General features: G+C 36.7%; 1 protein-coding gene across 4 annotated transcripts; it reads right to left on the minus strand.

Annotated features, from left to right (window-relative positions):
* Nucleotides 1–6,377: 6,377 nt before the first annotated feature.
* PNPLA4 (patatin like phospholipase domain containing 4) lies at nucleotides 6,378–29,476 on the minus strand. 4 transcript variants are annotated; one of them, XM_066176791.1, is made up of 9 exons: nucleotides 29,249–29,476; nucleotides 28,044–28,347; nucleotides 27,212–27,338; nucleotides 21,541–21,692; nucleotides 17,718–17,812; nucleotides 17,414–17,549; nucleotides 14,191–14,256; nucleotides 9,109–9,261; nucleotides 6,378–7,224 (listed from the first exon to the last, which is right to left on the minus strand). In XM_066176791.1, the coding sequence occupies exons 2-9, from the start codon at nucleotides 28,200–28,202 to the stop codon at nucleotides 7,093–7,095; spliced, it is 1,020 nt and encodes a 339-aa protein (XP_066032888.1). In that variant the 5' UTR covers nucleotides 28,203–28,347; nucleotides 29,249–29,476; the 3' UTR covers nucleotides 6,378–7,092. The 4 variants fall into 4 exon arrangements, with proteins under 4 accessions (XP_066032888.1, XP_066032887.1, XP_066032891.1 ...); XM_066176790.1 differs by having other exon boundaries at nucleotides 21,541–21,725; XM_066176794.1 differs by lacking the exons at nucleotides 28,044–28,347; nucleotides 29,249–29,476 and having other exon boundaries at nucleotides 21,636–21,692; nucleotides 27,212–27,329.
* Between the last annotated feature and the right edge of the window lie 42,613 nt (nucleotides 29,477–72,089).

Genomic DNA, 72,089 nt, shown 5'->3' on the forward strand with positions numbered 1-72,089 from the left:
AAGATACGAGCATGTGTGATGCTACTTCTATCAAGGCAGAAAAGAAACATACATACAAATCTCTCCATTAACTTGGAATGCTTTTTGTTCATGTATTTATTTCAAGCTAAAGAACTTTTTACTCCACACAGCTACAAATAAAATGAGCATTAATGTATGTAACTATCATCAAAATACTGTGAAAGCTAAAGGTATGCAAACTTCTTTTCAATGCCAGCATATCTGACCATGTACATTGGGTTTTTTCTATTTCAGACAAAAGCACAGAGTTACGATTTTGTTTTTACCCACATTAAGGGAGCTTCTTTGCTTTAAAAATGCAGTTTTGTAAAACAGTATCTGCCCACTGTAGTGACAGGTTGTCAGAGAGGAATTCCTCACATACTCCCAGGGCACTGTCTGACATTATTTCTAATTCTTTTCATATCCCCCAAACTTACAAATCCCTGCAATTCCTTCCACTCTTAGCTATTTAGCCAGCTATTCCATCTTGCAATGCATATTTTAATTCCAACATAAAATACCTAATGTCGTTTTAAAAGTCAGAGCTTATCTGTTTTTTAAAGAAATATTAATTACTAAAATAAGCTTGATAGATAGGCTAGGTAGATAGGCTACATGATTTACTGCTGTAGGCTTTATGTGCCATATCTGGGATTGTAACAGAAATTATCTGGATTAAAAATGAGTATTTTAAACTTGTCTCAAAGTGCTTAGAATTCTTGTGGAATCGAAGCATATAACAATACAACTACGATGCACAGAAAGAGTTATCATAATTTGCATAGTACTTGAGGAAATGCAGTCTTGGCATAGTTAAGTATGTGTGACCTGAAGGAAATTAGTTTTTTTCACAGTCAAATACTGCAAGCTGAATACTGTGTTTCAAAGTTGCTTACAATTGTAAATATGTGAAAAGAAACAGTACATAGAATAAAATGAGAGGCTACAGCCTTATAGTTTTAATTGTGCTGTAAGAACTGATACATGTTGCTCACTGGATTCAGCTTCAACTTAATCACTACCCTATTTTCTGAAATCCTTCCTTTTCTGTAACAGTAAAGATGTCAAATAAATTTAAGAGATTTATCTGAGCTTTTTTTTTTCCTTTTGGTGAACGTGCTGGCTACCACACTTGGACAAAGTGAGATGTGACTTTCAGAGGGAAAGATCTACTGTGAGCATTCAGATAGGGAAGAACAGTCATGAAGTATCTTTACAAAAATTATTATTGTTATTATTTGGACATTGGGAAGTAAACAATGGTTTTCCCTCCCCCTCTATTTAAACTGGGAACTGACTCCATTTGCAGTCATACATATTCAGGTTTCCAGTCAGTAAACCGAATTTTAATTGTGGATGTAAATATGTAGTTAATTTCTTTTCCAGCAAAACTTATCTCTTCAGAAGCACTTCAGATTTCCTATTTTGAAACTCTTTAAAAATTGAAATCCCTATTGCATATAATACATGCCTAACTTTTAATTTTAAAGGTAAAATTATAAATTGGGTTAATTATTAAGGGGTTATGTACACTAAATGTTTATATATTCAACATAGAGCTTAAAGGGCAGATATAACCATTCCACCAGCTTAGATGTGAGGTGTGAAGCCCATCTGAGCCACAGATAAAGTTCTTTCAAGAAAAAAACTGAAGGCAGCAGCTACTGAATCAAAGTCACCTCCACGTATACAAAGCACAGAGGTCAATGCCTTCAGCAAAGCCATTCAGCTCTGACATTATGTCAAAAACCAACAAGAATTTGTACCTAATCCAGTGCACAACTAGAAGGTGCATTTAGAAAGCATCCAATTCATGTAACTCATATACCTAAATTGGGCAATTTTCTTTCCGCTCAGTAATACTGCCTCCACTTCTGATCAAATCAAAGCCCTTCAAATGAAGGTCAGTGTGATTTCTACAGTTTTTCACATGCTTCTCAGAAACAGCTGAAAGTTGCTTTGAAAGAAGTTGGACATAAATTTCCAGTCTGAAAGGTTAAAAATTCAGCAAGTACTGATTTGTAATGTGATTGTAATGTGCTCTATCATCAAACACCAACAGCAAAGATGTTATTTGTTATGTTCCAGTCACCAACATCATGGAATGTGTTCGAAGCCAACACAAAATGAAATATCAGGACTGAATTCAGAATGAATTTAGAACACAAATTCTTAATATTAGATGTGTGAAATATCCTTTTCTTTTATTTATGCTTTTTAAAAAAAAACTTGTAGTGTTAAGAACATTAATATTTATATGAAATATAAATGGACTGCAGTAAGTCATGGAATGACAGAACCACTGGTTAGAGGGGACCTCTGAAGATCACATATTCCAACACCCCTACTCAAGATAGAAAAGGTTGGTCAAGACTTGTCCAGATGGCTTCTGAGGAAGGAGACTCCTGATATTCTGATGGACCCTCTTGTGTTTCATATTGTGCCTATTGCCTCTGATCCTGTCCCTGGGCACCACTGAACAGAGCCTGGCTCTGTCATCCACAGATATTTACACAAATTGATGATTCCCCCAATCCTTCTCCAGGACACACAGTCAATGCTCTCCCAGGCTCTCTAGCCCTTAATCATCTTCATGGGCTTGCAGATGACTCACTCCAGAAAATCCGTAACATTCCTACCCTGGGGAACCCAGAACTGGAGAATACATTTCAGATCTGGTCCAGAATCTTATGAGTACACAGGAAGAACACTCATCCCTTAACTGCTGGCAATGCTCTGCCCAGGGCAGGGCAGGATGCTGTGGGATGCCTTTGCCATAAAAGCATATTGCTGGCTCATGGTCTTTTTGGTGTCCCTCAGTACTCCCTCAGGGGTACATCTGTGCAAAGCAGATGCAGGAACTTGCCCATTTCTTTGACAAACCTGAGAGATACTCTCAGACCAATTCTGCAGCCTGCCCAGATCCCTCTGGACCATGAGTGTTCCTTCAGATACAAATGACTTAAAACAAGAACCTCAAGTTCATGACCCAGTATCTGAACAATGGAGTCTCAGCACTCCAGGGACTGGAGACAGAATTCCTGATAATTTTAGTACGACTCAAGTTTAACTTCAAATCACTTAAACACATTCTCTGATAGGAAACATGCAGACAAGCTTAAGGAAAATAGTAATTGAAACAGTAACTTCCAATTACTTCATGTAGTATTAAGGATTATTTAACATACCCTTAGCTAGACTTTAACAGTAATTACAGATTTCAAGATGCATTCTGTGGAAAATTGACCAGAAAACACTTCATTGGACCCCAGAAAAAATATATATAATAATAGCATGCATGCCATATAGTCTCCCCTAGAGAAATGGAAGAAAATGGAAAAAGAGATTGAAATTAATGCTCATAAGAAGAGTGAGATGGGAGAAACAAAAGGGTATTGATATGCATATGAAGAACTGCTCTTGAAGAAATATCTGTCCTGGCATCACATATTCATGGATGTACCTACATCTGGATGATGAGCATTACTGCTTAGCCTAGCACTCCCAGCTAATTACTATTTTTATTAACTAACCATGTTACTGTTGTATATTTATGGTGATCTTCATTTCCAATCTCTACACATTAACAAAGGTGACCAAAGTTTTCAAGGTCAGAGCAGAGTTCAGAGTCCAGAGTCTTTTAGGAAAACAGAGGTTCAGGAAACATAGAATCATTGCATTTCTGAAATATGGAAAATTATGAAATCCAAGAATCAAATAGTTTCTTAGGATTTGTATGTCCTGTTTAAACATATTTCCAAATATATAAACACAAAAAAGTACTTTAGCATAATCTGAAGAAATATCAGCACAGACATGAACATGTGTTTGTAATAAAAGATATTTTCATTCTCATGAGAAAATATAAGTTTAGCCTGTCTCATCTTCTAGATTTGACTGTTTGTACTGAGGATTTTCAAAAGACATGATGAAATCTGAATCAAAAAACCAAACAAAACAGTGGTTTCCCAGACAACACAGACATCAGAACTACTAACGTTTTAGCAAAAATGGAACCTTCTATTTAAATTATAAGTACTGTTTGCAATCATCTTCATTGCAACACTTATCAACAGCATCATGGTACAAAGCAAGTATGAATTTTTGCAAGTTTCTTCCCCTTCCACTTTTTAAGGTTTTAGTAACATTTTTTAAAAATACTTATGCAGCCAATTTGCATAGCAAGTCCATCAGAAGACAAAATTCTGTTGAGTGTAGGTTTTGCCTTCAGCCACTCAAGCACTACACCTAAAACACATCTAAAAGAAGAGAAGCAATGGAATCTGAAGTGTTCTTGAAATAAAAAATCAAGTTATTTCATTGGGGTTTATTTTGACAAAGAGATCGCTAACTGATTTTCAACTCCACATATTTAGGACCTGGCAAAGAGGACTCTTGGGCTTTTGAGAAAAGTGAGAAAATAGTGAGAAAAGTAAGGTGGCAACAATCCTTTTTAAGCACATCTGATTTATGACAGTCTAACAGAAAATTCCAGCTATTACTCAGGGCAATTAGCTAGTAAAGATCCATATCAACTGAAGGCTGTTGGGGGTTAGGTTTGTTCCTTCTGTCTCTAAAGAATTTTTTTCCCCATAAGTTACCAAGGAGACCAAGTGTTGGATACTTGAGAGTACTTAACCGAAACAAAGAGGTGGACAAAGGTGGAAGGGGGAGATGCAGGTAAAAAACAGAGCTTGAGGCAGCTGCGGGCTCTTCTTTTTTCGGAGTTCGGGAGGGAGAAGGAGAACGGCTGTTGCTGGCTGGAAGAGTTTCACTGTGGCCAAAGGGATCCAGTCCTGGGAAATCTACTATCACCGGGTCGGCCTGAATCCTGAGTTTTCCCTGCCACCCGCGGGAGCTGGGCCAGGCACTGCCTCGCCTCCGGCTTCTTCGGCGCTGCTCCTCTTGCTAGAGTGTGACCCTGCACCCCCTGCGCTGCCGGGACATCCTGCCCCTGCCTGCCGGGACACCCTGCCATCCCAGCTACCAGCCCAGGACTCTTCCACTGTTTCAGCTTGGTGCTCTGAGGACCCTGCAGGGACACTGAAACCAAACTGCCCTAGGTTTTGTGAAACAAAGCCCTCAAGGTTCTTGGTACTGTTGTCATTTGTTATTAATGCTGTAGTTGTTTGGTGGGGTTTTCTTTGTGTTTGTTTGCTTTGTAATACATACTAGCAAAGAACTGCTATTCCTATTTCCCAAATCTTTGCCTAAGAGCCTCTGATTGTAATTTATAACTGAAAAAGGAAAAAAAAAAAAGGGGGGGGGGGGGGGGGGGTTTACACTCTCCATCCCAAAGGAAACTGCAGTTGTTTGTTTTTTGTTTTTTTAATTACCTGGCAGATACCTGTCCTCCCAAACCAAGGCACAGGTGAAGTGGTAAAAACCCCCTGAACTTCCTCCATTCAAAAAGGATAATATTCACTCCCTGAAGAAGAAAACTATTGTAAATCAAAAACAAAATCTAAGAGGCCCTGATCTTGTCAGATTTCTCAGTTTCTCTGAGTGTAAAAGAGCCGTTTCAAGATTTCACCAGAATTCCAGGACAGTTACTACCATTGAATCAGACTTTGACCACAGCAAATCAGCATGAAAGAAGCAAATTCTTTTAATAGCATTATCTACTACTGCAATTCATGTTGGAAGCCATCCTCTGTACAAATAAGAATGCAAGTGGGTGGCACACAGGTTACAAGGTAACTTCTTAAGTTTTACATGCAAAAATGCTATCCTAAGATTGGAAAGTCACACACACTATCCTGTATATCACTATCACTGTGAACAGAACCTCAACCATTGAGAAACAAATGCTGTTCTAAAATGAATGTAAGCTGCTTCACATAATTTTTTTTATTTCTTTCATCATCAATAACAATTAATTATTAATTCCCTGCACATGATTTCTAACGTGATGCAATCTACATATTAATATAAATCTGGTGGTTACTTGCTGAAGAGGCTTTCAAACAGTTAAAAAAGATTTTTTTTTCTTAGTCTCAGGTATTTCAGTTGTTTTTAGGAATTCTAAAATTTCATACATGCTTGATTCAACCTCTGATTTTGGCCTTTTTGGTTGTTTTTTGTTTGTTTGTTTGTTTTTGGTTTTTTTTTACTTATTTATAAATCAACTTAAGCCCCATACTTATAAACCAAACACTCTTATTTACATAAAGAGTTGCAGATTTTAGCATTTGGGCATTGAGACTGGAAATCCTGAGCTTAAGGTAGTCAATGCAATGTGAATGGTAAAGTAAAAAGATGTGTGAATCTGAGTTCATTATCCACTGACTCTCATCAACTCCTCTCCAGTAGACTGACAGTAGATAATCAGATCATTACAGCATTCCAAGACCCTTGTAAACAAACTCTTGACAAAAGTTTCAAGAAAATATATTTATTTAATTTTGGCAGAGAAAGAAAACATAATAAATAAAACAATTTTTACACCGTTCTTTACAAGTTATTTTTATATCACATTTCTGCTAAAAATATCAGTAGTATTAAAAATTTTAAAAGGAAACATTTAATTTTCACAATAAAAGCACTTTTAATGTGAAAAAATACATAAGAGTGCAAATGTTTTATGTTCTTGTGGCTAGTATTTAATTTTCAAGTCTTTCAGAACAGTGCAAGTTATATTTGAAATGAGTAATACTGAAAGCATCCAATTAATATGCAGAACTAATATGCAGAATTCTGTTAAGTGAATAATATAGATTGCAATTTTTCATGATATAACATCAATTTCTCCTCTCAAATAACGCTGAAAATGACTTTTCCAAATTTCTGTAATTATGACAACACAAGTTTTTTACAAATCCCACACTCAAGTCCCCAGTTGAAGCAAAATGAATGTAAGTGGAACCTCCTCAAAACAAGATACCCCCCAGGCATGTCCAGCTCCCATTCTGACATGTTTATACAGCTCCATGGAGTGCAACTGATACTTTCTCAGCAGAAGCAGATGCAAATCCATTGAGATTTTTATTTTTATGAAGAGGAACTGGGGCAGCAATCCCTGAGATTCTCTAGAACGCCTGTAGCTGTGTTTTGACAGCCATCATGTTTTGCTAATTTTCTATGAGCCATCTACTCAAACCAGTTTTCTTTCAATAGAAAGCGTACAGCGTCATCAAAGCCATTTTGGTACAACGATTCCATTTTCTCCTGGTCTGGTGGGAACAAAGCTTGATTAAGTCTTACTAGGTTGGCCAGAGACAGCTGCAACAGAGCAAGAAGCGGTAAATTAGTTTATTAACGCAACTTATCTAGATGTGACCGTTCTGTCATCTGTTTCATGAAGCATATGTAAAATGAAAAGACCAGCACGGCTGCATCAGCACCAGGAATTAACCACATCCAGGGTCACTGTTGAGTGCCAGGACAAACTGGCACAAATAGCCCACATACACAGAGGTAAATTCACAGCATCCAAGACAGGCTGTCTGCCTGTAAAACTGTCCTAAGTTTCTGAAACACGAGCTTTGGAAACACTCCTGAAACTGTCTCGCAGAGTGGTAGCTGGCACATGTTAAACTTGCGCAAGGAAATATTTTGACAACTTACTAGTGCAAACAACCACATTCTTGGGAACATTCCCAGGCAATGTTTAACATGTAAGTATAAATGCAGCTTGTACTACCAACAAATTAAGAACTACTCAGCATCTTAAGTGGTCACTCTGACCATGTCAAAAGATTTTCGAGTTATACAGACTTTATTAAATTGTTTACAACAGACTAAAAATATAATTATATTTAATAATGTTCACAACAGTTTCTGTATATAATTAATACTTAGCCACATTATTATAAACAATTTTGCAAAACAATATCAAAATCATCTTCATTATTTGAAGTAAGCAATTATTCAAATTCTGACACTAGGAGATGGAGGGACAGAAAAATATTCACCTCCCAATATAGATAAATGAAGACATATTACTCTTCAATTTACGCAGATTACAACATTGCTGAAATGAAATTATTCTTTGTGATCATTTTTCCACCCCTAAAAGCAGAGGTGCTCAATTCAAATAATTTAAGATGTTGCCTGGGATTTTGCACAAGTCTGCTCATGACCCCAGAAGCAAGGTAACCATGCAATTAGTTTTCTGGCTCTAAACTAAACTAATCACCAGCTCATTTTTCATCCTCTAGAAACAAAACAGAATCAAGAGATATATAATGAATGCATATACTTCCAAGATATATGAAATCAGTAATCTTGTACATTATGATCTTCACCAAGTACTATCATGCTTAATATCTCTATGTGAAACATTACAAAGATTCAAAAATTGGTCCCACTGAGAAAGGCATTACATAACACTAATTTTAGTAAAATTAAAAAAAAAAAATTAAAAGCTGCCTAGAAAGTAAATTTTAAAAAGTACTTATTATTGTTAACCTTTCTCTCTAATGGAATATTCTTGACCATTAAGTGTATCACTATTCAGTATTTTCTTTCAGCATGTTGAAGAAAGCAAAACTGTGGTTAAAGTTTGTGAGACAAAGGTTGCAAAGACAGAGATGTCAACAATGAAAAGGAGATAATAAAAATCAGTCTCATATTTCAATATACAGGAATGTTTCTGCAACTTCTAAGAAGACTTCTGGAAAAGCACTGTAGTCACAAATGTTCACAAGGTCTCTTGTGCAATGCAGTGACAAGTCATGGTATATGACATTTCAAAATGCACAACTTAAACTTGCATTTTAAATTCAGTTAGAGCAACTGATTTCAGTAAGCATGAAGAAATTTTCTGCAGCTGCCCTATTCTGAGGTATTCCACTTTATTTTTTTTCTACAAACATTTTGCCTAGTCAAAGACAGATGATACATAAACCAAACCTAGTATTACTTACACTGAACAGCCTGCAATAATTTGCTCAATTTTGTACTAGATCAATGTTTTCAAACTTTATTCTTTACTCTACATTCTCCTTTCCTTGTGTTTAAGAAAAGGTTTAACCTCCATTTGCAAAACAGGAACTACGAGAACTTTACGTGAGTTGATATATAAGCACAAAATAGGCACCTAAATATGAATATAACTGCAGAAGTGCTTCTTAGTGTTTTCAAGTTAATAAAGAAGCATCTTACCATCATATCTTGTTTTGCCAATTTAACATACAGGTCCACACGCCCTTTATCTTGTGGGCAAATATCTAATCGACCGCTGAAAGGGGAAATCGTCACAGTTCTTCCAACAGGCAAGATAGGAAGGCCATTGGTAAGGCCACCATCAACCCACTTCTATGGGAAAACAGAAATATTTTCAAAGTAACACCAGTACAGTATGATCATAATGCAACACTTTACCTTTGCTGACCCTGCCTCCTCCACTCTCAAGAAAACTTACAAGTTCCCCTCTAAGAATACAACGAATAAGCTTCAGCATGTGTCAAGTATCGAGGAACTGACAATCTACACACAGAGACTTGAATCAATAAGCACTTGACATAATGCATAAAATTGCATGTAAAGTATTTATCAAGCTACTTATAAGACTTTTTAGTTAATTAAAAAAATAAAATACCCCATAAGGAAATTCTTCTCAACACATACACGAAAAGACAAGACTGTTAGTACCACACATAAACAGTATCATATAATGCAAACTCCTCTAGAACATTATTTTGATGACAATAGAAGCTGTACAATCTGTATGTACAGGTACTCTGACTGCAGAAGCTAAACCATACATGACTCCTCTCCTCTTCTGTGATTTTTCTTCCAGAGCCTCATTTCATCTTACATACACTACACAAGACAGCAGTAGCTGGAAGGATAAACATGGGAAGGACCTGAACAACTATGACATAAGACGGAGCAGACCTAAGTCTGCTGCAAGAGTTGAGTATAGTGAAGAATGAGATCTAGGGCCCAAATTCCATTCCAGTGTAGACAGGACAGCTGTGATATCTCTTGTTAATGTGTTTATACCTTCCTAGTTCTTTCTGTGCTTAAAGGCATAGCCCAAAATTCAACACCAGTCTGCTGGCTAGATGGATTTGCTGACATCACACATGAGGTTTGTGGACCAGATGCTTCTCAGTGAACTTTACACATCTAAAGTCAATTGGTAATTCTACACTTCCTTTATCATCAAGGGAGAGAAAACACTTCTAGCACATGATTCGCGTTCTCCTAAAGTAGGTGTTTATATCTCATTTTAATTGTGCTGAAAAACTGCTTTTGTCTTCACTAATTATAAAGGAAACAAACATTAACTATGTAAGATGTAGACTACTGCAGACATGCAAAGCCAGGCAAGCTGAAATGCTATAAGGGATTATAAGATTCACCTCAGTGTTTTGTAAAAGTTTCAGCTCCAGGATATCATCCTCAAATTACATTAACACAGACCACTAAAAAGAAATTGCAAATTATACTAGTACTCTTCAGCACCAATCAAGCAAAAGACTGCTTTCCTGATGTAAGTGATGCTCTCTGTGACCATCATAAATGGAAAATAATGCCACCTTTGCATCACAATTCCTGAAAACACCACAGGAACTTAGTCACAGAAGTTTGAAAAACAAACATCAACCACAAAGAAACCAAAAAACCCAAAACAAAAAAACCCCTCTCACAAGAAATAAATTATTGGCTGTTGGCAAGACACTAGCTTTTATTGTAAGTACTTAAGGAAGCATTAACTCCAGTTACAATGTTTGTTCTTCAGAAGCTCCTGAGATTCCCAGAGGTCCATCACTTGCATAGATCCCTCTGAGCTGTGTCCTTTACTCTCACTTACAGCAAATCTTATTTTAATTTTATACAGACTTCTCCCAGTGTCACATTTGACTTCCCCTGCGAACTCCTATATCTGGTGATACACTGTTACTCTTTAATACATGGATACATAGCAAGAGGGTAGTGGTGGTATCTATCCAGTGGTGTGTTTGTCTGCATGCACAGTTCCCTCACACCACTCTTTTCTTCACTCTCTCAGATCAGTTTTACGCTCTTGATCTCAAAATCTAAGCTACAAATATTAACATTTAGTAGTTTCTATGGCCCTTTTCATCCTGTTATTTCATTATATGCTATAGCACTTGACCCTTGACATTAGCTGATGTCAGTACCTACAATATACCATTGAATTCCTTCACTCTGCACAAACATCAAATTTCTCAAATTTCTCAATGAGGAGTGAGATCATTTCACCTTAGAAAGAGAGGGAAAAAACCAAAATTCCAGAATCATTTACAGCTATCTTTCATATTTCTCAAACTCCCACTACAGCTTTGCTGTAAGTAAAGCTGCAACATACCAGAACATTTCTAGCACCAAGGCTTTTTTGTATCTGTCTGTAAATAGTAATTAATTATTGATTTATAATCCAGTGTTCCTTGGAGTACTAAGTGTGTTTTTGTTGCATTTCCTACAGTGAAAAGTGTAATGGAATCTGTGTGTAAGCCATGTCAAAGACACCATAACAAATTACATTATCGATGTTTTTCACAGGTATAACTTAGTACTTTTAAAACTTAAAAGTTCCCACATTTAAAAAAATTATGATTATTTCTTTTCCCCCTTCCCTCCTTATGTAACTTCAATACTTACCTGAAAACCAAAACATTTACTAAGGCATGGGCAATGCTGTCAATTTAGTACTATTTCCTGTAGATTCTGTAACTTTCTTTTGAGATTTGAGAGAAACTGCTTTTCACTCAAAAATATTTTAGCTCACATTTCCTAGTTGTGAAACATTTATAAGACATTTACTTTCTGCAAAAAGACAAGTGAAGCATCAGCCTCTCTTAATTGCACCAATCGTATCTTGAAAAATGCTTCTTAGCTGATGAGACAAATTCCTGGTAGCTTCTGAACGAATTTCACTAATACTCTAGAACAATGCAAAAACAGAGAAAGCTTTGCAATAACTTGCAATGAAAACCAAAGCAGACAATGACCTAAGGCTTGACCTAACAGAACCTACCCATTTACCAGCAGATGGTTTTTACAAAGCTATTCCATGAGAACTACAGTCACACCAACTACAAACGCATCAGCAGACACAGCCAACTCCATTATCTGCAGATCTTTATCTGCCTTGAAAATTAACCTTGTCAAGAGACCCAAAGGACACCAAACCAAGTCAGAGAAAGATAATTTCCCACGGAGCAAGTCTGCACTAATGTTACTGGAAGCTTAGTTCCAGGATACCTGAAATCCTCAACCCTGGCAATAAACTAGTCCTACCAGGTTAAGGCCACTAACAGACTATAAATTCTCATATGTCATCTTAGACTCCCTCTCTATCAGATTATTTTCTGGCTCATTAATCTGAAAACGTACTATGAGCAGACTAATGTTCTGTCCATACTAACATGAAATTTAGTTTATTCATTCCAAGAGTCTAGCCTGCAGGCATGTATATTTACAGGCAAACTAGCTCATCCCCTGTGAAGCCAAATGCTTCCCAAAAAAGACTCTTCCTAAAAATAAAACTGAAGTGCAATGTTTACCCCAGGGTTCAGTCTCTGTAGGCATATGGGCAGGCTAGCAACATGTTTGACTAATTCAGCACAAGTGCACCATACTCCCTTACTTACCTGCACAATGGTAGCTGGTAACATAGCACAAGTAACACCATGAAATATATTTTAGAAAAAGTCTTTGGAGACCTGGTGATGTGTGTGCAGGTGACACATGTAGCCCAGAGAAAATACAGATCAACTCTTCTAAAGTACAGATAAGGCCAGTAAACTCAAGCAGCTAGCAGGAAGTAATCTTGATTCCATGCTGCCATGGAGCACCGGCCTAAGGAATTTACCGCCTGAAACCAGGGTAAATGCAGACAGACAGAAGCTGGTCTGTTACATGAAGCTTTCAGGAAACTTGGAATATGATGCTCTATGATAGATGACCTTGCAGAGCCAAATCCATATCCAACCCACCTGACTGGGTTGGTGCTCACATGTCTGGGCCGTGACAGTACATGCCACATATCCAGCCCTACAGTGTGTGCTTGGGGGCCCCTGCTAGACACCCACACATCCTTATCACCCACTACTCCAAACCAAAGAAATGCTACTGCAAGTGAGAGCTCTTACCCAGACCTAAACATCTGGGGCTAAAGAATGCAAGTCAGAATCATTTACAGGCAACAGCTTTCTCAAAAAACACCCCCCAAAAAAACTCCCCAGTCCGCAAATGCACTGTTTTATAGAGTCTGAGAAAAGTCAGGGCAGACATAGAGAACTAATTATTCCAACAAGTAACAATAAATGAAAGCAACATCATCCCAGAAACTGCCTTTGTTGAATCTCACTAAAGCAGAACAGCAAGAAGCTTTGGGAATGACAAGAAGCTTTCAAGTAATAGAAGAACCAATTTCCATTAAACTTTCATTGATTTAACTTTTGAATGCAAAAAATACTCAGGAATGAGAACTGTCCCCTAGAAAAAAGGCTGTGATAAAATACTGCAAAGCTAAAAAAAAATCTAAAAAAGCTTCATTAATACAATACAATATCTATGCAAATCATAATAGAACTGTTCATCCAGTAAAATGGGTTTTAAGTAACTTTTGGACAATGGTCTGAGCCAACTTTTCAATTTCTTAATTGAAAGAATACCACAAGAAATTTAACAATGATATTTTCTTCTCTTTAACTAATGGTAGAATGAACCTAAAATAGCCATATATTCCCTTTGAAATTGCACAAGCAACATACAGACTCAATCAAAAAAATTCCAGACCCTGGAAAGCTGCAAGCAGCCTCCATTTACCTCAAGCTGATTTAAACCCTTCCAATATTTCAGCTGATATGTATTGCTGTATCTATAATTCTAAAGCTGACAAGCTTTCTGATATAATGACTACCTAGCTAGCAGCAAATACATAAAGTTTTGTGGGGCTTTTTGGCAGGGGGGGCTGTGAGGGTTAAAAAGAGACCTAATTTGTATGAATGGGGAACTGAAAAATCATGTATTTCTCATAAGGAAGAAATAGCCATTTTCATGATTTTAAAATAATTCCTAAAGTGTTAATATATTTATGTGAGAAAGAAAAAAAGTTGTAGGAGCTAGATGAGTAAGGACAACTGTAAAAAGGTTTTCATATAAGAAATACAAAATATAGTATTGAAGTTGTTTTCCCTTAAGATGAAATAGTTACACCATAAACGAAGAACATATAAAAAGAAAAGTTTGTAGCAAATGAAAAATTACCTGTCCTTTAAATTCTACTGGCTTAATTCCTGCATACACTGGTATAAAACTACTTGCTAGCAGGACCTAGAGAGAAGAAAGCAAAAAGAATAGAGAAAAATAATCAAAAATGGCAACCAAGTAACTTAGAGCCAATACATATTTTCACATATATTTACCAGTCAATATATTAGTTTTACATAAATCTACTGTCATCTCAGAATGTCTTCCTGTTGTGGTATGTCAAAATGTGATTAAAATTATTCAATAGGGTTTGGGTTTTTATGACTTGACAGTGACAACTCTCAAAACAAAATATCAAAAATTAACTCAATGATTAAAATGATTTAAGAGTATGAACTTAGTTTTGCACAATGTGAAACAAACCTATGGTTTTCAAGAAATGAAATATGCATATGATGAAAAAAGCAGTACATTGTCAAAGCAGAAACTGACCAAGTCATTCTGTTAGCATATTAATATAGTGTTTACTTTTCTAATAAATCAGATTTTCAAAGTTTCAAAAATACCATGAACATCCTAGAAATTCACATATGTATACTTTGACCATTGTTTGCATTTATACATTCAAGTATTAACAAACTATTATTTCCCCTACTGTAAGGCTTCTATAGCCTTGATGTCGATAGCTGTTATCAATTTTTAGTTTAATTTTTTTTTAGACCAGGACACCTCTCCTGTCATGTACAACTGTGCACACACATATACCTTTCTATCCATTCATAGCAATACCTGAGATAGTGTGGGTATCTGTATACCTCTGTATCCACCCATATATATATACACACATATATATATATGCAGTTAGTACACAGCATTTCCAGGAGAAGAGGTAAATGCATGGACAAAGTGTCAGAATTTTTCATACAGCTAAACAGGGAGAATATGCATGCGGTCATGTGGTGGCATGGACAACCAATCTAGGGAACAGAAGCAGGTCACAAACTGGTGTGTACACTGTGTGAAAGATGAACAGGTGCAGAAAAAAACCCACAATCGATAGAGATTATGAAAGAAAATGCCTGAGCTGTTTTGGCTGGAATTACATTTACTTTTACAAAATTTAAGCTATTTCAGTATAAAGCCCCTCTGCTCCCCTAACAAGTTTTAATTAAGACTATACATGTATATGAAGTCTTCAATTCCACTTTGAGAACTGCTTTCCTGCCTATTTTTCTTCCTAGTGATGTAGAGCTTTGTCTGAACTCAGACAAAAAGGCTCTCTCAGTTTTCTAACGTGAAACTGCAGCTATTCCTCTACCAAACAGGCCTATTGCTCACAAAAGCCTAAGACAAAATTCCCAAGTTCCCAACATCGGCTTCTTCTCTAGCCCAGCACTTTTTTCTCTTCTCTTCCTCAACTCCATCTCATTGACTTCGACCCTTCTAAGCTAAGAGAAATGTGGAAAAAAGATTTAGTGAATGGAGTCAAAACCAGGTGACCCCTGCAAAGTTTGAGCTCTTTTCAAGAAGACTGAAGAAAGCAGTTGCTCTTCTTATAAAGTCACTTAGATTTCCTGAGTGAGAAGAGGCAGGACAAGTTTGAAGAACAAACACTTTCAGTATTTCCTACCACTAACAGACCAGTGTGGACTTTCAGGCACTGCCATACTTTCCCAAACTAAGTATTACCAGTGTTCTGTGCCTTGCTCCCTCACAAATACACAAATCATGCCTCTTTTCCCCCTCACCTCCAGTTTAAGAACTGTAAGTCTAGGAATGCTGATACAAGATGATTGTCTTCACATGTAGGAAGACTATTTCTAAAGTGGGAGATTATTACCTGCCTTTCCAAGTCCACAGGGAACAGTGAAAAAGAAAAAAGCTTAGCATTGTAGCAACACATATTCAGTTTAGCCATTATGAAAAACTCTGGATTTAGCCATTATGAAAAACAAATAAGATTTGTTTCTTAAGCATTGAAACCAAATCCATAGGAAGATGAAAGACTTCTGGCAGGGGGTACAGATGTTCTGCTGTTTAGAAAACAATCTGCCCAGCAGTACCTTTATCCAGGCCTAGGATGTATGTCATGCCTAGGCATGATACAATAAAATAACCTAAGAAGCTCTACCTTCCCTGCTCCTGTGGCAGACACCAGTATTCAGACAGCTGTACTCATGATACAGGCAGAGCTGAAGGCTGGCACAAAAACAGGTATTAGGAGCTGGACTGAAAGATCGAACAATATGAATGTACTCCAGTGAGCAGTTATGTGTAATTTTATTACTATTATTCCAACCTACCCTACCGCTACCATAGAGAAGAAAAGAATAGAACAGAAATGGCTAAATCAGTAAAAAAAACTATTGAAATACTAGTAAAATACACGTATTTCCAAGGTCACCCTGATGCTTCTAACTGTCTCCAGGTTAGAAGATTTTGCTGCATAAACACATAAAGAATAAAAATCTCAATGCTTGTTACCATTGCATACTACAGTTAGAGATAACAGTGCATAACTTGAGATAAACTTTCCACATAATTATATTTACATGATGAAGTCCTGTAAAGTTTGAGGACTGTCCATGTAGAATATAATAGGGTCAAAATTTTTAAAATATATACTTTAAAGACAAACTCCCAATGCACACTTTGAGGTTTTGTTAACAAGTGTCATTTTTTTAAAAGAGATAACTATAAAGAAACTCTTATTAGCTCTAAGTATCCACAAGGATAGAGAAAGAAGGAATTCCTTCTTATTCTATTTCCTCTTTTATTCTGCAATATCTTATTATGTCTTCCACTAAGATACAAGCAATTTCTATAAAGAACATCTGCTTCACATGCATATGAATTGCTCGTACCATCTCTTATTACCTTATGCATACAGTCCTGATCCAAATTTAAAATGTGGCATTCTAATGAAGAGAAGAGCAGTGAAAGATATACTTGCAACATTTTGAGATTCTCTACTGTGTTCTCAAATACTGTAACAATTAAGTTACCTGTTACTTTTAGAAACAGTTTGCCTACAAGGTAGAACTTGAATAACCAATGAAGGAAACACACACAAACACCAAAAAAATTTTAGCAAAATTTGTGAAGCTGTAGGATCAAATTCTGCTTTAAACATTGTTTATATTATGGTTGTAGCATCACTGGGAGTAGAAGTGGTTACCTGAATAAACCAGTGATTTTACCGTACAGTTAATAATATACTGTTAAGACTTGAAGAATCTCCAGCGCTTCTATTTATAACTGCCATATTCAACATGATTACCTTAATGAGGTCCTCCCTGGAGGCAAAATTTGAAACCAAGTGATTTTCCCCACTCTTTGAGTTCGTGACCGACACATAGAGCCGGTTCTCAGCCATCTCATGAACATCAGAAGGAAGAATAGACTCTATGCCCTCCCTAGAGGAAAGAAAATGCTCAGCATTACTCACCGGTATTATCTAAAAACCTTACAAATGCATTTGGGGCGAGCACCCCACAGCACAGAAGAAATATGCACCCTCTCCATTTGCATTTGGAGAGCTTTCTAACCCAGAAATTATCTTACAGAAGCAGTAAGATAGGTACCTAAGTGTTTTCATAAAATCATAACCAGGCGTTACAGCACCAAAGTTCAATCTTCTGACTTCCTCTGCAAATCCATAGGCAAAGTCCTTACATTTCTGGAAATGAAAAGCATTAACCATTAAGGATGTTGAAGGCATGGGAAGCATGTTCATCTGCAGTACCTAAAATATACTGGAGGCTAAAGTTTTAATAAAAGAGTTATTAGATCAAACTGACGGATTTTCCCCTATGTGCTTGGTTTGTAACAGGACATGCAAAACAAAATGTTGATCCTTTTCTAAGGATTAATTCGTAAGGAAAGAAAATCCCTAATGAAAAAAAAAAACCAACTCTGAGGATATCACTTCAACAACCAAATAAAGTTAAAAGCTATTTTTCTATATACTACCACTGCTAAATAATCAGTTCCCTAGATCATGCCATTACAAGAACAACCATTTAGTTCAAAATCTAAAGCCACCTTTTATTTTAAGATCTACTTTAGACCTTAAACCAGACACAAGTACCTTAAGATGCCTACAAGAAATAAAAAAAAAATTACAACAATTTCCTCTCACTAATGCAAAAAACAAGCTACTAGCAAATACACATATTTAATTAATAAAATACTATGGAAGTATTTCATGAATGGAAAACTAAGATTGATGACACAGGAAGAAAATAAACTGCAGGAAGCCAGGCAACAGATTCCTGCACCGAGAACCTTTTACGCAAGCTGAAATGCCCAGCATTAATGACTACAGAAAAACAGCTTGAAGTGTGAGTCATAAGAACTCCAAAGGAACAGTAAAGGAATTGGTATAATTTTATTTTTCAGCCATAACATGTTGAAACAATGAATTATGACCCTGAGTGCTTAAGACTCACTATTCAATATCTGTAATCCTTTTTTTATCCTTTCATGCAGGCTTTTCTAATGATTTTAGGGACTTCAGAAAAAAACTAAATTCAACCTTCTGAAATTGGTACTTCATAAATTCACCCACATTCACCTATATAACCACACGAATAAAAGATAGTTTGGGATTCCTGGATTATTAGGTGCACAAAGAAATGTTGCTAGTAACAAAATAAATGATTGAGTGACTAAGGAAAGGAAAGGAAAAAAAAAGGAGAATGTATGAATGTATCCCACTGAGGAGCAGGATACAGAATCTATTGAAAGGAAAACAAGGAAGGAGGTGGGGTGAGGATTAACATGAGATCAGAGCCAGTTAAGTGAAGGAGTTAAACTCCCTCACATCACTTGCATGACAAAGCACTCATCTAAGTGAAAGACAGAAATGTAGTTCTTACATGCACTTTCTCTATATGGCCTTTGAATACAAGTATCAAAAAGTTCACCAAAAGGTTCATACCTCTTAAAGAAACAATTATTTGTGCTGCTTAGCCTCACATTGGCTAGATTTGCACCTTTACCCTACGAGACACTTGCCATTGCCAGCTCGAAGCCAATTAAAATACATAAGGCACATTCAGACACTCATCTCTATAAATGCAGAAGAAATCCACAAAACCCTACACAGAAGCACCTCAGAACTACTATCTTTGTATCTAAGATGTTTAAATAGAGCTGTGGGGAGCTAAGAGTACCAAACTAGGGAAATGACAGAGAACTACTTTCCATATTACAAGTGCTAAGAATGGACTGCACCTAGACTCTCAATTTCTGCTCTCTAAAGGGATAACTTCTTCCAGCTATGAATTGTTTTAGAATCTCAGTGCTAGAAGCTTTAAACAATACTTCTACATTTTAAATAATAACTGAGGCCGCGTTTAGAAATTGTAACTGATTGTATTGAGTTAAGCAAACTTGGCATCAAACATAACCAAGGTAATTTTAAAATAAATAGTTATTCATACATAAATAAATAATCCCACTTAGAATTCTCAGGTCCCACACTTTTACAAACACTGACAAAAATCCAATAAATGACAGAGAAACATTTGGAAACTGTCTTAGAACAGCAGCAATCAAAACAATAAATCTTCAATGTTACATTCTCTCCAAGATAAGGACAGGTTGCATTACAGTTTTGAGACTAGGAGATGCAGAAAGTCCAAATTATGGCTTATTTAACATTGCCATCTCTGGAGAGAAGGGAGGAAAAGAGAAAAAAAAAATTAACTGATTAGAAGCTACATTTGTGAATATAAGATATTTCAAGCTAGAAATGTAGTAAAGATAATGATATGATTTTCCTGATATGAAAAGTTAATTTCATTCATTTCATTTCATTTTCCATTTAAACAATATAAAAGAATAAGTAAAAAATACACAAAAATGAAAGAACTAGAAAGTTCATGAAGCTTTCTTTAGTTTGCAATAATATGACAAATTTTCAAGGAAAAATACAACAGCCTCAATGTAATATAGACTTAGTTTCCACAAACAAAAACTAAAAACTGTTCTAGTATTTTTACTTAGAAAGATCTTTGTAAGTTGGATCAGGCTGAGAACAAGGGCTCATACCCAGGGTCTGCAATAAGCAGAAAAAATTCCTTGGGCTAACAAAGGGCTGCCATGCTCACCACAGAGGAAATTAAAGTCAGAGGTACACATTATACCAGGCAAACTTGAAACTGAACTACCAGTCAGAGGTGACAGAAGGGGAGTAATGCCTGCACAGAATACAATGAGGTTCTCTCCACAACAGAGTGGAACTTGCCTAATACCAAGTCATATAAAGAATGCTTGCAGGGGAGTGGGGTAGGGGAAAGAAGCCAAGCAAAAAACCACTGCTGAAAGTGACAGAAGTATAGTTAATGCTGCAAGCTGAGTTCATATCCCAGCAGAAACAACCAACAAACAAACAGAAAAACCAGTGGCAAAGTGGGGTTTGGTTGGGACTATTATTTGAATCAAATTAAGTGAAATAAGCGAGGCCTAGAGAAAGTTATCAAATGTTCACTTGGAATGAAACATAAGTGTAACTTAGACCAAAAATCTAACAGCCTGTTTTCCCCACAATAATTAAAAATGCTAAAGAAATACTAACATTTTGGCAATGCCTGCTGCTCTACATTTATTAAGGTGCAGTCACTGCAGACAGTTCAGGAGGGCAAAACAGCCTTAACCTAAGGGTAAAACCGGCAAATAGATACCAAAACTCCTCTAATGCTCCCCACGGAATCTGTAACATTGTAATCTAATCACTGAATATAACCTTGGTTTCTCTGCATGACATCATATCCAAGGTGAGAAAGGAGTGGCATCTCTGGAGAAGAAACAACCCAGACACATCAGAACAGAATGCTGTGAGGGTTAATCCTACTGGGTGCTCTTAAGGCATGGGCTGCACTGAGTCTAAAAGAGATGCAAAAGCCCTTAATGCTGTTCAATGGAGCACAGGGAGCACGAAAAAGATCTGAGCAGGTGGGAGCTGTTTATGAAGACACTCTCTATCTACCATGTTCATCTCCTTTCAGAAAAGGTTAAAAGGGTGGTGTTATGCACTTGCTTAACAAAGCCTATCTCTAGCCAACAGAACAATGATACACTTTGTAATGTACCATCATTAAGTAAATATACATTTTGGTATATTTAAGAATACCTGTTGCCTGCAAATAAAGGTTCACACACATAAGATTTTACAGAGCTTAAAATATAAGGTTCATATGAAATATTTTTATCATTAACATTTTTGCTCATGAGTCACAAATGCGGTTAATGAAAACATGATACAAGGTTCTGTTCCTGGTAAGTAACAAGAAGAAATAAACAAGAGACAAAACACTTTAATAAACTTAATGGAAGATGATTATATTAAAAAAAATCCTTCGAAAATTATCATGGCCTATACCTACGAGTTTATTAATTTACCTCTATATTTTCTGGCACTGCTAACAAGACAGCGGCAGCCAGAGATCCCGCAGAAGCTCCCGCAAAAGCTTTCACATCTCTCAGTAACTTCTTACCATGCCTGTGAAAAGCAGCTGCTGCCCCCAAGTGGTAAATGCCCAAAAAGCCACAAGCTGCAAAAGACAGGTTGATGTGCTTCATCTGGGCTGTGGAAATAGTGTGCTACAGTCAGAAAAAAGTTGTCTGGCAATATACATTTATTCTTTTAACATAACATACTCTTGACTATACAAAAAACGCAAGTTATTTGAGAACCGTAAAAGCTTTTGATTACGAAATATATCAAACAATCAGCAGTTAGTTTAGGATCTCCAAAACTTAAAACAACTCAAATCCTTAGTACAAATTCCTTTTCAAATAAATCAAAAATATATACCTTTATATACAAAGTAACTACATATTTTCATGACTTCTTGAAGAGTTACTACACAAAAGTGACTAAAGAATACCTTTGAAGAACATTGTTAGCCACTTTTATCAAAAAATCAAATTAATTTTAAAACTGCTGGTTACTGTCTCATCAAGTAGTGACAGGACTGGGAAAAGGGATTCAAACTGAGAGAAAGTTAAGATTGGGTATTAGGGAAAAAAAAATCTTTACTGTGAGGGTGGTGAGGCACTGAACAGGTTGCCCAGAGATACTGTGGATACACCCCATCTCTGGCAGTGTTCATGGCCAGCCTGGATGGAGCTCTGAGTAACCCAGCCTAGTGGGGAGTGTCCCTGCCGATGGCAGGCGAGTTGGAACGAGATGATCTTTAAGGTGCCTCACAGCCCAGAGCATTCTGTGATTCCATGATCATACTCCCCATTACGCAAGCAGAGTCTTGAATCCGTTACAATTCTCTAAGCGAGGATTTTTTTCTGTCATCTTTGGAACTCATTTGCTTAGAAGAATTATTAATAGAAAAAAATCTAAAGTAATTATTAGTTTAAAAAAGAAAAACACAAAACATACTGTTGAAACTTTTAAAAAAAGAAGGAATAAAAAAAAACAAAAGTAAAATTCAAAACACTAAATGTAAGAAAATACACACACACATTCCAAAGGTGTCTAGGATAGAAATTTGAAATTAACAAAAAACACCCAAAAATGGGAAGCATAAGTTCAGATTATTAGGGACAGTTAATTAAAGAAACAAAATAGAATGCTGTACAATTTATTAGCTCTTTTGTTTCTGCAAATATCTGCATCATGAAAACAAGGTATTCCACAGGTTGTCTTTTACAGATGTAAGAGATACTGTACACATTATCTCAGTATTGAATTAAAAATAACCCCCTACTATACTTGGGTACATCTTAATATGAATGGGAATAAAAGACAGAAACTGTTATATCAGTCCCGATGAAGAGAGGCAAACATATACAGCACCACACTTTTGTTAAAGATACCTCTTCGTCTCTGAGCTTTCAAAACCAGTAGATAAGAAGATATGATAAACTCAACTGTTTTACCCCATAGCATGATTCAAATCAGACCTAATGATCTGACCAGGTTTGTTATTTTTCTGAGAAAGAGAGCATCTCATCATGCCAGGGAATATTTGGTGCACCAGTCAAGTCCGCTAAAACACTTAATTTATCAACTGTGCTGGAAAGGCTTCCAAAACCACGTGTAAATAGGAATACCTGTAACAAATCCAACACATTTGTAGTCACAGAAAGTACTAGAGGTTGGCTTTTGCTGTGACAGTAGGAGAGAAAAGGCATTTAAAATGAAGCAAGTGATAAATTGATTTACCATTTTTGAAAGAAAGATTTTTTTTAATTTAAAGAAAAGTCAGTGTACTAAATAGAAGGCAAAAAAAGGTTACTCAAGATGTTGCTGGAAAACAACAAACTACTTTGATTTTTTTTTAATGAACTAGAAGAAAACTAAAACAGTCTTTGAAGTATGAAGTCACAATGTGCTTCCTTTCGAGACAGTTAAACTCCTGGGAGTTTAACAAGCTGCTGCAGCTGTCTCCATACCTTCTAAAAATCAGGAGCAAAGACGCATTTGTATCACAGGCCACTTTGACAAAAAGGTGAAGCTGGTTAAAGCAACTGCATTCTTACATAGGAATGGCAGAATCAACTCCCATTTCTATGCAAAACAGATCTCAAGATCAAGACACTACTAATGTGAAGCTCTATATGAAATGAAGATTATGTTTACATAGGTGATTGGTCAAAAAGTATGCAAAGTAGAAGTTCACAGACACAAAGAATTACAACTAAGGGACCTATGAAATGTAACTAAGAAACACCAGTGTAAGATAATAAGCTTATGTAAATCAAAATAAGTACATGGATGCTCATGTACACGTACACACACATTTAAACCTTCCACAAGGCTCATGCTCCAAAAAGTAATTCTCTCTGCTAGAAAATAATCAAATGTTCACAAATTAAAAAAACAAACAAACAAAAAAAAAGAGATGAGAACCACAAGAAGTATCTAAAGCATGGTTTCAGTAAAAAAACCCTTCAGATTAAAAGGTTTTTTTAAAAAGAAAAATCACACTTCATTGTATAAAGAAGTGGCTGGTACATTTTCACTAGAGCAAGAACAGAAAAGGAGATCATGTGAACTGAGGAAACTATTAGAATCTCAGACCAAAAACTACTCAAAATATCTGACTAAAGTCAGATATGCATACCTCCTCTTACACACTTTCATGATCAAATCGTAGTTTCTTAGACAAGCTTTAGTCCTGTCTAATGATCAGCTACTGGGAGTAACCACTGTTCTCTTTTGAGCATCTGGATACATGGCATTCACTCCTTCCTGTGTGGTAATTTCTTAACACTTAGATCCCACACTTTTCTGCCTCTTTCATTTCTCTACCCAAGAGACAGAAAGAGAGATTATTGAATGAGTATTCATATCAGTTACCTGACTGACAAAATGATTCAGTGAGAGAAGAGCACACAAGAAGAAAAAACAGCACTAAGATTTCAAGTCAAGAGATACTGTTCAAGAATGCTGCTAGTCTCACACTCTGTGAAGAGTAGGCTAATATCAAATCCAAAAAGATTAATTAATACAATGTAAAAATAAGGTAATTTTTTTTACTTTTAGTGAACAGAAGTACTTGATCCACTGGATTTGTATGGCATGCAATACAACACTGTTTTACAGATTCCCCAAGAGAACCTCAAATTAAGGGTGGCAAGAAGCATAGCTGTGTTACCCAGACACTACACTTCTATTAACTAGGACCAGTTCCCAGGTATATATTAAGTATTTGTCATATACACAAAAAAATTTAAAATTCCCCAGTACAAATGTTAATTGGCAGATGACATTTACGCTCAAATTACAGATCTACTGGTTACATCTAACTGCATGACTGAGAAATGGGGTATGCACATACATCTGTCAACCCTCTAAGTGGGTAAAGAATGAGAAAGAAAAATCACTGAATCATAGAATCATTCAAGTGACTTCTTGCCCAGCCTTCTTAGGTTTAAAACAGGGTCAGCTATGAGATCAAATTTGGTCGCTCAGAGCTTTACCTGGTTGTTAACTTGAAAATCTTGAAATGTTTAGCTCCTGAGTGACACCCAACATTTGTCTGTTGCTGGATGAAATAATCAGGACTTCTTTCATTTGTTCAGAATATTAAAATCAGCAGAGTATTGCAAATACTCAGCATTACAGAGAAGAAAAAGAACATTAATGTTCTCAATCAGTGCTATGCATCCACCTACAGGAAAGTGGGTGGAACTGAGGCCTCTTCAACAAATCCGTAAAAAAAGCACTTAACCTACAAAGGATGCAAATGACAAAGATGAAACAAATAAATAAGTCACGGTTCTATAAGGAACTATTCCTTCATAGATACAGTTAAGCAATGTTGTTTTACCTTGCAAACAAACCTTCAAGTAAGAGGAAAAGATAAGAAAGCATTGTTAGATGAATGTCTTATAAAATCAGAAGGACACTTTTAAAAGAATTCTTGCATATATGTCACGGCATCACTCGATTTGCAAGTTATAATGCTGTATTTCAGAAGAAGTATGATTCAAAATTGCCTTTTGCTTTGATGACCTGGTAGATCACTGCCTTTTTGAACAAAAAAGAATAGTATGATTATAAAAATTCCAAAGAGGAAAGTGAGAGAAAGTCATTTAAGGATACATTATGACTATTCCCCGACAGGATCTTACAGAGTAACAGAAATAAGGCATAGTCACATGTGGACACAAACCACCTCCCTCAGCTGCCAGAGGAGAAAGCAGAAATCTTGCTATCTCAGAAATAGTATGAAACACCTGTTTCACAAGACTTCAGCGAAAATATTCTTAGACAGTTTAACATAAATTGTGACTATTAAGGATATTAATAACTATTAACACAAAGTTGTCATATTGACATATCTTAAGAAAGCATTTCAATGAACCTTGAAGATGCACAGGTACATTTCAGCCGGACAGTGCACGTAACGTAGGGATAAGATATAAACAGGACAGAGCAAACACTTCTGCCAGTGCTTTTCAAAAAATGTTGCCATCTTACATGATTGGAAAAATTCAAAATATAAGGATTTCAAGTGGCCAAGGGGATAGAAATGCTTCCATTGTCTACAAAAGAAAAAACAGAAGCATAAGAAAAGATATGTACAAGAAGAACACTGGGGCGGTTCAGTTTCATTATTTTGCAGATAATGCAGGAGACACTCAGGAATAAACATAAACATAAGAGTTCCCTTTAAGAGGGAAAAAAAAAACCAGAAAAAAACCAACCCATTGGTGATTAAAAATCGACTGAAGGATGGGGGCATTTCTGTTTACTCACCAGTATCTCATCCATTTTATAATGCAAACCTTCAAGAGAAGGTGGGTAAGGAGATAAGACAGTACAGAAAAATTATGATACAGTACCACACAGCTTTCTGAGGACAGGTACTGCCTTCCTGATTATCATGCACATGAAATAGCACAACAGTTTCTCATAGGGCTGTTTCCTGAGCAATGTAATTACAGAAACATTGTACCATCCCAGTGTCTTAACCTGTCTTAACTACCTCCCTGTCATTCCACTTGTAAACAAAAGCTGAAAATGCCCAAAGCAACTGAGTACAAACACCTTTACAAACAAAATCTAAATATGCATAGAATGCAAATGACCAAGCACCCTGAAGCACAGAAGCTAAAATGTATGATACCTAACAGCACATCTGAGAATAAGTTATTAGCAAAGAGTGACAAAACAAGCAAAGTCGCAGAAAAAAAAAACGGTTTAGCTTGGCAGCACTGCTAAAGAAAAGGTCATAAGGGTAACTACTAATTTACCATAATCAAAAACCCCACTGACACAGAAATGTTTGTTTTTTCACATTTCTAACAGGAAAAAAAAAAGTGCACTTCCATAACAATTCACAGCCTTCAGTGAATATAAGAGTCTGATGAAGTTGAAGGAAAAAATAATAACATAATCTAACCAGCCATTAAGAACCTTAAGAAAATTTTGAGTCTTTGCAAACTATAACATTTGCATATAACCCCCTTAAAATTAAAATAAAGAAATACATCACATGATACCAAATTTTCAAAAGAAGATTCTAGACCTTGATCTTTAAGATGTCAACAGAGGGCAGGGAAGGCTGACTTCTCCAGAAGAGGGTGGCAAAAGGTTCAATACCTTGTAATGAATGTTGTCTCTCATCATACACTCCACTGGGACTTTTTCCAACAGCTATTTTGGTTCCCTCTGCACTAGTAGCCATTCTTCTATCAACTACCGATTGTTTATCATTTACCTTAGAAACCTACAATCAGAGAGTCAGACATATTACTATTAAAAAGAAAAACAACAGCAATATGACATTATTTGACAATAATTGTTAAGTCATCTACACGAATTATGCAATTGCTTAGCCACTACAAAACAAGTTCAAACATCAATGTTACACAACTCATGCCTGCAGCAATTTATATTTTAAAGATGAATTTAACTAGATATTGAAAAACACTGCCATTTGGATATGCCAGTGTCCTAAATGAGCCTTATTTTGTGTCATTTACCACTATTTTTATTTATATATACAGATCTTTTTATAATCAAACTCTTCTATTTTTATCCTCCCTTATCAATCCATTTCCTCCCTACCCTCTGTTGCACAACATTGCATCTGTAAGTAATTATTCAGAGAATTCAGGTCCTATTCTTCACTTTATGAGTGTCACTCTAATCAGCCTATCAGTTATCCTACTCTACTGTCTGAAGTACAGTTTGAAGAAAATTAATGTTTCTCCCCAACTTAGAGCTATCAGAAGAACACAAAAATTCACTCTGAAACACAAGTATTCCAGCACTTACTGCTGCCTGCCCCTTTACCTTGATAAACTGAAGGCATCTTAATTTCATAATTAATGCTGCAAAATCAAAAGCTTAGCTCTGTAGAGTCTAAAATAAATTATCTCTGTATTTATGCACATCACTTGTATCTTTAGATAATCACAAAAATCCTTACCTGGAACTTAATGCTGTTGTGTGGCATGCTGATAGTGCAATAGTTTGGAATTCCAATCCAGAGCTGCTGAGTTTTGGGAAACGTGCAACTACACAGTCGACCTTCTTTCATCTGGAGCAACAGTATTTGAGCACTACAAAGCTTTTTGGCAGTCCACATTTTAGTAGAAGTGATCTCTGGATCCAGATGATGTGGTAATCAAATTGATACTCGCAGAAGCTGTTTTACCATGAAGTTATAAAGGAAGCATCAACAGGTGAGCTTGGACACCATAAATGCACACGGCAGAAACTTTAAGCATAACCTGTTTAAAAGACATCACGAAAAAGAGAAGTAGTTGAAAGATTCACATCAAGGCCCTGGTATTGTAACAAGGCCATCCTCACACTCATCCAACCCGAAAACACCGAGGCATTAACAGCTGATTCACCTGACAATGAAACATTTTTGTTCAGTAGCTCCTCTCTCCCTCTCACCTGCCCCCGTCTGGTACCGTGTTGTTCACCACTGACTATAAAGTCAATTGTTCATTTCACAGCCAGGAAGAACTAAACTCGTTAATAACGGAGAACCCCAAACGAACAAACTGTTCCTTAAGATTAACAGCGTGAATACACTGCTCCTTCTACCTCAGCTGAAGATAGTGGATGCAGTGATTCAGCAATTCCAAACAACGTGTTCACTAAAAGTGCCGAGGTCAAGATCCCAGCATGAGACACTCCAGCATGCTGGCTGGTAACAGGCAAGCCTCGTTATCTTCTCTGTTACTGAGATAGCAGAGGGGTTACTCACACACTCAGTGTAAGCCTGGTTTACGCCTTGAGCATAAAGAATAATGTATGGAATTGTGTTGGTTCAGAGGAAAAGCCGGTTCCTGCCTGACGACCACTGCCAACAACCCCCACTGTGACCCAGTGCCGGCGAGGTCTCGGCGGAACACCGCCGACTCCCAACTTGATCCCGACCAACCGAGTGAGTTAAAGGTTTTCTGTTTCATCTCGTGCGCCTTAAGATCAGGCCTATGGTGCAACTGCATTTTTTCCTACTTCCACTTTTGTTCAACAACCAATCAAAACAAACAAGCAGAACAGCCGAGACGGCGAGACAAGTTTTTTAAAGCTAGCAAACACAGAACGTGAAGTGACAACCGCGGGGCACCCCAAGCCAAAGTGCAGCCACTGCGCCTTCTAAGCTTGGACACTTACAGCAAGCGGGCGATTCCTACGCGGGACACGGCCCTTCAGAGGTCAGTCACTTCAACCCCGTCCCGACAGCCCGCTGCCTCCCGGCAGGCCTCCCGGGGGGCTAACGCGGCCTCCGCGAAGCAGCGGCGGCGCTGTGCCCGCCTCGGCCCCGCCCGCCCGCCCGGCAGCGGCCCCCGCGGCAGCGCCGGCAGCGCCCGATCGCGGTCCGGACGGGGAGATCGCGGCGGGTCCGGCCCGGCCCGGCCCGGCCACCCCTGCGCGCCTGCGCAGCGCGGGCCCGGCAGGAGCGGCGGGGCCGAGCCCCGCGGCCCGTGAGGCGGCAGCGCCCCGCCCTCGCCACCCGGCCGGCGGCGCTGGCCGTGCGGGCGGGCCCGGCCCGGCCCCTCCGGGGGTTGTCGCTGCTGTCGTGTGGGCGGTGTCCGCGCCCTCAGCACCGCCCTTGTGCCTTGCGGTGCGCCGTGCGGCAGCGTGCTGTTGCTGACAGGGTGGATTTGGGGCAATAAAGATTACATTTCTCTCTCTCTCTTTCTTTTTTTTTTTTTTTTTTGGTCAGTGTTTCTGTTTTACGAAGGTGAGTCTACTCACCCTTCCGTCAGGCCTGAGCCAGAGCAAACACGGCACCCAGATCCAAGGTGCAGATGGATCCTGCAGCCAGCCGTGGAGGAAGAAGACATGCTGAGGGAGGGCAAAGATGCCTGTGGAACAGAAGTGTAGATGTGTGAAGTCCCCCTGGAGTCTGACTGGGGTTCAAACTAAACTTGTGAAAAAACACAGTGTTAGATTTCACATAGATTTGTCTCCTTCACCTGCGGCTTCCAGTATCCTTGCTTTTTTCCAGTATCTGGGAGATGCTGGGGTGGATTTGAGATAGGAAGTGCAGCTGTGTTGGTGTAACTTTGGCACCTTCTGTTGTCTGCAGGTCAGAGTTTAGCCAGCCTTTCAACAGCTAAACAGCAATAGTGACAAAACAGAGGCCTGGGGACAGCCTTACAGCAATGACACCATCTTGTGGTGTTACTGCCTGTTGATTTCATCATCCTGCACTCTTTCCCCATGATTACAGGATGAGATTTTAGATAAGAACGCCAGATGAGTCCTAGTGGTGGAAAAAAAAGATCTTGTCTTAATTGTAGCCAGAGATCTAAATTTTAGTGGTCAGTACTATCATTAAGACCACACTGGCATCTAAATTAATACTTGGTTGACAGCTGTGGCAAGTCACAAACATGTCAGGAGGACCCTTCTTACTCTTTTAGATGTGGACTCAAGTACATTAGTTAGCCTCTTGGTCCTTCTGTGCTGTGTCAAATCTATTAATGAACTGGAAAATGTGTGATGTTGATTAAGCTTTCTGAGTTGGGGACAATTAAACCTTAAATCCAGGTAAGATACAAGTATACACAGCAAGTCATTGAAGGACAGCAAATGAGTGTCACGTATAGCAGCTGGCACTCAAAGTCACAGAATTGTTGGGGTTGGAAGGAACCTGTGGAGATCATCTAATCCAACCTCCTTGCCAAGGCAGATTCACCTGAAACAGGTGACAGGAGCAAATCTAGGTGGGTTTTTCAGAGAGGGAGACTCCAGAACCATTCTGGGCAGCCTGTTCAACTGCTCTGTCACCCTCAACGTAAAGAAGTCCTTTCTCAAGTTGTGATGGAACTTCTTGTATTTTAGTTTCTGGTCATAAAAGAGGAAAATTCCTGTCTCCTTTGGCCTTAAAACTTCTTAAAGGCACTGAGGTGCTGGAGCTTGTCCAGAGAAGGGCAACGAAGCTGGTGAAGGATCTGGAGTGCATGTCCTATGAGAAGTGGCTGAGAGAGCTGAGGTTGTTTAGCCTGGAGAAGAGGGGGATCAGGGGAGACCTTATCACTCTCTACAGCTGCCTGAAAGGAGGTTGAGCCAGGTGGGGGTAGGCCACTTCTCCCAGACAACTAGTGACAGGATGAGAGGAAATGGCCTCAAGGTTAGATTCAGATTGGACATCAGGAAGAATTTCTTCATGGAAGGGGTTGTTAAGCACTGAAATAGGTGACCCAGGGAAGTGGTGAAGTCAGCATTCCTGAGGGTATTTAAGGAAATTCTGGATGTGGCACTCAGTGCCATCGTCTAGTTGACACATGGTGGTGTTCAGTCAGAGGTTGGACTGGATGATCTCAGAGGTCTTTTCCAGCCTCATTAATTCTGTGGTTCTTTGGCTCCCTAACTTAACTCATTCCATTCTCTTTCCTATAGCTAGGCATGATCAGATCCTTCTCCTTCAAGTGTCAAAGCTTATTTCATCTGCAGCATTTAGATAAATTTATCCATATTCAACCTTTTTATAGCATTACATACATATTTCATTTATTGCTCCTTTAGTAGTTGTTCTTTGTAATTCTCTGACATTTTCTTAAGAATAAAGTGCACCAAAGAAATCTTATGAGTTACATAAGTGTTTAAATGGCTTTACAACAGAGTGTTTGTTAGAGCAGGTATTTTGGAGCACCCATATATTTAAGGAAATAGGCATTTAAAAATGTGTATAAATCATTTTCTGAAACAGACTAAGAAACAGGAGTGAAAGGAGCTTTCAGTAACAGCACTTTAACTTAGTTATATATTTGGTCAGCACAATTAAACTGGTTAGTGGTGTGACTAATGTACCATGTCTCTGTCAATAAGACTGAATTCTTACTTCAGAAATTTGAGGCCCACATGGAAAATAAGGAGACATACAAAGAAAATCATTGAGGATCAAACTTAACTTAAAGGTCTTTTTTTATTACTGACAAAGATGCTGTGTGTAGAATTCAGAAGCAGACATGTAAAAATATCTCTTCAATAAGCTCTGCAGAATAAATTTTAATGGAGAGGATGCAAGATTCTAGTCATGGATAGGTATCATTAAAGGATTTAATACAGTGTTTTGCAACATTAATTCAAATTGGCCTTTATCCAAATGCTGATTGATGGATTGAAATGTTCAAGGAAATGTAATGATTTATGGCACTATATTAAGATTTATGGCAGAAGTATATAGTAATGTATCACAAAGGAAAGATGAAGTTTTTTAATAGGAGAAGCATAAGAATAGTGCTGAGCAACTCAGAGGAATGGGTTTGACTGGAAACCACTGAAAACTAATTCCTTTCCTTATCGCCCTTGTCACCTTCATCTCAGTGCTAAAATAAAGTTTTACTCCCTCTGTCTAGAAGTCCATGCAAGTGCTTGTGCCCAAGGATACCAGGTCCATTGCTGAAGGTACACAATTGTGGCTCAGAATTCTGAGGAAAATGCTAACTTGCAGGGAAGGAAAAAAAAAAAAAAGCAAAAAAAAAAAAAGCAAGCTCTCAGTCTGAAGAGGAGATTCATGTGATATGAGAAAGCTGAAATTGCAGGCAGGGTAAGACAAGAGAAAGCGCTGACATGGACAAGTATTAAATCAAGAAAAATCAGAGTGTTACAGGGAGGCGTGACTGTGGCTGTGCTCCAGGGAGCTGGAGGAGCTGCCCTTTCTCCTTTTTGACTTTTTCCTACCTGGCTAGCAGAGAGTCTGCTTATGTCTTATAAAAGGTGATGAGCACATTAATGCCTAACATAGTAGTGATCATTTGGGTGTGATAACCAACAAATAATTTTGTACTTCTGAGTATGTCCTGCTCATATAATCACTTTGTGTTTGGCTAAGGTATCCAAACAGGAACACAAAGAGGAATGATTACAGGACACAAAAGTTGTTAAAGTTACAGGAAACAAAAGTTGACAGATAAAGCATATTGTGGGAATTACACCCCCAAAAAGTCAGTTCAAAAGAAAAGATGTGCTCCCAGATAAAAAGAAAGGATGGTTTTGGAGGGAGGCTAGTGACCCTTGATCCGGCCAAGGAGTCAAGCAGAAATTCAAAATGAAAATATTTCCTAAAAGACAAGCAAACAAACAGCACCCCAAAACAAAACAAATGTTCAGTATTGCCAAGGGATTAATTTGGGAAAAATAATGAAAAACTCCAAGGAGTCAGTATAAATATGCAAATATAAAGCAGATTTTTGTCATATGTTGAAAATTGTCTTTAAAAATTTCCTAGTAATCTTATGACCTATTGAACACAGCATGGAAATATTTAATGAAATTGGGAACAATCACAGCAGGGGTAGTGGGTTTGAACTTTCGTTCTCTTTTTCCCACCTCTCTTCTGTTTTTGCTTGATTTTATCGTAGCTGAAGCCACATATCTAATTGACAATGAATATTTTTTCGGGCAGTCTAGAATTGCCTCTTGGTTCTTTAGTAGCCCCCAAATAAAGGGGGTTTTGCATCCCAAAGGTATGTGTGTTATTTGATATCGTTTTCCATAAATGTTCAATGTAGTTCGTTAAAGGGCCCAGCATTTTTTTTTCCTTGTTTCTTCTTGCATAACCAGACAGTTTGATATTTTCCCTCTCACTTTTTGACATCTTGGGTGGGATTTGTCAAAGGAATGCAGGCGTGGGATACAGTCTAGACATGGGTATTTGAGCTAGTCATTCTCAGCTGCTTCAATGGTCAGCAAAGAGAAAAAGACACTTTTGGAAAGGAATTAATTTCAGCATAGAGTACACTTTCGAAACACGTTAGAGGCATCATTCTCTTAAACTGCTTATTTTTCTTTATTGGCATTGAGGAAGGTCTGAGAAGACCACCTCAGAGGTAAATGATTGAAGTTTTGCAAAAAGAGCCTCTGTCCTGGCATTGGTGTAGACTCTCTTGGCTGCCAAATGCTGAGTCTGCCATCACTTGAAATTCTGAGGTGAGATGAATTACTGTCTGGAAGCCAGAGAGCAAAACCTGAAACCATCCATTAAACAGAAAACTCAGTCAAAAAATAGACACTCTGGAAGGGGGATGGCTCAGTGCGTTTAAATCACTCCATTTGCTCACAATTTGTCTCATTTCTTTTCCTAACACTTCATTTAAAGTGTCTACTTTTGCATTTCATCCTTTTCCTCTTGCCACAGCCTTTGGGGATGTCTGTGTTCAGGTTCACAGCTGCCATGTCAATGAAGAGGTTGCCCAAAAAATATGGATGCTCTGCCCTGAAAGTCTTCAGGGCCAGTTTGGATGGGGCCCTGAGCAACCAGGTCTAGTGGACGCTGTTTCTACCTGGGGCAGAGAAGTTGGAACCAGATGGTATTTGAGGTCCTTTTCAACCCAGACCAGTCTATGATTCTGTGATTTTGTTCCTCTGAAATTCCTTTTGGAGATGTTGGTTTGTTGTTTCTTCTGTTAAATACAAGCTACTGAGGGTCAGAACAGGAATGAGAAGGGGAGTGTTTGCAAACAGTGAGAACACTTAATCATCAATATTGATCTGTAGGCTACCATTAGTTTCCAGGTTTCAGTTTGGTATACAAGCAGTTAAGGATTTTTTGCATCTTTCACAGTCCGTAATACTTCAGCTTTAGGAGATTGATAGGTTACTACATTTTTGGCTGATTCCGTATGAAATGACATTTGCTTTCCCACAGTCCTGTACTAACTTTGCAAAAATAATTTTTATGTGGCTTGGTAAAGATTTCTAAATCTTTATACTAATAATAACTTCCCTGTATTGCATAATGTGTTGTATATTCAGTGACCAGGAATTAATATTTTTCATGTAGTTTTTTTTTAAATCTTGCCATCTCTCCTCTTTTGAGCTATCTCACCTTTCTATTGTTTTATCTTGCCTTCTTTATATTTTAAATGTTAAAACTATTGAAAGTATGTATAGTAGCAATGATAATAACTGTGCTTACATCATATTTGTATGTAAGTATTTCCCGTGCATCCACTACATTTAGCATGAGATGTTTTTAGTGCTTTTTGTAACAACATTTGTCTTTTGGTGACTCATAAAGCAAATCATCACTCAGTTTATTTTTTGTAATGTGCCTTCTATCTATTTATTAGTCATTGTTATGCTTATGAGAACATAAGAACAGTAAAGAAAATTAATCTAAATAAACTAATGGTGTAATAGAGTAAACTAGTTAGGCCCCATTAATTCTTTTTACCTACTTATTCAGAATCAAAAAGGTCATGGACATGTTTGTAGACATAAAAAAAATTTGGATATTAAAATAGCACTCTCAAGACATATTAAAGCATTTTCATCTTTATTTTCTATTTCTTTGCATGAAATAGTAAAAAAGAACAGACAGAACTTTGATTTCTTTACTTATATTGAAAAAAAGTTTTTTAAAAGTAATTGAGGTAAAAGACAGACTTTGTAGACAATATAGGACAGCTTCAGCTTGTTGTGCGGAGACTTTTAATTTTCCTATGACCTATTATCTCCCCTCCATGCAGGGGAAGCTCCCCTTCAGCTTTGTATTTCTGTTTGGCAGTATGAGATGGGTCCACACAGCCTCCAAGGGCTCACCAATGGTGTTTAGCAACTTATGGGACATGTCCACTCTTTCAGCATGTAACACACCTCAAGTGCACATAATCTCTTTTTACTGTCTGCAAACACTATTAATTACACTGTCACTGGCATTTAGCTGAAACCTTTTCTTTTCTGCCTGAGATGTCATGAGACTACGAGAAGAAAGGTGTTTGTTGATTTATTATGACACAATATTCTTTTTTATCTAAAAATAACCTGTTCACAGGAAATTATGGCAAGTTCAGTGCAAGACAAGAAAATTTACTGAGCAGGGCAACAGAAAGGGGCGTTGAGCAACTGAATAAGAATTTCTGTAGATAGGAGGCAAGAGAAGACAAAATTATCTCATTACCAATTCATATTTTGATCAGTTTTCACATGTATGGAGTTGATTAATTTTTCAAAATACCAGATTTGTTTCTGCTGTGGCTCAACTGCTGCTTCAGCTCTATATTTCACTTCATATTTTATGCTTTTGTATTTTAACCTTACTAGCTAACATCATCTCAATCACTGTAAAAATGTGTAAAGAACATTATTGTATTGATAATAGGCAGCATCATTAAAAGCTACTGAACAACATTTGCATAAGGCAAAAACTTGTTAATTGAGACTTTTTTTTTTACATTACTGTAGTACATAAAGGTCAGATTTGATTTGTACTCTATGATAGAGTGAAGTCATAAGTATGATGAGTTTGCATGATCTTTCTTAAGAATCTACCACCATTCTCATAGAATGACTGCACATTTATAGTAAATATCTGGTTAAATTACTTGAAGTTCTAGTAGTAGACACATGTGCATAAATACAATATAGTCATACAAAAAAGAGTTTAAAAAGGGGGCAGAGTAGATGTGACATTTCCGTCCTTTAAAGCAACCTGCCTGAAGTTCATGTGCTGAATGATTTGTGTATATCCTCCACTTCCCAACCATGACTCCAAGATAATAACCATTATCAGACTCAGAGAAATTTAGTGAGGTAAAATAATTGTGAAATATCACTGGTTTAGTAATGTTTACTTTAAACTACTAGTGTCTCAAAAAATGGCAAATTGAATCTGAATCTGCCACTCTGAAATATCTTTGCTAATCAAGACTGCTGTAGTAATATTTTCAGACAGATTTCGCTGAATTTTCCTAGAAGGTAAAGGTGAACTAAGTACTTATTTTGATAATTCTGTCTACCAGGGGATCAAGATTTATGGGCTGGGATTTTGAGAAAATATTATCCAGTCTTCTGCCTGACTTAGTATATCCTGAAACAAGTGGTAGACTTCCTGCTGGGGAATATAGGGATGATGAAGGTATGAGAGTTTAAATCAGAATTGTATGAAAAGGATAAAAGAACATTCTGCTTCCATGAATTAACTTGATTTGAAGTTTCAGTTTTCTCTACCATTCTATTTTGAATAAAAAATGTGTATATTTATAAATCAGGCCAAGGAAATTATAACATGGTACTCAATTTCTAATTTTTAAGAAATTAACAAACTTCAAAAGGCTAATGTTCTTTTATCATCCTAGAGCAAGTTCTTGTGCCAGTTATTATCTTGTAGCTGCTCAATCTCAATGTTCTATATTTATAAAGCTGAAGTAAAACATTTTCTTAAGTGTTTGATTAATTTGTAGCATTTTCAGTCAGACAGAATGGGTAATGTCTTTAGTCTAATTTCACCCAGACATGCTGCATTTTTTTGCCTTTTTTTTTTTTTTTAAGAAACGTAGTTAAGTGTCTTTCCTCTTTCAGCTTATGAAATGAAACAGTTCTTGAGCTCTTTCTAAGAAATAAATCAACACATATGACTTACCAGAATGAAACTTTTTCCACTGTGTGCTATCTGTTGTCAGAATGTTGTAATTACTTCATGGAGCTTCTATTTAACATGCTTGCAGAATTTAACAGATAGGAAACATGACACTTAACTAATACAATCAACTAATACCTGCCAACAACTGTGAAATCTCCTTGCTTTCTCTTTTTATGACATACTTCCTTAGTTAAGCTCCTAGTCTGTGAACAATTGCCACAAATCCTTCAAATTACCTAGTTTTAACAGTACACTTGGGAAAGACCAGCAGTCACTCTAATCATACCATCACAACTGCTGCTGAGGGGCACCAGGCCTGCACCTGAGTGTCACAGATTCATGTCTCCTGAGTCTCTCCGACTGTCTGCTCCATACTCCTGTCTGAAACCTGTTAAAGAGGGATGAGCATCTGCTATTTGTTTAAGTATCTTCTGCAGGATAATGGTTATCACATAGTCAGTGTTTTTCCTTTATTCTCCTGTTTTCTACATTATGAATTGATTTTGTTGTTTTGGGTTTGTTTTGATTTTTTTCCCTGTGATTCAAACAATATTTTGTGATTAACAAGGGTTTTGGAAATCATGGGTTTGTTAGATGAGATGCTTCCTCTAAGAGCTAAAGAAAATGCTATAGAGAAACAGAGGATCTGTTATACCTGCAGGGGGCATTGCAATACAAAGAAAGGAGCAATGAAAGCTTCCGAACAAACTGTCCCATAACATTTTATGATATTTGACTGTCAGATTTAGACTTCTTTTTGTCTTTTCTTTCAAAAAGCGTCAAGTTTTTAAAAAATATTAATGAACTTTTTTCCTAATGATTTTGAAAGAAGTGGTAAATTACGTTTGGAAGGATATTTTTCAGTGTTTTTGCACTCACTGATAGTGATGAAGAACATTGGGATAATGGTATTAAAAAGAGACATAAAATGTCAGTAATTTTTTTTGTGGTATAGAAAGAGAATTTGCAAATGATCCATTAATAACCTTTAGACTTCTTCACTAGTTTAATGAGTTGAATTAGTCTATAAATATTATGAATCTCTCTCAATTTTTTTTTATGTGTACTTTTATTTATTAAAGGAAATGAGGCATGGCATCTAAGCTGGCCAGAAATTCTGATATAAAATCTTATCTATTGTGTTATGCACATATAATGAGAGTGATGTTGGCTATCTTGTCATTCTTCATAGAATTCATTAATTATCTTTAATGAAGTCTTGTCTGTAGTAGATTTTTATAGTTTTATAATCTCTGATGAGTGAAAGCAAGCTGATATGTAACTTATGCTTCACAAATGATAGGTGGACACTTATAGATATAAACATTGGGAATTATAGAATCACTCCTAATATAAAATATGTGCTTGTATTTCTGTGTACAACAGAATATGATTTCAATCCTTTGCCAATAATACCTCAACCTTCCTCTTCCTCTCAAATTATGGAAAAGCAGTCTCCTAGGAAGCAGGCAAAAAAACCTGTTAGCAAAAATGGAAGGTGACCAGACTTGAGAGCTGTCACTAGAAGGAAAAAGATGATTAGATGGAGTTACTAACCACTCATAAGGAAAAGACTAGCCAAACTAAGTACAGTAGAATGGCTGGTTTTGTGACTGCATGATTGACAGTAGTTATATGCAATTTCTGTTTATTTTACTCCCTTTCACTCCTAAAGGGACATTTTTTGTGGTTTTTTCCTTCTCCCACTATCAGTCATGTTGTAATGAATTACAAGATTTATTTGCAATGTGATTTATGATAGAAAACTGTTATTTTTTCAAAATGCAGTCATCTTTGCAAATTTCTTTGGGTTCTGTTATACCCAGGGAAAATGGAAGACTTTTTTTTTTTTTTTTGGTAAAATATTCGTAGATGAGAGGCTTAGCTGAGAATGCTACTGATCTGTTGGCTGCTTCTTAGTAGTCCTAAAGTAAAGATTTGACACCATGTTCCTGATATTCTGCATTTTCTGATAGATTCCCTGCATTGCAATAAACATTGTGTTCTTGGATCAGATCCTTATCTCTAGCTTTGTCAAAATTGAGTTCAGGGCCATTAGCATCCACATACTGTATTTTTTTTCTGCATATGTTTTCAATACTTTTCTTGCACTGTCTGTCACATTGTAAAAAAGAAAACAGTGATCTGCTGTTTTATCCATTTTCTTATCTCTTTGATTATTCTAGGAAAAAGAAAAACTAGCGCTGGAGTTGAATTGCTCCTAGGCATGGCAAACCACTCAAGTTTCATATAATCACCTCAAAAAGGAAAATACTTTATCCACACTAATAAGGTGACATGATCTATTTCAGATGTGCATTTAATTTATACAAATTTCTTAACTGAATTAACTTCCACATTTTTTAGCCAGTTGTGGAATTTTCTTACAGATTTCTCACCAGTTTGTTCAGGCAAGGCTGTATTCTATATGTAAGTAGTTTACTTAGTCATCTGTATTACATTAATAGCACTCTAGAATGAAAGCAGATTTATTTTCTTTATTCTTAACAGAGCAACTGGTAATTCTCATAGTTGTAATTGTTATAGCTGTAAATGCTATGATGGTCAAAATAGGTTTCTATGATTATTTTTGAGGTATCAGTTCCAAAATGAGAAAAATAAGGAAGGATCTCTATAGCATTCACCAAATAAAAGGTCATCAAATAGTGAACAATATAAAACAGATTAATCCTTAATTAGTTAAAGATTTGCTTTCTTCATCTGGACATCACTTGTTATTGATGCAATTGTGCTTGTGCTTGGGAGGGCACAAATACTGCTAAATTCCTTAAGATGACAGAGAGAAGAGTCATAACCTCTTGACACATATTTGTTATAGTTTCCCTTTTGGTCTAGGAAGTGTTAAAGGTCAGGACCCTGACATTCAGACTGAATCCCAAGAATTCATACTTGAAATTTTGACTTAAAATACATTTTCCACGTTTACCACAATTTGAAAACCTTTGCAAGGATTATGTGAATAAGATAAGTAGGTTTTTTTTTCATAGAGAAGGTTGAGAACCATAGAGTTTTATGGACTTGAAGGCTGAACATATGCATCTGCTAATTTCCATTTTAAACAATTTTGAAGGGTTTCAGCTACTATTTTCTCCTCCCATAACAAAAGGCTGACAAAGAAAAATTTTCTGTCTTCACTTTTATTGTCCACTTTTTATATGTATCTTGTTATCAACAGTGTTTATTGGTAAGTTTCATAACAAATTCTTCAATAATCAAATTTATTTTGCCAGAATAACGTGCACTTCAGAGGTACACAGATCAGGAAACATGATTGTCTTGGGATGGTAAAAATGTCATTCTTTTATTACTGAATGCAAGAGGAATCTGAAAGCTCATGTCATAAAATGATCATGTCCTTGGTTAGCTGTAAAATATTTGATCACTTGATGTGAAGCCAGATATGTGCATTCCTTGCTTTAGTCACAGGAGATAAACACACAAAGGCAGCTGTGAGTTTAATTTTCTAGGGACAAGTGTTTTGTTACTCCTAGATATTTCTTTAGTATAATGTAGACATAGAAAAACAGTGTCAGACAGCAAATTTGGGAAAAGTTGGCTAAATCATACCCCTGGAGTTAGCCAGATTAAACTGGTTTAGTTTAAATAACTAAAATTTCCCCATCTTAATACTGCCAGGACTCAAGGACAGATTCTTTAGTACCATCGCACAGAAAGATCTCTTGCTTTTAAAAATTGTTCTGTCTCAGATGAGATTGAAATATGAATCTTATTGCCATTTTTAAATGGCAAAAAATTAATTTTTTAAAATTTTTAATGGCCATTTTTTGACAATTTCCATGCCATTGCTATTGCCAAGGGCCCAAGAATTTGCCACAGTGGTGAAAACTGATTCTCTGTATTGTTTGTTACTGGCAGCATGTTGAAACAACTAGTCTGTCTTGGTGGTAATCACAACCTGGTCAGATCCTTATTTCTGCTAGTTTTCTCTGTGCTATGAAGGGTAGCTTTCATTCCCAAGGTAGGGGCTTAGCGACTCCTGGGTTTTTCTTCATTTTTTTAATGAGAATTCAAGACAGACTTGATTCTGGAAAAGGGATTCTTTGTGCCTTCAGCCAGACTCAGCACACTGAGTTTATTACTTCCTTGTTACACTGCATTGCACCAGGTGATGGTGGAAGCCAAAACAATATCTCTATCTGCATTTGGTATTATAAAATAGCCTGGTAACTTGGATGAAGAGAAAGAACATAAGTAAAAAGAGCATTTTATACCCACAAACTTTCTGCTGAAAGATTTCACGTTGTTTTTGTAAACTGTCAATAAAAGAGATCTTCAGGATGTGATAAAGTTCAGAGGACTGAGCACTGGGACAGCCTGCCCAAAGAGGTTGTGGTGTGTCCCTCACTGAAGAAGAGCTGTCTGGATTCAATTCTGTTCAATATTCAGGGATGACCCTGTTTGAGCAGGGAGATTGGACCAGATGATCCAACCTTACCAATCATGTCATTCTGTGACCTGGCATGAGGAAAGGTGAGGACACCAAAGGCTTGACAGGGTTAGGTTAGGGTGAGGACATGTCAGATCATGAGAAATAGAGAAATTATTTCTTCATTCTAGCCTCTAAGCAAGGTGTGAAATCAAGGAAATGAATCATTCAAAAGATTCTCAGGCACATAGTTGTTGCCACTCTCTTGGTGAAAGATATAGCTTTGTAGTTTGGTACTGATGAGAGAGACAAGTACAGACATTCCTGGAAATCTGGCCCCTGGTATCTTAGACCAGCACAGAAGGTAACCGCAGACTACACAGCTCTGACTATTCATCTCTAGGCAACTAAGCCCTGCAGTTCATGAAATTCTCTCTCATTCAAGGAGACAATGAGTATCTGTTTTTTATTATATATACTTTTAAAAAGCATCTTCATTAATTTCTCTGCTCTTCTTTTCAGTTTTCATTTAATCCATTCCGTAGTGTACATAAAGCAGGATCCTTTCTCCCAGATGGAGTGTTCCCTGCTGAAACCACCTGCTATCCTGGTGCAGAACAGTGGAAATGCTCCAGAAGGTCGGGTACAGGTCCAGGCATCTACAAAGTTCTTCCAGGAAATCTGAAAGGTTGTTTGGTGGATCACTTTTCAAAGTAGTAGTGATTCCTCCATTCCAGGAAAAGAAAGAGTCATTTGTAACCAAAAGTTAAAGTGTATATTGCAAGATTTCATGCTTTGATATGAGACATGTAGTCCTCCCTTTTTAAAATATAGATAGATATTTCATAAGATAAAAAAGAGATTTTTCTTGTTCCTGGAATATGTAGTCCCTTCTTGGTCTTAAGAGCCTACTCGAGAAGGAGAACTAAATTATGATCACATTTCCAAAACACATTCTTAAAACTTACCAAACAAAACAGCTTTGTAGCATTTGCCTTCCATGCTAAGAATTTTTGTACTATCAACTGGTGACAATTTTCATAAAGAAAGAGCTGACTTATTACAGGCATATTATGAATATTTTCCTGTCTGTGACTTGATCCTATATTTTAAAACTGTAACTATTGCCTCAGATCTTGAGGGACAGGCACAAAAGAATACAGTCAGTTTGTGACTATTGAATATATATATATATGGTATTCAGAAAAACAGGATGATCAGCATTCACACATTTACATGAATGGTGTCACCTTTCCAGTCTAATTTTTGGAAAGACCTCTTCAGATCAGAGTTAAAACTTGCTGATTACTAGAGACAGACATTTTGGCAGTTCCAACTCATAAAAATTATTTCTTAAGCATAGAATTATAGAAATAGCAAAATTAGTTGCATTACTTTTGCTTGAAGTGAAGAAAAAGATCCTTATTTTTGAATCTTACAATTCATGTTATAAATATATTTTACAAACCACAATTAATTTAGAGAAGTGTTAGTTTCTTTGCATTGTCTAACTTTTTCAGAGACTTCCCAGGATAGTTGTTTTTATTAATGTTGAACACATATCATACATTCATGAATGAAGAGAAAAAAACTTCCAGTTAGGATATGACTGGTTGTATTTGGAAGGTGTATAACCTGTAGTGGCATTTCTTCTCTGAGATTATTTTCACAAAATAAAAAACACCATACAGTTCCAGACATCTTAAGTTCTTATGGATATTTAGGCCTTTACAGGCTTTGCTATTGAACCAAGTGAAACTAAAAAAATTGAAATATATTAAGGACTTAAGTGTTATTCAAATAACACTGACCTTTCAGTTGGCTGCCACATGACAAGAATTGTCATTTAAAACTGGTGGACGTATGCTTACCACTATTTCAAGTCAACATAATGTTGATAAATAAAAGATACATCTGGCAGCTGATATTTGACATGAATGATGTTGAGAACACTTACATCCACCTCAAGTCTTTTTCCAAAGTTCTGCCTTATATTCTCAATGTAATATCGTGTAAATAACTTTTGTCCTTGAGAAAAAAGGAAGTCATCTGGCTGCCATCAGAGGACCCCACTGAGGCTGAGGTGACTGTTCACTCTCATCTGTATTTAGTTACCTGAAATAGCCCTGAAATAGTCAATTCCTGTTGTCAAAAGGCATGCTCCCCCACTTTCTTTTCCTAACAGGTTTTATGGTTAGGAAGCAGACAAGTGAAGTAACCAGGAGCTGAGGGTGGAAACAGGAAGTCTGGGCCCTCCATTATGAAAGCCCCATCTCACAGTACCCAGTGAGGAAGCAGAGCTGGGAGAGGTATGGTGACCACAACCAGTCCAGAACAGTGTGTCAACCCAGCAAGGTCCTGGTGACAAGGAGGGCTGACTTCATCTCTCTAAATCAAGTTCTTCTCTGAATTTGGCAAATTAGTCTGTAACTCTCGGTAATACTTTTAGGTGCTTCAGAGAGACTTCCTATATGAGCAAATGATGAAGCAAATTATTGTAGGGAGACTAAATGGTATGTGCTTTATAAGAAAGTTTTGGTTTTGGATGTTTATCTTTTCTTGCAAAGATAACACTTGAGTTATTCAGTGATTTCCTCAGAGCTTATGGCTCCTTATATTACATGCATTTGCTCTGAAAAATGTTTTCTCTACGTTGTAGAAATTATGTTGTCTGTCTAAGAGAAGGACATTTCCGTGATAACCACATGGTAGATATCTTATCTTTCAAGAGGTGGCATTTCTAGTCCACAGTGGTTGGTTGAGACTTTGTTGACATCCTGATGTTGCTGAAGAACTAATCCAGTTGTAATACATGAACGTGTAATACATGAGGCCTGGTTAGAGTGAAGTTGGCGGGCTCTATGGATGGACTTCACTGTGCAGGAACCCCCCAAATTCTCATGCCCTCGTGACCTGCAGTCACTCATGCACCACGGCTGTTCTTGGGAACTTTTCACAGATTTAGCAGCCGTACTCTTCAGGTTGGTAACTCTTTTTTTCTCATGACCCATCGACCTTTGGGTCTTCATGCATTATGGGTATCCATGGGAACTTGATAGGCTGTTATCCTCACACAACACTTGGCCTAGAAGGTTACTCTGGGAACTGTTGAGCAGTACAATGTGTTCAACACTGAAGATTGACTTACCTTGCAAAATAGAATTATATGACTATGATAGGATTAATTTTATCATGTCTAATAAATTGATGATATAGGATGAACTTAAGGCAATCCATATCCTAGAAATCTGGTGTTATGTTAAGCAACATTAAATATCCCCATTTATCTCCCAAGAAAGGAAAAAAAATTCGTTTTCAGTTTGGAAGAAAGAAGACTCATCAGCATATTATCAAAAGATGAAAAGAAGAAAATAATTTGCTTCCTCTCCAGTTTTACAACCATCTGAGTGAATATTATGACATGGGGAATGAGCCATGCTACACTTTCAATTAACTTTTGTGGAGAGATATTACTGTCTTGGGTATGTTTAAGAGTTTTAAAGAAATAACAAAACATTTTTTACAGAAATTCAGAGAGAAATACAATTTCTACTTCTATGGTAAACCCATTTTAAGAGCTATTTTCATTAAGCATTTATATTATCTGCAAATTGTTGTAGATTTTGTTAATCATCTCCATTTCATCGCTTATTTTCACTCCTGCAGCATTAGTTATAGACTAAAATGTCCATATAATGTAACTGTGGTAAGGCAAAAATTACTTGTTTGGGGTTATTGAGCATGATATGTAGATCTGAGCTTTACTGTTTCTTCACTTCCATTTGTAGAAAAGGTTTTGCATGTTAACAGTGCTGTTTCTTTACCCTGGTTATTATGGAATATATAAATATAAGCTGCCCTTTATGACCCATGTGCTCTTGCATGCAATCTAATGCTATTACCAGCAGATAAATTTTCCCACATTCTCTTGCTTCAGGAGACAATGTTAGATTTATATTTACAAGACAAAAGTTCTGTGTGTTTGATTAGGCAAGAAAATTAAAGATAAGATTCTTCACTGCTATATCCTGCGGTATTTCAACATCTGTTGCCACTGGCTTATCAGTGTAGGAAATATGTGTGGTTTTGTGAAACCCACTATTTTTCAGAGAGAAAGTCCAGAAATGAAGAAAACCTTCTATTTGAGAATATCGATAGTTTAATAGTGTTTTAATTGCCATTAGCAAAAAGAACTCAGAATCTCTGAATCTGAAAAAAACACCCCTTATTGTGTGAAATATTAATTGTAGAAAAAACACCTTGTACATTATTTTTTTTATTTTGAAGGTGTTTTTTGGTTTCCTACTACTGACATGTTTCATATGGAATATTTCATCCAGCTTCTGATCTTGAATATTCGTTGTATTAAAGATAGGCAGTAGGTGTCATTTAAGGTTGTCAATGTCCAAAGAAAAATAAGGTCTAGTCTCTTCAGGAAAATAAAGGAGATGGAAAACACGAATGTTTGAAAATGTTTTTCTAGATTATTCTGTCCTGATCCTGTATTCAGTTTTTTTGAGCAGCAAAAATTATTTAGGTGCTAGTGTCTGCATCTACAGTGTAAGTTTTCTACCACTTTTCATTGTAAGCACAAATGTGTAAGAGAAGAGTTGGGAGGATTAGTGTGAGGATGAAGACAGATGGAATGAGAGCTGTACAGTTGAGATCCAAAGTTTAAAGTCAGTGGGTGTAAATCCACCAGCTTCAGTGTAATTACAATGAATGACACCACTGCAGATTTTCTATTTTTATTTTTAGTCTGTACAAGGTGAGAGAAGTTGAAAAATTTCAGGTCCTGCATATTTTTGTGATTATCATTTAGTTTTCTTCTTGGATTTTCTTTAATATTGAACATATTTTCCTCATATAAATGGCATTTTTTTCAATGTTCAGGACAGTAAAGTTACCTAAGAAGCTTTGAAAGGTGGTTTTAATAAAAATTTGATGCCTTTGTTGGCCACCCTAATATATTGCTTATAGGACGCCATTACATGGCTGAGATGTTCCATTTTAAATACTTGTTTGTTACTCCCTGATAGAGCCAAATCAACATCTTGTCATTCTAATAATTTTCCTTGTTTTTCATTTAAATACTTAAAAATAATTTAAATGTTGTTGCTCTAACCTATTCTTTAGAAATAATTCATCAAATGGAGAAAAAAAATTCAGTAAAAAACAGTTGAGCACCTTTAATCTATAATCATACTCTAACTCCTGGTGTGTTGAAAACCATTTAAACCAATAAAATACAAGTTTCTTAAGTAACTGTTTCAATTATGTGTTAACAGTCAACGGCTGCCAAGTAGGAAAACTGTGAAAGTGATCAGACACTGTCTCAGGCCTAATAAAGCTTCAAAGGCTAACCACATTATTGAAGTGATGAGGTGTTTGGACTTTAAAGCCTCACTCACAGCCTTCACCATCAGTCTCTGTATTAGATTTCTAATGGACCTTTCTGTAAAAAAGGACTGAGGAAACCAGGTCTAAAAAAAAGATTAGTAAGAGTGAAGTAGGTAAGGGAGAGATCAAAATATAAGAGATTTAATCAAAATTATGTGTACTACAGATTAATTTTGATATTAAATATTATTTATACCAAATAACAGAAGAAAATTATAGGAGTGTTTCAAAATAAAACACTGTTTTATAAGTTCTAAGGAAATCAATCATTTCATTAATGGTTGCTACTCTGGCAGCTCTTAACATAAAACAAGCTCATCAGAAGCTTTGCCAGATAACCTCTGGCTCTTCTCGGAGATTTTTTAAAAACATGTATAAATTATACTTCATGTGCGCCTCTGACAGTCAAACACAAAGAGTACAAATCTATAGCTACTGCTTCCTAAATTAGTAGATTTTTCACTGACAAGTTGGTAAATTACGAAATTTCAGTAAAGGTTATTTTCATGTTGAAGTTGTTCAGTTTCCTTTAACTGCTTCTCACAGAAGATTTTGCACAAAAGGAAACTTCAAACAAGATTTTAAAGAAATCAAGAGGCTGTTTCTGTGTTAGACAATTCAGAAATATTATGTTTCCAGTTCTCAATTTTTTTTCTCAGTTATCATTCTACACATAGTTGGGTTTAAAAGTAATTTACTGAGTAATCACTACTGTGTTAAAAGCGTGGGGATTGCATACCTGAGATAATTTTAGACTATACCTCCTTTATTATTAATCATAACAAAGGAGGCAAATAATTCAGGATAGGCTAAAAACTCATCAGGTTCAATTTAGCTTCACTCAGTGTTTCAACCGTTTTAATTGTTGAAAAAGCAGAGTGAAATAGCTAATACTGCTCTGCAGGATCACTTCACATCTGAGGTGTAATTCTGCTTGCCGTTTGGTGGGAGTCAATAAAGCTCTTTGCTGTCAGGGTTGTTAAGAGACAGAGCCTGTAATAAAAATAAAAGGAGTTACTAAGTCTCTTTGAAAAGTCATATGAGTGGTTTGATTAAGTACCAGGACTGAAAGGGTTTTCTGAGTAGAGGTTCTGGCTCAGAGAATGTGGTGAAGTGGTTCTGGCAAAGAAGGACATGGTGTGGGCCATCATCTTCTTGCAGGTTCTGGAATTAGAAAATGGAAGAGGAATAGGCAAGAGACAGAAAAAAGATGGATACTCTAGAATATGCTATAGGTATGCTAATGCAAGAAAATCAAGAAAATCTGTCTATTCAAAGTTGTTATCACACATATTCTTTGACAAATTTGACCCACTTGGCTACCTTCCCAGGTGACCTCAGCAATTATGCTGTAAATCTGGTTTCACTGTGACATCTGACCATATCCTCCATTTCAGTTCTTCATAATGATTGTCTCTTATATTGATTATCTTACAATCAGGTTAGCTACACACATTTCTTGACTGATCTGATAGCAGGAATTTATTCACTCACACTCAAGAGAATAGGATGTTAATAGATATAGTATAAAAGACAGATCAAGAGCCATAAGCAGCGATAAGTCTATTTGGCACTTCACTCATTTTCTACTCTTTTCCCCTCAGAGCTCAAGCTCAAACCAACTCCTAAACTGTACAAATTGTACTTCCAAATTGTAACTGTGTCCTCACTGTTCTAAAGATGGGTCTGGATGCTAGAACCTGGACTTAATTACAGTGAAGCCAGGAACCTTCAAGACTTCAAACATATTGTACTGTGTAACTCTCCTCATTATAGACACTACTCCTCCTGCCCCCCCAAATGATCATCAAATACTTACTATAATTAAAACTTGGTATGGTTAAGACATAACACATGTATATGTTATAGAAAGATGTCTTGCTCTACTTCACTAGTTTCTTGATTTGTCACTCCCCTGAAACTTGCATGTGGCAACACCAAACCACTGAACACCTCCCAGGAGTTCTGCACCACGTGTGTTTTCTTTGTCATTTGTGTTAAGTGTCATTGATGTACAAGTATACATATGAAGGAAAATATTTAATCCAACCTTAATAAAGTCTTATGAGCTCTTTAGGAAATTTGTTAAGTTACAGTTTTCCTCAGCCCAGCAGGGGAATAATGCACAACAAAGGCTGTTTAACAGGGGTAGATCACTCAATCAGGTTTAAAATGTTAAGCATCAACCATTAATCAGCCAGTTTAAGCACGACATATTATTCTTTTCAATGTAAAATATTGTGAGGAAGTTAACCAAGACTTATTAAATTATTTATTTTTACTTACTCACTTTAGGTCTTGCACATGTTATTTCAAAATCCCTTGGGTGTGAGAGGAATTCAAACCTAATTTTGGCTTGTTTAGTTTTTTTATAGAGCTAACAATTTTCACTTTTGTGTCTTTATATTACATGTGTAGGAAATTACTCTTCCATGAAACTGAAATTGTAAAAATGATCAAGTTTAAAATAAAAAGCAAAATTATTGCTTGCAGCATGTTACAACCTGAATGCTGAGTGAAACTTTACTCTCTCATGTACATTTTTGTGCAAATAAATTACTTTATTTTCCAAAGCCAAATTTTACTGTCATCCACACAACCTGTAAGCTTTGTGTGGGTAACATATGTTTAAGTAAGTGTCAGAATGTTTTTATTTGGAATTTTTCTCTCAAATGTGTATACAAGGAGGGACAAGGAAGTAAGCTTATAAGTGTGTAGTTAGACTATGTCATGCGAGATGAAGATGCTGGTGAATTTTTTTTGACAGATGATATGCAATTCCAATTTTGTTTTAGCTGTCTCTTTATTAATCACTCTCCACAAATACCTGAAAGGAGGTTGTAGCCAGGTGGGGGTTGGACATTAGGAAGAAATTTTTCACAGAGAAGGTGATTAGGCACTTGATTGTGCTGCTCAGGGAGGTGGTGGAATGACCATCCCTGGCGATGTTTAAGGAAATTGTGGATGTGGCACTTGGTGCCATAGTCTAGCTGTCACATGGTGGTGTTTGGTCATAGTTTGGACTCCATAATCTCAAAGGTCTTTTCCAACCTGATGGATTCTATGATTCTGTGATTCTGTCTTATAATTTCAAAATGAGCTTGCATGACCCGCCATCTTAAGTAAGCTCTACCACACTCTGCAACCAGGACGCACTGTAAAGAACAGAACTTTTTAACTGTTGGGAGACTTCTGTTAATTTACCCATTTGGGCTAAAAATTAAGAGTTTGTTAAAATGTTACAGCTTTGAACTGTATGGGCATCTCTTTTTTATAGCTTTTCAAATTTCCTTGCTTATTTAAAAGACTCTTTTCTCTTAAGGCAAACAGTAGAGATACTTTAATTTCATCAAGACTATTTGTAAGGGTTTGAGAAGACTCAGTCTGTCAGTCACCAACCCACTGAAAAGAAAGTGAGTTTTGAATAAAGGCATTCTTATGTGTCCTTTTTTATCTTCAGCCAGGAAAGTTTTAACTCACGTGACAGTATTAATCTTTTCACCAATGTAGTTTCACAAGTGTGCTAGTCTAACCAATAAACTAATCAGGCTGAAACCTAGTCTCTGGCAGCAAGGCCAGCTGGCGTGCAATGGTCTGTACCCATACAATTAAACTTTGTTAGCCTCCAAAAGAGAGTTGTGGCAGGCAAAATAATTATTTGGAACGATCCCTTGCATGTGCTTATCCCTGAACCTGGCACATAAGTTCTTTGGGAGTGTAATATTTGTTTAATTTAAAAGTCTGACAAGTCTCTTCTATCAATAGATTGTCAAGTCAGAGGACTCAAATCTGAGTTCTTGTTCTAATTACTTTGCTAGTACAGGCATAACTGCAAAGGCGGAACGTAATATTTCCTTTAAAGCTGACTTACAAAATAATGAGTTCTGCAAAGCAATCATTTCAGTCAGTAAAAAACAGAGGTTGATGATGGAGGCGAACTGCTGTGTTGGTTTTAGCTGGGGGGAGTTGCTTCAACACTTATCTCTTAGAAAAACAAACTTTTTTTCCTCTGAATCAGTGGGCTGTTAGTATGTATCAGATAGTTTAGTCAAGCACTATGAAAACTTGCAAATGATACTCATAATTATTTTTACATAATTGATATTTGGATCTATTTTGCAGTGTCTTGGTTCTCCAATAATCTTCCACTCCATTTTGGTAAACAGACTATTTGAAAAATGTTATAAAAATCAGCACTAAATAATAGAATTAACCTAACAAATTAATTTTTAATCTATGTAAAGACCTTTAAAATATTTTTCCCCAAAAGGAAGCTGGGAGCTGGGTGGAGTCTGTCTTAATTAAATCAACTGCACAATTGCTTGGAACATATGAAATAGTTCCAAAATCATAACTCTCAGAGAAAATGTCCACGCCTTACAGAAGTACATTATCAGACTACCTTTTTATGGGTTGCTTTTTAGTTTTTTTAATATTTAGAATATCAGAGTTATTGGAAAACTGAATCCCTGACTGAACTGTTTCAATCCCTGACTGAACTGTTAAAAAGTAGCCTCTTACTGGCCTTTTTAAGGAGCCATTTTTGTCTAAGAGGTCAGTTTAAATTTCTCAAGTGCTGCTAATGAAGCAGAACTGCTAATGATTACACTTTGGTTTTTCTTTCAACTTCAAGAATGAGCACAGAATACAGATGAGTCAAAATCATGGTGTGCAGATACAATAAGCCTGCAGTGGTAAGGAAAGTTTATTTTTGCTTTTCATAGAGGTGACCCAAATCACATTAGTACTTCTGATTTGCAGAGAAGAGGAGAGGGGAGAATTTTCTGAGTACCACTTCCCTGAGCAAGATTCACACTTAGACTGATAGAAGATGCCACCAGGTCTGAGTACCTCTTCCATTCAAAATCTTTCCATCCTGATGGAGTGCCCAAGTTTTTTAGGGGCAAATATGCAAATAAAAAGAGGTGTTTTCTTACTTTTGCTTTCCAGTGATATCTTGGGTTTTGGTTTTTAGGGGTAAAACAGCTTCTTTATTAAAACCATGGACCTGAATTCCAGCAATCTCTCAGTCTAGAAGTACCTTTTCCTATATTTTCCTTTGAACAAAGATGACAATCAAGTTTGATTCCTAAGTTTAGGTATAGGTTGTAGGATATAAAATGTAATCATCACTGTAAAGTTTAGAGTTATCTTGAGAGATTTATATATATATACATATATATTTTTTTCAGGGGTATAGCAATTTTATTACTTATTATTTTTTTTTACAAGTCTAATCTTTGATTTGTTGTCTATAAATTTAATTTTATTTCTTTGGTTTGTAAACCAGCAGTTTTTTGGGGTTTTTTTTGTTTGTTTGTTTGTTTGTTTTCAAATATGAAATTATAACTTTTTTTGTTTTCTCTTCTGGGAGAAAGAATTTGTATCTTTAATCTTTTTAATATCCTTTAACAATGTAATAGAAATTTTGTATTACAGCAGCAACAACAAAAAAGGACGGCTACAGGTTTCATGCATCGTGTATCAAGCTGAAAATTTCTGTGAACTAAAACTAAATATTAATTGCATTTCTTACATAGAAATATCTACATAATAACAAATCTTAATTAATAAAGTTTTTCATTTGGAAGAAAGAACTTATCAATTTCTGACTGATTTCTTTTTGAAATCCTTTACCAAGCACTTGGCAAGAGCCTGCATAGTAGCCTGGGATCTAGATTCCCACAAGTTTTAATGTCTATTTCTGTAACTGTGTGCAAAAGCCTAAAGTGATTGAAAACATAATTTGTATGGCCTATGAATTATAAGCATTATAAATCATGATATTTGGTAATGTATTGCATGGCAATCTATAGTGAATTATTGTGTGTTTGTATTTTACCCCACGTTTTGTTTTCCCTGCCACCACTTGCCTCGGGATTTCAGACCTCTTGTCTTACAGCTCTGCTGTAAATATTTGACCTCTCATTTGTCTGTTTTCTCCTGCTGAGCCTTTTCCTCTTCTTATAAAAGTCAGCTGGGGAGACAGCAGGCCATTGAGCTATGGCCTGCCATGGGCAGCTGCCAAAGCTGTGCTGCACAGCACTGCCCCTCTGCAGGTCACATCCCAACAGAGGATGTTGCCAGTGTGGCAGGCTCCAGACAGAGGGAGATTTCTTCAGCATTACTAAAAAGGGCAAGGGTCGTTTTGCAGCCAGCTTGTACTGGGGAAAAAAACTAGTGAAATGAGGCAGAGGGTGAAGCACATTTTGTGCCTGACCTTAAAGGCTCAGTGTCAAATCTTCTCATGGCGCTTACTTTCAAAATTTGTTATCCCCAGATGAAAAATGTACAGTACTTCCAGCCTTTTAGGTATATTAAGCATCTTTAATTTCCCCCACATTCACCTCTGTTACATTTCAGGATGTTATGACCTTCAAAAATAAGATTATGAAAACAATAGGCCAATAACCTCGGGGACTTCTGCAAACCATATGTGTATTTATTCTGCTTTGGTTAATGAAACAGTTGGAAAAAGAATGAAAGTGAAAGTTCAGATAGTTTCTTACTAGCTTGAGACATCACATGAATTTCAGGAACAATATAAACTGAAGTAAATGACTCAAAAAAATGCACTACTGTACAGCATTTGGCAGGGGTATTTTCATTATTACAGAATGTAAGTTAGATCACAGATCTGGTAGCTCTAACACAATAAAATCATTCAAAATATTACACATAGGGAAAATGCACCAGGAAAAAAGAACCCAAAAGAATCACCTCTGGAAAAAACCCAAAAATCAATTTTTTTTTTTAATGTAGCATTTAACAACATAACTTTCTCTAAGCTAGTCTTTAAGTGGCCAAAATTGATTTAGCCCTACAGTGGTTCTCTCTGACCTTTGCACTGCCTGGGTAGAACAAGACACATTTGATATCTGCTAGCAACAGCTCTGCTCAAGTTCTTCTTCTCCCTTGGCCTCCATCCTGCAAAAAATGGTCCTCTAGTTTAGCTAAACTGTTTGTATGACACAGGTATTACAGATTTGTTCCAGAGCCAACTTCTAGTGCATTTTTTTTATAATCTCATTTGCTCCTTCCAGCCTGTCTTTAATTCCCAAAACCAGAGGAGGCTTCTTATCTTTCCCATTGCAATGACTTCTCAACAATGTTCTTACCATGCTTTCCTTTGCACTACTCAGTAATTAATGAGGATCTATATTTTCTTTTGTTTCTCTGGCTTCTTCTCTTCAGAAAGACTTCTTTTCTCCAGTCAAAACATAGGCTTGGAGAAGATGACAAAATGCTTGTCCTTAGTGGTTATTAGATGCCTGGCCTGTTATCATAAATTCTTATTACTTGCTTGGACCAACCACTGGTAACTTCTGGAAGAAGCCTTTTGGGCTTTTTACTCTTATTTTTTACCAGACAGTAATTTTTTAACCACTTCCATGCAGGAGCCACTTCTCACATGCCTGGGTGAGATGGAAAATATCAGCAGCTAAACCATTTAGCTGAGTGAAGTGAACCTCTCTTCACTTACCTGGAGAGAGCAAGGTAATTGTTGATGGAGCAGACACACCATGATTTTTTGCTACTCGACCAAAGGGAGCTGCCAGGCACTCTAATACATGCTAATAATGTTCTTGTGATCTCCAACGAAATTACAAAAATATTTCTATATAGCCTTTTGTGGAATATTTAGTTGATAATTGGCTGCAAGCCGGCATATACTGTCTTTCCCAAATAAAAGAGAAACAAAAACTGTAGACAGAAAGTTACATTGAAGTCAAATGCTCTATTACAGTATTTGGCAGAAACCTTCTTACAGCTTATCCCAAGATCACCCTGCAAGTAAGGCTTCAGAAAAAATGGTTAGATAAAGAGTTATTATGTTTTGATCGTTTAACAAAAAATTATTCAATGTTTCTGCTAAATGCAGAGTTGCATTCCAATTGATTTTTATGTAGCTAGGGGAAATAATTAAGATTAGAACTAGGGAAGATTAGAAATCCATGGCAAATCCTAAAACTAAATGAAATGCATTTTAGTATATGGCTCTCAGTGCTTTATGGCTGTGGTAACAGAAATTTGCATTGTCGGGCAGGCTATAAGCAAATCATATGTTTCTATATTTATCTTTGTTCATACTACAAGTTTCACTTGATTATTGAAGCAGAAATCTACAATAAAAATCACGGGGCTTAATTAATCTACTTCCCTGATTATAATCTGTCAGAAAAGATAACAAGTAAAATCAATTTTGTCAGTTGCATTTTGTTGCAACATCTTTGATTGTAAGAATTCTTCGTACACAAAATGTGTTTTCCAGCGTTTTGAACTCGGTTAGAAGCCATTAGCTTCAGGCACTAGACAAAAGTTGCTGAGTAGACTTTGAAAGCAGATAATCATCATCTATCTCAGCTTCACTCTGCTATTAGATTATAGTTAGCATGAAAAAGAAAAAAAACATGAGGAAAAGACATTTGACCATGAGACCTCAATGTTCATTGTTTTCATGCCAGCTATGGACATTCTGGGTGTCAGTAACCTGGAGGCACTTCTGGAGTTGCATTTGATCATATTTCCTCCATCAGTATAGGATTTTTAAATAGTTGTTTCTAACTTCATGGCTGCTTGCATCTCAATCAGTCAGAAGAGGTGATAAAATTGATATGCATCTACATATACCCCTTTTTTTTTTTTTTTTTTTTTTTTTTTTCCCATCTGGAAACATTACTCCTGGACAGAACTGGAACCAGGGATCAGGAAAGACAGAAAATTTTTTTTTTCAGTTTTGCAGATAATAAGCATTTCAGAGTCATTCTTCAAACTTCACAGAAAAGAGAGAAGAATATTCCATATGTGGGAGGATAATTTTGCTGAAAGCACTGTTCAGTACTAAAATGTCAAAAGGCCTTTAAAGGCACAGCCGTTGTTCCACCATGGAAGATAAAAACAGCTAAAATCTTCACGGAGCATCTGTGGCCAGAGTGGGGACTGAATGGGGAACTGAAATTATGAACACATAAATTACTACTTGGAGATATTCACAAGATATAAGTATTCTTACAATTTCAGCAGTTTCCATTAAAGTTTTAACCTTTTCCCCAAAGAGAGTTGTTCCTGGAAATCCTGATAAAATAATTTTAAAAGCCTCTAAAAGTTCAGAGAAGTCTTCAGAAAAACTCCCTGTGAGTGTCCTCTGCCCTAGTGTTAGGACAAAAGTGGAGTTTAACCACCCAGGTCTGCTGTCACAGGGCAGAACACTGGACACCATGAAACCCTTGGCTGCACTCACTGCCCAAACTGGACATGTTGGATGGACAGGAGGAGCTGTGACTGAGCACCAGCCCTCAGTCTGAGTTGGAACAGCCTGGTGGTATATGTTACAGAAGCGTAATGCCTATTATTTGCATGGTGTACCAATTGTTTTAAAGACTCGAAGATCACCTTGAGAACATTTGAGTTCATACCCCCGGCTCCCTCAGTGCATGTTACAGCTGGGAGAAGTGACTGCAATTTTTTCCCAGCAGATTTTTCCTAGATCTGTTACATAAGTCTGATACTTCCATTGCCAAGTGTGTGAAGTAACATTTTGCTTTAAACTATGAGAGCTGCAGAAAATTAGCTGGAACACATCTTAAATACTGCAACAAACTGATTTTTCGCTTTGGCTTTTGAGGTGCCAACCACAGCAGATGGAAAAAGTGGTAGCTAATGAGTATCATGTCTAAAACACAGCTTACTCAGCCCACTGGTTGGTGGCCAACCTACTAAAATTGTTTCTGGTCAGTAGAAACTTAAAAACATAAAGTGATGCAGAACACAGAGTTTGCTGCAGTGGGTCACTTACTGTGCAGAGTTGCCCTCCAAGGTTGGTGGCCTTAGTTCCAGGCTGGGGCACCTGTTCACATCATCTCTGAAGACAAAATGTGCACAGACTTCCTGCAGAATAAGTAGCCTATTCAGACTGCAGGCTTACTCTACTGTGTGTGCTTCATTATTATTATTCATGTTTTAATTGTTATTATTTTACAGTGCCCAAGAGGAATGTAGGGGTTTTGTCATCTGTTAAAGACACAATTAGAAGAGCTAGACTGAAAGGAGCAGCAGAGGCAGATGGTATATTGGCAGTTAAATTTATAAACCTCTTCTCTTAAGTCTTGCCAGCAAGAGAAATAGCTTTTCTGCTTTTTTCTATTTTTTTCTTCTTCTTTTTTTTTTTTTTTGCTTTAAGGCAAACAGTTTATTTCAAGAGCAGCATGCACTTGAGCTGGTAGGGAATGACATGATTTGGTCTCAAGAGTTTTGACATTCAGAAATAAAAAGAAACTAAAATTATTTTGACTGAGTCACAAATCATTTATTCATATATTCTTGCCACAGAGAAAGCTCTGCTAGTTTCTAAAGCCAAATAATCTGTGCCATGTGTCCAGCTTCTCTCTTCTGTCTGTCACGTTTCTAGTTAACCTTGTTAACTGGCTTAGTGGAAAAACACTGGTGTAATGTAACAGAGGCAGTGACCTGCCTGATGACCTATGCAGATCAGATGAAGAATATCAATTTCAGGGTTGATTGCGGGTGTGAATAGGTTTACTGCTAATAAAAACTAGGGTTTTTACAATCACACCCTCACAGCAAAGCAGTAGCCTTTTGAGGAACTGGGAGCTGAACTGGACTGCATATGAGAATGCAAGTGCTCACATACCAAAAGCGAAAAAGAGTTTACTGAAAGGGCAAGTAGTAAGGCTGTCAGAGAGCTAGGATTACTTGTTTAAATGGCATTCTGGGTTAGGAAGCAGCTGGTCTTAAATAAGCAAATAATGCTTAGAAATTAGTATTGTGCTCTTTAAATATGGTGATTCAAAGGAGTTAAAGGATTTAACTACCTAAAAGATATTGGGGAGTTCCCTAGTTTTCTGCTGGTAAAACATTCAACCTGTGAACATCTAAGTAACATTACATTGCAGTTCACAAGTATTACGCGAATGAAAACTGTCCTCAGAAGTATCTTTTTGGCATAGTATAGTTTGAATATACTTTTGCTCCTGGCAGTGGACCAAATTCTGCCAGTTTATCTGCTAGAAAGTTTTGGAACAGCCCTGTTTTGTAGGTGGAGTATTTGAAGGCTCTACTAAACTGCACCTTTTCTTAAGCACATGATTTAGCTACACTGTGTCCTCTTTTCTCTAGTGTCTCAACAGGACAGTTTATCCTGCACACTTTTACTCAAGTACTGCATGGATGGCTGAAAAACAGAGACTCTCTCCCTCTCCTCATTCTGCCTGTGCACTGTGGAGAGGGGCCAGGCATTTTTTCTTACTAACCTCCAATGAGTTCTGTAGACCTGGTGGAAACACATGTGTTTTAGATATTTTGGAAGCAGAAAAAAAAGGGAAAAAGGAAAGATTTATTAGTTCTGCCATACTTTTCAGCCACTTTATAGAACAACTGGAGGTTTACATTTATTCCAGAATGTAAAGGGGCATAGCTCATTTCAGAGAAGTAATTCTGTTTTATCTTTCCCAGCCAAATAGTTGCTCCAGGCAATGGGAAGTATATGTGCTATACCACACAGGAAGAACTGGTACCAGTGAAGTGATTAGTTGGTAAATCCCTACAAAAGAATCCCCAGTTTTATCATTACATTAACTCTGCTTTTTTTTTTTCTTTCAAAGAGGTCAAAAGCACAATTAACTATGCAGAAGTATAACCAAACAGTTCCCAGTTGGCTTGTGTAGAAACATGATTAGGAACCAGGGTTACTGCAGGGCCATAGCTCCTACTGTCCCTTTTAAAATTCTTCATCATCATCTGAAGTACATCTTAGGCATACATTTTCTCCCTATCATATCTGTTCAAAAGCTCCACCCAGATGCCTCTCAGTTAGTTGTACCCTTGTTACAGTTTAGCTTAAATAGCTCATGTCCTGCCCTGCTGTTTATGTCTCTGCCAAGTTACTTTTGGTCCTCTTTTTGCTGAAAAGCTTTTTCTTTTTTTCAGTGTCTTAAATATAATAAAAATAATTATTTAGGCATTGTGTTAATAGCATGATAGAATTAAAAAAACACAAAGAAAACAACACCAAAACCCAAAGCCAACTGCAACTGAAAAAAGAGAAAGAAACACTCACAAATTCGGTTGACATTAGTATGCACAGTTTGATTCTGGCTTGTGCCAGGCAGAGATCTCCATGAGACCTGCCTCCCTGTCTGGATGATCTCCAGATGGTTCTTTTAGCATTACATTTTATAGGACCCCATATGCTGTAAATCTCTGGAGCCTGAGCACAGTGCTAGCACTGCTTCTAGCTGTGCACTCTGAAATGAGTTCTCCCCAAGTGCTTTGCTCACATATGACACCCTTCTGTAAAGTCAGGACCCTACAGTTCAGTGCCAAGGCACAAAAATCCGTGTGGGCTGCCCTGATGTGGAATGGGAAAGTATGTAGCCCAGCATCAAAAGTCACATCCAAACACTGTAATTTAATAATATGTCAATTTAATAGCATGATATCAGCTGGAGACCACAAATGGTGCATAGAAAGATTTCCCAAATTACCACATCTCGTAGGAAAGCATTTGACAGCTTGATTACAATAAGTCATTATATGCTAGATCAAGCATCAAGATTTAGAACTCCACCCTAAATATTATTAAAAAAAAAAAGAAAAAAAGCATCCCCAGACAACCCCATAGCACTTTAGAATTTTAAAAAACTTAAAGTGTGTGTGATCTGTTGCACAGATACAAATTTTCCCAGTGAATAGAATCAGAGCATGAATAGAATAGCATTATCCCAGTTTGGTACAAGCTCTTTTCCCTCAGCTGCCAGTAAAAAAAGAACACTGGAGAGCTAAATATGTTTGCTCCCTGAAAAGGATCATTAGACATCTACAATCCTCCATGGGCCTGAAGCATTGCTCAGAGGCACTGTAGACAAGAGCTTCCCTTATTGTACGGAAAGTAGAAGAGAACAGAGGTTTCCTTCTTCCCAGAAGAAGGAGAAATATCTGTTCATTTTAATATGAGGAAACACAAAGGTCCATCTCAGAATAATCTGTGTACATAATGTAAGATCAGCGAGGAAAGGTGTGTGTGCCTCCCCCCAGGTTTGAACCATCCTGTTGGAAGGAAACTTTAAACAGGAGTTGCTGTGGAAGGGTTTAGAAGCCACTGGAGTGGAAGGAGGGAGCATAAGAAGACATCCAGGCTTGGCCCTGAACTACACACACAAAGATTAAAAAAAAAAAATAATCTGAAAAGCACCTTGCCTGGATTAAAGATGAATGTTTTTGGGGATTTTTGTCAATAAACTATATTTCATTACACGGACTTATTTGTGCTTGCAGCTAGTTGAAAGGATCATGCATTTTTTTTAGCACTTTCATGTAAACAGCTTAAATTCTTGCTCTTAGTGAATTGTATTTTTGTGGTGACACATCAGGAATTTCATAAAACAATGGAACGTCATTATTTTTTTTGCATTTATATATGTAAGAATATCCACACCTAGAGCATTCCAAAGCTTTTTGATCAAATCAGCAAGAGGATGTGATGATCTTCAACATATAAGAGATATGAATAATATAACAAAAGGACTCCAAAGGAGGAAAGGAAGACCTTACTGGTGCCTCATGTGGAGAAGAGTGTCTAATCTGACACCTGAGGGCCCATCTATGTGGGAGGGGTTGGGAATACCTTGATTGGCACTGGAAACATAAGAGACACCAGAGAATCCAGATGAGAGCTAAAAAGTCACATGATGCCAGACTTCCTTAATTCTCATGAGGTTTATAAAGGCCACAGATTTACAGCAAGGAGGCACATTTCAATATGGTTAATAGCAAATAAACCCTGAACTTCTGTGAGTGTCAGCTCTGTGCCTGAGTCCTCCCATAAATGTTTGACCTCTTTAAGACCAGACAGATGAGGAGTTCCTAAGTGTGAGGTACATTACCAATGTTACTTTAGTACAGACCTCAGTCTTTATTCTGTCTAATTTGCAGCTAAAATGGGTGTATAATTGTGAGTGGTCACTTAACTGTACTGGCTTGCATGCCTTTCTGGACAAAATGTTCTAAGTTAGCCAGGATTTACTTTTTTAAACCATCTGAATTGAACCAGTTTATTTTCTCCAACTCTGGGGATCCCTAATGTGTTTCACTCAAAAGAGAATTAGACATTTTAAATAGCTCATCCCAAAAATCCATGTTGGTTCATCTGAACGGTGAAAAGGAGGATTATCAGCAAATTGGCGACTGAGTGTGTCCAACAGCTGGGGAACATCTGGCAACTGGTGACCCTTGCAGTGGGAACAGCTGTTTGTAGAACACACCTGGTGACGCCCCTCTTTCACTTTCCTTTCCACCCTCAGAGTGCAGTGTGGGGCTGTGCACACTGAAATGTAGCTGCCTCAGGGCTGGGCAACTGCCCAGCTCCTTTGGGCACCTTGGGAAGAGAAGATTCTGGGAGGTAATGGTAATGGTAATGGTAATGGTAATGGTAATAGAAGATGATGGTGTGAACTAATAAATCGGGTGTAGGCCTGTCTTTTGGGTGGAATACCCTACCCAGTCAATTTAGATAAGGTGGCTAACTTTTAGAACACTAAGTTAGGGAGGATAAATATCACTCTTCAGATATATTAGTTTTGTTATTTATGTGAAAATACCCATAATTTTGTGATTATGGAAGATGTTCTCTCTGGACAAGTTTGACTTTCAAAAAGTCCCAAAGATTTCAGAAAGAAAAGCTGCATTTACATTGTCTCTCAGCTAATCCAGCAGGAATGAAGGAGGTAGTGGATTTAAAGGTAATCTCTTGCTATTCTCTGACCAGGACAGATTGTGGTATCATATTGTCTTGTCTTTAAATCGAATGTATTTGTTCCAGGCAGAATCTTCATAATGATAAGAACGCATTCTATTTCTTTAATCTCTATATCTTAAAATTAAACTCTAAAATATACATGAGAAAACGCACAGTATAGCATTCCTATATTGCTGTCTATATTTCCATGTATGTACATACATTTCCGATAGTTGGATGATAGATTGTAATTTTTAAAATAAAGTAATAAAAAATCAATGTGTAGAGGGTTGTAAAAGGACTATTAATGGCTGTAAAATTATCTTTGTACATGATAGAGAAATGACTGAAAAAAATTGTTTCATACAAGAACAAAAGATGTTATTAAGGGATTAATTTTGTAGTATTTTCTGAATTTGAAAAAGTAATTATGAAACACAGATTATATTTAACTGAAAAAAATTTAGATTTTTGAAGTAAGTAAAATGAAGAATTTTGAGAAAAAAAAATTTGTAACATTGACAGCAAGAATATTTATTCAGACTTGGGATTAAATTAATTGTAAATTTGGATGTGAGAAGGGAAATTGCCTTTCTGTGCAACATTATGTGCAAGTCTATTTCTCAGTATTGAAGAACATTAAAATGCAATGAGTATTCAAAGGATCCTCACAACATTATTTAAATTTAGATTAGTGTAGGTTTTCTATTCATAAGAAAGGAAGATGAAAGATGACCTGTTTACTGTTGGAAGACTTTTGAAGATGATAAAGATATGACAAAATACTGTTGCTGGAAGTCAAAGTTACAAAGCATCAAACTTGGAAGTTGGATGACATATCTTAGCAGAATAGGAGTAGCAATGCAGCTAAACACCAAACAACAAGTGTAATGGCACTTGCCATTTGGGACTTTAGAATCAGATTTCATATAATTTGAAAGGAATTTATTTAAAAGCAATTTTTTATGTTTTATGTAGTTGTGTTTGAATGAGAATTTCTATGTCAGAAAGGGGAGGGAGGAAAGGAAGGGTTTTGGAATACTTTCTTTGCTTTTAAAATCTGTGAGTTTCATCCCCTCCCTTTGTGGTCATCACTCACATAGGACTTAACATGTCAGGATTCAACTTTATTCAAAGTTAACAATCAAAGATAAATCATTATCAAAAGCTTAACAGTGGTTTGTTTCTTTACCTTAAACTCCAGAGAAGTCTGCATATATCTGTTGAAAATCTGAGAGTTTTTTTTTTCCTTTGGCAAAATGAAATACTAGCTGTTGTCAAACATGGGACAGTTAACACCATAGACCCATGTGTTGACAGGTTACACAGAATTTTAATTTTCAGAAGGCTGACTAGTGTTAAGTGATTACTGATCTCTGGATTTAGGGTTATGTAGGCTTTCTTCAAAACATAAGTCTTGGTGAAGACATCTGGGTACATTTCAGTGTATCTCACATGTCCACTGCCTGCCTCTTAGAATTTTGGTCCAACACTGATCTCATCTCTGCTGGTGATATGAAGCTGAGTCCATCAAGTCATAAAATTAGTTTGAATTCCTTTGGATGTGATACAAGTTTTCTGGGTAAAACAGAATGATTTGCAATGTTCAGTGGTCTGACTACAGCAATTAAATCCCAGGCAAATTAAAACCAGGCATAAGAAATTATACAACAACAGCTGGCTACCCTAAAATCTTGTTCAAGAATAAAACTTTAAAAGTCAAAATCTTCTCATCATTTCAAGTAATATTTCTTTACCACCTACTGCACTTTGTTATTTCTGTATGAGGCTTGTACAGATCTGGAAAAGAGTGTTGATAAATTCATTTCTGTCAAATCTCTTTGGGAAAACTCTTTTTCTGGAAAGAAATTAATTTTAAGGGACCAAAATTCTTATGAACATTTCATTTAAAACTTACCAGCATTATTGGGACTTTTCCACTAAATATCTGGGAAGTACAGTAGATAGGTCATTAACTGGATCTGGGAGGGCAAGTAAAGTCCTGCAAGGACATGTACAGTCCTCTCTAATCCCTTTGCTTGATTCTCTAAAGAGAGTGATAGTAATTCTGACTCTTCAGCTGTGATTTCTGAAGAGGTTAATCTCTTCCCTGAAAAGATTTGACAAGAACTTAATGGGGTGACTGAATGGATTCTTCTAGATCTGTAGCATTCCTTTATTTCAGTGTTTTTTTCTTTTCTTCTCTGAAAAGTCTCTCTGTGTGTTGATGTGCTGTCTGACACATAGGAGTAGACAGGTCTATTTTCAGGCAGTTGTTACATCACATGATGAAAGATGTTGGAAAGGACAGTGATAGACTGTATGAAAGAGGCAAGCCACCCTCTTGAGAAACAATATTTATCCTTTTCTAGTGCTGGAGATCAGTATTAGAGGAAGGGAGGGGAGCTGCAAATTGGCAGTACAATCTGCTGTATGCAATTACATAAAGGAAAAAGATCTCTCGAGATGAGGAAACCAGGATCGGCTCCTCCACTGAACCCAGTGCCTATTATTGGTTTATTTTTGAAAGCATTCCTTCTGCACTCACTGCGGTTAAGATTTCACCATAACACTCAAGGCCAAGCTGGCTGACCTGGTGCTCTTCTAGGAAGTATTATATTCTTTCTGTATTTCTCTCCTGAGACAGATAATATGTTCACATCCTGAAGGTGCACCTAAATCTTTGTGCTTCTAGCCTTCTGTCAAGCTACCTATGGCGTGGGTGAGAATGTGAGGGGTTTAGCCTAGTAAGGCACCCTCCACAGGCTCCCAGCATCGGGTGTCTATTTAATCCATCATGGTGAGACAAAGGCATCAGACATTTAGCGCAGACTGACTCTTCGAGGCTAGAAAAATGAGAGACTTAACCACACCGTGGCTGTTCCTGTGTGGCCTCAGATGGCTACTTAAGCACTACGGGGGAGGTTTCCGTGCATTTTAGAGAAATCAATGCTGCAGCAATTTTATATTTATATGCTGAATGACCTCTATGATCAATAAATTCATGCATAAATAGGACAGGGTTTACCAACGAACTAGTCTCTCGTGCCTAGTAAATCTATATGAATGTCAGTTACAAAATACATCAGCCACAATGTACAACCATATATGTCTCAACAGAAAAAAAAAATGAGGTGGGAAAGAGCAAGTTTTCCCTTTTTTTTTGTGAGGTATATAGCAGAACCTTCTGTCTGGTGAAAACAGTGCACCTAAAGGAGTGCAAAAATGTTTGCAGCTTAAATTTTTTGTTTGAATGCCAGACCATTAAGAAGTGAAATAAATACCCACACTCACTGACGAAGAAATGTGAAGAAATGCAAGTTCTTGCTGTCAGTGACTTCAGTAACTGGTTCAGTTTTGAACACAGAAGTGTCCTTTGATATAGAGATTGGCTGATGATAAATTATTTCTCAGTACAAGTTTTAACTAAGACTTGGCAACTCAATAGAGATTTTATTTATTTAGATATTTATTTCATCATTTCAAGATGAGTTATGCTATAATTTTAAAGGTCTGAAGTTTCATTCTGTGCAATTAATTACCAATGACTTTTACTAGCAGTACTTTAACTAATATTTTTAACTAGCAATAGGTACTTCTTCTTGTAGAAAAAATTGTATTTACCAACTTTGATTTGCCCAGTAACTCTCAGTTCACTGCATGATGCTTCCAGTCTTTGTTATTAATTTTCCTTGAAAATTCATATGTGCATTTTTTTTCATTTGATAGTACTTAAAAACTGTAAAAGTCACGTAAAATTCCATTTAGCAATATATCTCATATATTCTCATGTTCTTAATCTATGGTGCATACTATTGCTACAGCTCCCACTGGGATGAATTTTTCCTTAGCTAGAATTACATTGGCTCACTCTGCCAGCTCTGAAAATACCCTGATTAAGGCCAAAAGATGATCAGTGTGATACCTTTATAAAATCAAACTTTATACCCACATATGAAGCAACCAAAGAGATTTACAGCTGTTTGTGTATATGACAGACTTCACCTGTAATTTGTCCCTAGACTACTTCAAGCTTTTTTTGCATCCTCCTTTTGCATATAAATGAATGATACTGGCACTTCTTCGGTTAAAAAAAAAAAAATCTGGTTATTTCCCAAGCATGGGGCAAATAACCACGTTTAGTAACATGCAAAGCTTAACAATTTAATGATTTCATTGTTCCCCGTTCATTTCAAAACTGATCCTGTGTGTTCTAAAAAGCAATACCATGTCACCAGGAATTCATCTCAGAATGGCTATCTGCCAATGCTTAAATAGACTAAAGATTTTTGAACACAGATAAATCTCAATCTGTCCCATATAGAAAGACATAAATTAATAGCAGGCTTCCCCTCAAAAATCGTATCTACACTATAATAGAATATAGAGAAGTATAAATATCTTTCACACAGATACTTTTCTTGCAGATGTTATTTCTCTATCAACCTAGTTAAGCATTGCAAAGTAAATAAAACATGACAAACACAGCCATCTTAATTTAATTAAAGCAAGAGTTTGTCATAAAAACCCATTAAGACATATGGAAATCTTTTGAAATTTAAATGTTCAATTAATTGAACCATGTATAGACATGGAAAAGGTCAGTCATAAAAATTGGGCAGGTGATGTGATTATATTCTTATAGAAGGAGATCATTAGGCAGCATTTGCTTTGTAATGGTAACTGATTAGCACTGCTCTCCCCTAATTCATGACTAACTTAGAAATATCTTGTAATCAGAATCTTACTAGATTTTAGCACTCAAGGACAGAAAGACTATTCAATACTAATGCATTGTACGATCCAAAATATTTCCATACCAGAAATAGGAAAGGCAAACTGCTGGGGGCAATAAAAACCCCAACAAATAAACAAACATGATAAAACCAAACTCCAAAAAGAAACAATCCAATACAGTTTTTCAAAGACATCTTGTAACAGAAAGTTAAACACATATATCTGTAAATGCATGCATTATAGACAATGAAACCACTTATATTGTCAAATTCAATGAGAAAAATGAGTTAATTGGATTCCCTTCAACTGTTCAGAGCTCCCGCTGTTGGCTTTATGGATCAGGGGAGGGAGCAGAAAAATAAATACAGGGGAATTCCCATGAACTCTTTGAATAGGAGCTGATGTGAGAGTGTTCTTCACTGCACAGAACTGTACATTTCACCCATCTTTCTTCCCCTTTATGCCTTTGTTTCCTTAGCTGCCTTATGAGGCATAGCCATGCCCCATGTGTGGAAGAGCTCTTATCTGCAGTGCCAAGAGCAGTGGAACCCTGGTTCCCTAAGTCAGAAACAAAACATCAGAGGACTACTCTCAGGACTCCCATTGTCAGGAAAGCGGTTCCTTCATGTAGTCTGAACAAAGGAAACTTGGACATTCCCAACTAATATTGAGATTCCACTGTCAATATTCTTAAATTTTAGTCTATGTCAAATAAAATTCCCAATTCAAATGTGCTCTTGAAGATCTGGGGTTTTTTAAAATTTATTTATTATGTTTGTTTCCCACACTACTGAAATCACAAAAAACCCCAAAAAATCAGTCAGAGAGGGAGATGGCAGAAATCCAAACCTAAGTTCTTGCTATGAGAATAATTCATTGTGGCCTCATCCTCCAACTGTACCTCTGTTTCATTTCCACTCTAAACTCTGAAAAACCTTCACTTAAAAATTAGTTGAATGTTATTTAGAATGCTGCTTCTTTTCCTCAAATGGAATTTGAAATCATGACATCTACTGAAAACAACTTTCTCCAAAACTTCTTCAGAAATCTATCTTTAAAATCTCCATAAAATAAACTATTTTTACACTTGTATATCTATAAAACAAAATGCTTCTATGCTATGTGATCATATAGTTTGTACAATCTATGTAAAATTAGTCATTACATCTACCAGATACTGTGTGCACTTCTTTTACAAAGCATTGCCCAGTATGTCTTTGAAAATGCATGGCTAGCAAAGAACTTAATGTGGAAACTCTCAAAGGCAGTTACACAAGAGAAGCACAAAGGTTTTGTTTTTGTTTTTGCTTTGGTTTGGTTTGGTATTTTCCATGAGCATTGAATACCAGTATCATATGGCTTCTGCATCCATTTCCATTCCTAGATGGCAATACAGCAAGCTGTATGTAACAGACTTCTAGAGGCAGTGGGAATTGGATGCTGTAACTATAGGTATCTAGGCCACATTAGGTGCTGCAGGTCACTTACCTGGCTCCCATCTGTAGATAAGTAAGGGTGTCTCTTGGTCCTGTCCCATCTTCTGGTCCTGTGTGAATGACTGACACACCAAAGATTTGAAATATCACTGTAAGTTTACATGTTTAGACAACTTAACCATTCCTGGAGTGAGATGAGCAGAGCAGAAACCTCATTGGTTTTACTGAAGTCTGGGGCAAGTGCCTTGGTTAATTGAAAAGCTTTTTCATTTTTTAATGAAGCTTTCCTAAAAATGAACAAACCATTGAGGGACATAATTTGTACCCAGCATCCACCTGTACAAAAGACTGTTGGTGTAGCCTGGTCCTTCAGGCCTCTGTCTTGAGACCAGTGCTCTTGAACATCTTTATCAGTGACATAGCAAGATCAAGCGCACCTTCAGTAGTTGCAGATGACACAACACTGAGGGGTGCAAACAAGAGAAACCAGATACCATCCAGGGGAAGCTGTACAAGCTTGAGCAGTGGGCCCACGAAGACTTAATGAAATTCAACAAGTCCAAGTACAAGGTGCTGCATCTGGGTTAGAACAGCCCTCAGTAGCAATATGGGCTGGGGGATGAACAGACCTGTTGCATCAGTCTAAAAGACAGGATTGTTTTGTCTTTGTAAAATGTTTCCTAGTCCTGTTTAAATTTTTCCTGGAAAACCTGTAGGTCTGATTTCTTTTTTTCCATTGTCTACCTTTCCATCCATCAATCAACCTGTCAGCTTCTTTGTTTCTCTGTTTTTAATTTCTGGAGGAACCACCCTGTCAGAGGGTTAAAAAGTGAGAAAAGACAAAGCAGCTCCTTTCTAGCTGAAGATACGCAAGATTTTGTTAAAGTTCTTACCAGCAGTACAAGGTAATATGTTGCATAATTCATTCAAATATAAAAGTGTAAAATTTATTATCATAAAAAATTCCTACTAATGCGAAAAGACCCCTATCCTACAACACTGTAAATTGCATCCTTTCTTCTTCCACCAGAATTAATGTAATACGAATCTTTGTTTTTATATGAATACTGGCATTAAAATTAAAAACTTCAAAATTTAATTTTTTTCATTAGGACAATTTAATTTGTATTCACAATGGGACATCAGCACAGAACCTGTACCATTATAGAGCAGTACTGAAAATGTAATGTAGTTTCAAGGGTTTTCATGGAGGGATTAGCCTAGATTTACTGTAGCTGACAACCCAGTTTGCCAGATAGTTTGCAGAATTAATTTTCTTCTTCAGCTATAAAGAATTCTGCTGATCAAGACTGTCTGTGTTGTTTATAGCTAACGGCTTATAACAAATGTTTCCATCTTTCAGTATATAATACATAATAAAGGCCCAAGATCACTCAATAGTGCACATAATTTTCATCTTTTAATCCCATTCACCTTTTACTAGTCTGTCTTGAGCAAGAGAGGTATTTTGGCACTCAAACCTACTGACTTTTATTTTAATGAGAATTTAATGGATATTTTTTCAAACTGAAATAACAAACAATAAGGTTTTTTTATGTTATTGCTTTAAACTTCTCTGGCTTCATAAAATCTGATGTCATAGAACTAGTGCCACTTTATAAACAATACTTAAATTAGATTTCCCTCCTCAGTAGATAATCACACTGGTCCTAAATGAAAGGAAAGCAGTGCAGGGAACATCTCCTTTTTCAAGATGAGACGGGTTAGAGTTTGCTTTGTTGGAACATTAGAAGGTCCATATCTGCAGAAATACAAGGTTGCATCCTGAACATGAGATGGCATCTGAGCACCTCTGACAATTTATATCAGATATGATCTCCTATCCAAATATTATATTCTATACATAAAATGGTTATTTCACAGCAGACGTGAAACTATGCATCTTTAAGTGTTGTTTTTCAAATGCTCTTATTCTTCTCTGTTGTTAGCAATAATATTAAAACACAAAATTGAAACAGGATAAGTCTTATTACTCAGTATTCCTGCCACCAAGTATTTTTTTCTTTCTGTATGCCAGGCATTCTCAGCAAGCATTCCTTGGTATAGTCTTAAGAGAGCAGTTAAATTTTTTCACTCTTTCATAAAGTTGGTTCAGGCAGGCATGAGAATCTGAATCCTGATTTACTTCAACACATTGCTTTATCTGTGGAATTCCTGGGCTCCTCTTGACTCCCTGTATATTGATTTTGCTCCCCATCCTTCTCTCCATGACCAACTACAATTGTATATGCCAGTTCTATGCAACTCTCCCACTCATCTGAAAACACACACATATTCACATCTGTCATTGTTTGGAATTTTCATCTGAGGAGATGCAGATGTTTCTCCATAAAGGATTTCTGGAGAGGGTTCTGCAGTCCTGAAATACTTCTTGTAGAAAGCATACTCACATAATCTTCCTGTTTAAAGTTTTAATTGCACTTTAGCTTGTCTCAAGACCATTGATCTTTCCACTCTGGAGAATAATCAGTCTTGCTGTGAATGTGGAAAGCTGAGCTTCACAGACTTTCCCCATAATTTCTTTAACCTGTGGCTATTTGTAAACAAGTGTCTACACATCATTTAGTATGAAGTTCTTCACTGAACCTGCCCTGAGTTTTGTCTTAAAATTAAACCATATGCTGAGGGAGACTTCCAGAGAATTCCTTTGTTCTGGATGAAGGTTTTACTTAGGAGCTATATATATATATTTTTTTTTATTTTTATTTTTTTTTTATTTTTTGGGGGGGGGGGTCTCATGTCTTTTGGGGCACTGTAGTTACCAAAATAATACACAGTTTATGGTTATAGCTTATGTATACAGGTGCCTTGTTTCAACATTGTTAGGTTCTTCTTGTATGTGTTATAACATTACTATAAAAATATCCTTCATACCAAGCAAAGCTTTTATGGGTGGCAAAATGAATACAAAATCCTGTGGTTTTTGTCTTGATCAGATTCTTGTTAATAAAATAACAAACAGAGAAAGAGATAATAAGGAAAATTTTCTGGTAAAGTATAATCCCAAAAACTTTTTATTTCAGATTTGTGGGATAACATTTTACCTAAAGGGTTTTATTTCCCACGACTGCCAGATTTCATCCCTAATGTATGTTGAGCTATAGTCACAACAAAATACCTATTTTTAGTAGCTTTATGAAATACAGCAAATGCTTAAGGAGAATTTCCTTGGAATCATAGATATGGAGAGTATCAAGACTGTTTTCAGCCTGCTAGATTATTCAAGATATAAGTGGAATGCTCAACCTTTGTCAAGTAAGGTCTTAGCTTAATTTGATGATTGAACTCGCATTGATTAGTGAACACAGAGAATTTGGTCCATGGGTATGCAGATGAATGTTCTTTCTAAATGAAAAAGAATGGCTGCACTGAAAGGTACTGCCTACCATAATGTTCCTTTCTGTTGCATTTCACTTTTTAGCAAAAGTACAAACTGGGACCCCTCACTTTTAATAAGGACACATCTAAGAAGATGAATTAAGTCTCAGACAGAAGAGGTAGGTGAACTTGTCCTAACTGTGGGTGGTGCAGTAATTAAAACTCAGGGAAACTGCACTTTCTGACAGTTCATTAGACAAAACAGTATGTGGAAAATGTTTTGTCATGTCTAATTGCTGCAGCTTGGATTTCTCTGTTATACTGAGACATCAGCTATTCATAAAGCAGCAGGAGGAATTAATCTGTAAAAAACTGTACTTTTTATGTTACAGCTGTCCTTCTGTGGAATCAGTGCCCCCAGTCTTTAACTAAAAGCTTAACTTAACTATGAGACAGAGCAAAAAAAGCAGTAGAAAATCTATATCTAGCTATAATTCTAGAATTATTGAGTAGAGCCAGTAACATTACTAAGGAGCACAATGCTGTCTGAGTGGGATTATATTGTGTTG

This window comes from Chamaea fasciata, unplaced genomic scaffold, assembly GCF_029207755.1.
Source record: "Chamaea fasciata isolate MVZ Bird 193981 ecotype frontalis unplaced genomic scaffold, bChaFas1.0.hap1 SCAF_2, whole genome shotgun sequence".
Lineage (NCBI taxonomy): Eukaryota > Metazoa > Chordata > Aves > Passeriformes > Sylviidae > Chamaea > Chamaea fasciata.

Coding starts and splice junctions, on each gene's coding strand:
- PNPLA4 (XM_066176790.1), bottom strand. CDS start 28,202: ATGTGGACTGCCAAAAAGCTTTGTAGTGCTCAAATACTGTTGCTCCAG. Junction 17,813..21,540: donor CAGTGCCAGAAAATATAGAG/GTAAATTAATAA, acceptor TTTCATTTCCAG/AAATGTAAGGACTTTGCCTA. Junction 7,225..9,108: donor TGGCAAAACAAGATATGATG/GTAAGATGCTTC, acceptor GCTCTGTTGCAG/CTGTCTCTGGCCAACCTAGT.